The sequence below is a fragment of the Solanum tuberosum genome, unplaced genomic scaffold (genome assembly GCF_000226075.1).
Source record: "Solanum tuberosum cultivar DM 1-3 516 R44 unplaced genomic scaffold, SolTub_3.0 scf00090, whole genome shotgun sequence".
In the NCBI taxonomy this organism is placed as follows: Eukaryota; Viridiplantae; Streptophyta; class Magnoliopsida; order Solanales; family Solanaceae; genus Solanum; species Solanum tuberosum.
The window spans coordinates 924,074-996,162 of NW_006239013.1; the positions used below are offsets into that span (position 1 = coordinate 924,074).

The window sequence follows — 72,089 nt, forward strand, 5'->3', positions numbered from 1 at the left end:
AGTATCCATAAAAAATTTAATCTCAGATCAGACCATTAATAAAAATAAAATGTTATCTGTGGAAGTGATTCCAAATCACACCATTGAATTTGTTTTGAAAATTAAGCAAATATGAGTATATCTATTTAATTAATCTCACTTAACTTCTTTAATCTTTGAGCTTCGTGCTGATAACGTGTTATAATATAAAGATAATATATAAAAACATGAATAGCAAAAAACTAGAGAAGAAGAGAGGAATAATATGACAAAAACAAAGAAAAGAGAAACGAAAGTAGTAGAAGAAGAGATATAAGAAATAGGAAGGGAGTAGTATCTTTTTTTTGTGTGTGTGTATTTTTACATTATTATCAATGTCATTTTATAGGCATTATGACTTGGAGTAGTCATAATGCTACGGTAACAAGGTGAGGTCATTCATGACATCCACCAAATAATATGTTTACAACAAATTACTAATTGTAGCTCATTTTTCACTTTTAAACATTATCTTTACTTTCTAAAATCAAAATAGCTAAATACATATTTAATATATTTCTAACACAATTTTCATATCGTAAAACATAAACTAATTTAAATATTTAAAATTTAGGTATAATACATTTTTAATATCATTAATAAGAGAAAATAAACAACAATTGCAGTATGTTTTGAATTCAATATATTATACATATTATAGACATGTTTTTATGCACGTGGTGAATAAATAATTAAAACATTTTAATACAAGTGTATTACAAGTATTATATGTGAATCTCAAATGTTTCAGTATTATTTAAATTAGTTTATGTTGTTAGAGTTGTATTATATTTGTTCTGGAATAACAATTACCAAATTCATAATAATATGTAATATTATATTACAACTATCGCTGATATTTAACATACCCTTAATACAACTGTTCAAAATTTCACCTCTTATCCAGTGAATGACCACCACTAGACTACCAGTATCTCTAACCAATCCCAATACAAATCACCATGCAGTCCACCTATCCATAAAGCAAAAAACAAAACTTCTTTTTTTCTCCATTATTTTAGTGCAAACAACACCATTAACAAGAAATAGCATACACTTTCAGTAGATAAATCTATAAATATTTCAATATCCATCAAAATATGGCAACTAGACGCGATGACATCTACAGACTGTATCATATTAATCGCCAAGTCGCCTCTATGACAACATTCATGTGCATTTTTGCTTGCATCTTGATGGATGGAGTTACCTGATAAAATAATTGATGCGCTCGGAAACTAAACCATAATAAATGAATATGTTCTCAAGTTATGGTTATTGTGGTTATCATTGGAACCCCTTTTTCCTTAACCTTCCGTCCCTCTCTTTTCTAACTTATAACAACTCCCTTCCAGAAAAATTATAGTATTTGTTTAATAAGGTCGAAATTTTCTTGCAGCTCTCAACTGCTGTATCCTTTTCTTGTCCTGCTCGAATTTGCTCTGCAGCACCATGATCTCTGAATATAACAAGCATGTTAGCGGTCATCTGAGAGTAATAACAAGCAAGCAAGCATATTGAGATTCAGTTGCTAGTAGAAAAACAAGAAGAAATCAATTGCGCAAAGTGAATGGCCTGCTCGGATGTTACAAAATTGTCAATGCAGAGACTTTTAGGAGAATCTAAGCTGACATGGATTATTGATGGAAATTTTACACAAATATACGAGTGGGAGTAAATTATTTAACACATAATTCAAATAACACCAACATCTATTTTCTTCCAAACTCGTGTGACTTTTAAAAAAGGCCTAATAGCTACCTGCAGACCGTAAACCAAGATGCACCTTTGTGCTTTCCCCCTCTACACAACCCCATCAACCACTTGATAACCAGTTTCACATAATAGGAAGTAGTAATTCTGATTGTCTTTTTTTTACTTTGTACAAAACCAGCTTCTCTACACCAATTATTCTTGTTTCTCCTATCTGTTATTAAATTATTTTATTACAAACTAGCTTCAGCTTGTACGTAGTCCTTATTCCACACTAAGATGAACATTTGGCCGGAAAAGTAAGGGAAACAAAAAAGAAACTATGTATGAAGATAGTTCAAGAGTTGAAGGAGTAATCTAACATCTTTTGCCAACACAAGATAAAGAAAGAGGGAAAAGGGAAACTGGGATAGGTTTAATGGCCAATTCTCAGTTCTGCCACTTCTATGGATCCAAAATCTTATTTCTCATCCCAACCTTAAAACAAAAGATGATGATTTCTTCCCTAAAACAAAGTTGCCAGCCTCAGTATCAATTCTCAACCAGAAAAAAAGGTTTTAATATTTGGGGGATAAGACAATGACGACGAGAAGAGAGTAAACCAGAAAACATGGAAAACAAAGAAGGGGACAAGAAACTTCAGACTATTGGGTGCGTGGAGGAAAAAGAGTAAGTTGGGGCTTGAGAAAGGAGAGAGATTGTGCCAATTTTCAGATCTACCAGTAGGTTTCAGATTGCAGATATATGGATGTAAGACAAGAAGAGTACCTTGACGGAAGATTAAGACAGATTCCACTCAACCTTGAAAAGAAACGATTTCAAGAACAAGCACATATAAAGATATAACTCTTTGACACTAAATCAAATCCAAGGCTTTTCTTAGGTGGCTTCAAGTCCCAATTTGATGTATTTCGAGAGATTGTCTCAGGCTCAAACTTGACCATATGCCATGACAAGCATTGCTGAAGCATTCTATATATTGATAAAGATGAGAGCTCCCCTTTTTCACTTATTTAGATACCAAACAATTCATTCAACGATACAGAATGAGGCATTTGTGGAAACAGTGCAATATTGTTGATTTGTAAATATCTAAGTGTGATCAGATATGATTTTGTAGGATTTAAATTGATCTGATATGCTATTGAATAGGTTAGGATATTAGATCAATAAAATCATCCTTTGATTCTCAAATCTGCCAGAATCAAGGAATTTGATTGCTAGATAGTTTGGTTTTCTATACTATAAATTTGTATCTCTATGGATGAATAAATAGTACAATTTTAGTACCAAAACTTACATGGTATCAGAGCAACTTCATTCTTGTGTTGCTTATGACTAAAACAACATTTACTGGGTTACGTCACCCAGCGGCATCGATAGAAGCCGAGAGTTCTATTAACAAAGCTCCGATGAACCAAGGCAACGATTCTTCTCATTTTTCTTTTCAGCTTACTACTCACAAGCTGAATGGAAAGAATTATTTGGAATGGGCACAATCTGTTCGTTTGACAATTGATGGCCGAGGAAAACTTGGACACTTGACTGGAGAAACGAGAAAGCCTGAACCAGGAGACCCCAAAATGAACGCCTGGAGATCAGAAAACTCGATGGTAATCGCTTGGCTACTAAACTCCATGGATCCTGCCATAGGTAAGCCATATTTGTTTCTTCCCACTGCTAGGAATGTTTGGGAGGCTATTAGAGAGACTTATTCTGATTTAGAGAATGCCTCTCAAATTTTTGAATTAAAAATTAAATTGTGGAAAGCTTGGCAGGGGAAGAGAGGTGTTACTATTTATTATAATGAGATGGTTTCCCTATGGCAAGAATTAGATCAATGCTATAATGATGAATGAGAGTGTCCTAAGGATAGCGTGAAAGCAATGAAAAAAGAAGAAAATGAGAGGGTTTATCTATTTCTAGCAAGGTTGAACCAAGAATTCGATGAGCTTCGTTCTCGAATTCTTGGAAAAAACCCACTACCCACTTTGAGGGAAACTTTTTCTAAGATTAGGCAAGATGAAACAAGGAGGAATGTTATGCTAAAAATAGATCCCAATCTGGAAACAAAAAATATAGATTCTTCTGCTCTAGTTGTTGCGAAAAATGAAAATGATAGGAAAAAGAAGCCATGGTGTGATTTTTGCAAAAAATACTGGCACACTCATGAGACTTGTTGGAAAATCCATGGAAACCGTCTAATTGGAATAAAAAAAGGCCAGACTGTTAGATATTTTAATTAATTAATCTAGTTTCTGCTTTCCTAGTTTTAAGGGTATATGGTTTCTAATTCCAAGTTATTGGAAATGTGTGACTTAGTAGGTCAGTTTTAATTTCTTTTATGGCTTAGTGGTTGAGATAATGTAGGATGTGTATTGCCTTTATAAAGGTTGTTCATTGTTTCAGTTTAGTGAGAAGTTTACTACCTCCCAAACTCTTCTGTGGTTATCTTGATTTCTTTCCAGTTTTCTAATACAGACAACCATGGCAGCCAGGTCTTTCAATGTACCAGCGAAGAATCAGGGATGAAATCTTCTCCAGAAATGCCACCATTCACCAAGGAACAATTGGAGCTACTGCACAAACTTCTCCAATCTCAACTCCAAATCAGTAAACCTGATCCTCCTACTCCTACTTGTCCTTTTTCCCAAGCAGGTAATGTACCTTCTGTTTTTTTGAGTACAGATTCTACTGGTATTAATTCTTGGATCATAGATTCAGGGGAAAGTGATCACATGACATGGAATTCCCATTTTTTCTTGACTTACATTCCATCCGCAGGAAATAAAAAAGTCAAAGTTGCTGATGGTTCCTTCTCAGCAGTTGCTGGAAAAGGGACAGTCAAACTAACCCCTTTTTGACTCTTGTTGATGTCCTTCATGTTCCAAAATTGTCTCATAATCTTTTGTCCATCAGCAAATTGACTCAAAACCCATCCCCAAGGCCTAGCTCAAGTGGCAAAAGGTGGAGGATTTGTGGCTTAGGTCGCAGGTTCAAGCCCCACACCATGCAAAGCGAAGCCCGGTATTTAAGTGGAGAAGGGTAGAGGGGCGGGCCCATTATCCACCGAGTTTAGAAGGCTATGATTGGTCCAAAGGGCGGGTCACAAACGGATTTCTCGGTTATCAAAAAAAAAATTGACTCAAAACCTTGATTATCGTGCTATCTTTGACTCTATTTCATGTGTATTTCAGGACAAGGTCTCGGGGAAGATGATAGGCAATGCTAGAGAGTCTGAAGGTCTCTATTTTCTTGAAGATGGTGACAATTCAATAAATCTAAGTTCAGCTTGTTTGAACTCTGTTCTAGTTGATAATAAAGTCATGTTATGGCACTATAGACTTGGTCATCCTAGTTTTCATTATTTGAAACTCTTGTTACCTCAATTGTTTATGAATAAAAGTGCATCCTCCTTTGAGTGTGAAATTTGTGAAATGGCTAAACATAGACGTTCATCTTTTTCTTCCCAAAAATATCATGCAACAAAACCTTTTAAGTTGATCCATAGTGATGTTTGGGGACCTTTTAGGGTAGCAACTATAAATGGAAAAAGATGGTTTGTGAGTTTCATAGATGATCACACTAGACTAACTTGGGTGTACCTATTGAAAGATAGAGGGGAAGTAAAACATATGTTTGAGGCTTTTTATGTTATGGTTGAGACACAATTTTATGAGAAGATTCAAATATTTCGGAGTGATAACGGGAGAGAGTTTTTCAATGACCAGCTAGGCAGTTTTTTCACTGCCAAGGGAATAGTACACCAAAGTTCAAGTCCTAATACACCCCAACAAAATGGAGTAGCTGAGAGAAAAAATAGGCATCTTATGGAAGTAACTAGGGCCTTAATGTTCACAAGTGAAGTCCCTAAATTTCTTTGGGGAGAAGCTCTTTTAATATCCACCTATCTTATTAGTAGGATGCCTTCTCGTGTTCTAGGTTTTAAAACCCCTTTCAGTATGTTTAAGACATATTTCCCTAATTCTAGATTGACCGCTGACCTATCCTTGAGAGTCTTTGGGTGTAGTGTATTTGTTCATATTCATGATCATAATAGGAGTAAACTTGACCCACGTGCTAAGAAATGTGCTTTTGTTGGCTATGCCCCTAGTAAAAAGGGATACCAAGTGCTATGACCCAAATACTAGGAAGGTTATTGTCACAATGGATGCCACATTTTTTGAATCTCAATTGTTTTTTGGAACTCATCTTCAGGGGGAGAAACATAGAGAAGACTTGAGGGATAATAAGGATCCTCTTGACCTCACATGTAAGGAAAAAACTGATCCAGGTTTCATGATAGATACGGGAAATAGTATTTTTGGTAATAACCTAGATAAGGTAAGAGATCCCAACTTAATTATTGAAAATAAGGAAACTGAGACAATACAGTTTCTTCATGATACAATTAATGACAAGAACAAGGAACAAACAAAGGAATTAAAACTGGAACCAAGAAAAAGAGATCAAGGACTCTCATCAGAACCAAATGTCCACCCCACAAGATCTCATTGATACACAAGGTAATTCTATAGAACCTAATTCTGATTTGCCCCTTGTTACTTTAGACCTTGATCTTCCAATTGCTAAACGTAAAGGGGTAAGAAAAGTCACCAACCATCTCATGTCAAATTTTGTGTCATATAGAAACTTGTCCCCTTCCTATATAGCTTTCCTTTCTCAATTATCTGGAATGGAGATACCAAGAAATGTGCAGGATGCTTTGAATGTTCACAAGTGGAAAGAGGCAATTCTAGAGGAGATGAATGCTCTTGATAGAAATGAAACATGGGAAATTGTGGAACAGCCACGTGGAAAGAAAACAGTGGGTTGCAAATGGGTGTTCACCATCAAATTTAAGTCAGATGGATCCCTGGAGAGGTATAAGGCACGTTTGGTAGCAAAAGGGTTCACTCAGACCTATGGGATTGACTATCTTGAGACATTCGCTCCAGTTGTGAAGTTGAATTCAATCAGGGTTCTTCTAACCATTGCTACCAATCTTGATTGGCCCCTTCAACAACTAGACGTCAAGAATGCATTCTTGAACGGAACACTTGAAGAAGAAGTCCTCCGGGTTTTGAAGAAAGGTATGGAACTAGAGTGTGCAAGCTAAAGAAATCTCTCTACGGGCTCAAACAATCTCCAAGAGCTTGGTTTGAGAGCTTTACTCAGTTTGTAAAAAAACAAGGGTACACTCAAGGGAAAGCAGATCATACCATGTTCATTCGTCACTCTATTGATGGAAAGACAACTATCCTATGTCGATGATATCATACTTACAGGAGATGACTTGCCCGAAATGAAAATTTTTTAAAAACAGTTGGCTGGCCTCAGAGTTCGAGATTAAAGATTTGGGCCAATTAAAATATTTTCTTGGCATGGAAGTAGCAAGATCAAAAGAAGGCATTATGGTGTCACAAAGGAAGTATGTACTAGATCTTCTAAAAGAGACAGGTATGAGTGGTTGTCGTCCAGCTGAAACACCTATTGATCCAATTATGAAATTCGGAAACAAAGAAGGAAATTCAGTTGACCAAAGTCAATATCAGAGACTAGTGGGAAAGTTGATCTACTTATCACACTCGGCCTGATATAGTTTTTGCTGTAAGCTTAGTGAGTCAATTTATGCACTCTCCATAGGAAGAGCACCAAGAAGCGGTCTACAGGATTCTAAGATATTTGAAAAGTTCACCAGGGATAGGTTTGTTTTTCAAAAAGGGACAAGAAAAGGGCATTGAAAGCTTTACAGATGTAGATTGGGCAGGTTCTACTATTGATAGGAGGTCTACATCAGGATATTGTACTTTTATATGGGGAAATCTAGTGACTTGGAGGAGTAAAAAGCAGAATGTTGTCGCCCGTAGCAGTGCTGAAGTTGAATACCGATCTATGGCCCATGGGATCTGTGAAATGATTTGGCTCAAGAAGATGATGGAAGAACTAAAAATGTTGTTTGTGTTACCAATGAAGTTGTACTGTGACAACAAAGCTGCCATAAGTATTGCTCACAATCCAGTTCAACATGACAGAACAAAGTATGTTGAAGTGGACAGGCACTTCATAAAAGAGAAGATTGAAGAAGGAAACGTGTGCATGCCTTTCGTCACAACAAATTAGCAAATTGCGGATATTTTCACAAAAGGCTTGTTTAAACCAAAGTTTGAAATTTTGTAAGCAAGTTAGGCATGACAGATATTTACATGCCAACTTGAGGGGGAGTGTTGATTTGTAAAAAACTAAGTGTCATCAGATATGATTTTGTAGGATTTAAATTGATCTTATAAAATCATATCTGATATGCTATTGAATAGGTTAGGATATTAGATCAATAAAATCATCCCTTGATTCTCAAATCTGCTAGAATCAAGGAATTTGATTGCTAGATAGTTTGGTTTTCTACACTATAAATTTGTATCCCTATGGATGAATAAATAGTACAACTTTGGTACCAAAACTTACAAATACACATGTAGATCAAATTACTAAAACCATACTTCTCTTCCAAGAATCAAATAATAAACAACATAGTTTGGGTTTCATATGGAAGAAAATGTTTTCCACTTTTCTCATGTTTGGTTGGTCAAATTTTTGGAGTTTTCAACCGGGCGAGGTAAGATAAGAAATAATGTATACTTGTTCACCCATAAGTTTTTTAATGAGATGTAACATTTGAGAATCTTGCTCTTCCCCTTGTATGAAAAAAGTGACCAAGGATAGGAAGTAGATGAAAATTGGAATGGAAATGGAGCAAGGGAGTATCAAGAAAATAAAAAATACAATGAGCATACCATTTCTCTTTGCTTCTCTTTTTTGAAACCGGTAGAAATCTAAACCCACATCTTTCTTTTTCTTTTTGTCCATATTATCCATGACTGCAGCTTGGGAAACAGAACCAACTGCAATTCCAGTTTCAGAATCAGTTGTCTTTTTCCTTCCTTTGTGATGTACGACAACAGTCCAGCCATCTTCTGCAGCAAGGGCTTCTTTTTCTTTCCTTTCCTGTATGAACAGAATAAGCCAGATATGAAAGAAAAAATTAAGAAGAGACTACTCTCCAGTTCATCAAACAAGAAAACATACATGTTAACCACATATAATGAAAATAAAATCCAACCATCAGATGTATAGAACATGATTGGTTCAGGGCATTAACAATTTTTTTATAACACATCATTTTCTGTCAGTCAAAACATTTCAAGATTACTATGAAACTTTATACATGATATGAGCAAAATTCTGCAAAAGTTGTCCATTTTCTTTCTAAAAACTGAAGCATTAACCAGCTCTAGACATAACAGAGCTCATAAACATCCTAGCATTCCTCCAAGTACTTCAACAACATCATTAACAGCAAAAGAACATTCTGGAGAAATGATGTACCTGTTCCTTTTTCGCCTCATAAGAAGTAATAAACTCATCAATTCTTTCTTGCAACACCTTCAACCCAGGCCTACTCTGGTAATAATCGAGTACCCACTCTGCAATAAAGGAGATATCTACTTAATAAGGAAGCAAAACGATATAACATTACTGGACTAAGTGGCCATATCAACATTTTTCTGAAAGGCAAAAAGGGGGATATACAACAGCAGAATAACTTCGAAACTGCAACAATGATTAGAGTTTCTCCTTGAGATAATTGAGAAAGAAAATCCAACTTCTAATCTCAAATGTAGAACACTGGAGCCAAGCAACAGGTAAGTGGCAATTTTTCAGGAATATATAGGTTCTTACTTCTCATTCCTTTCGAGCAATCCTCATCGCCAGAAGATAGTTCATCAATCTCTTCATATCCTGCTTGTCCTCTCTTCTCCACCAAGTTGTCTTGCGTTATTGTGAGTGAATGATCCTTCTCTGCAATTTTGACAACATCATTTGGCTTGCCTAGGGGTAAGCAATATGGTACTGACAATATCATCATGTCTATTTAACAGTTAGAAAAATCAGTCTAGTAAAATTAATTCCTTTTCTCCTTTGTACTCTGCACAAAAATGGAGATGTCACTTTAAGAGGTGTCTTCCTGAACTCTTAGCTCTTTTTAAACATACAGTAAAAGGAAATACGAGAGAGAGAGAGAGAGAGATAGAGAGAGAGACAGAGAGAGAGAGAAACAACTGAGCCACTAGAAAATCTCTCCATACCACTTTTCTGATCTGAATCATCATTAGCCTCAACATAATGATCAACAGTCTCATTTCTCCGTACTTTCTTCTCACTTTTTCTCTTCTTCTTTCTGGATTTCCTTTTCTCAGCGGATACATTATTTTCTTGACCAAGTTCATCCTCTCTTTCATTAGATTGATCAATTTCCAAACTTTCAGTTTCATCAAGTCTGACATCTTTCCTCATCTTCCTCTTTGCAGATTTGTTCTGTTTTTCTCCATCCACATTATCTGATTCATCAAAACTAATCAACAACCAAAAAAAGATTGCAGCACAGTAAAATTCAAATTGACTTTTATATGTTGATTACCTTTATAATTTGAGAGATGTACTTCATCTCTTCTTCTAGTTAGCACATGAGCTCTCTTCTTCTTCCTCTTCTTTTCTTCCATTGCCTTAGCCAACTTCTCCTCTTGCATAAAAGGGCACAATCAATATCATTGTTTGGTAGACGTCAAACTAACAAGTGTGATAAGAAAAATTGCCGGGTAAAGGAAGGAGTTCTATAATAAGCTTTTTACTGGTTCACCATAATGTATGGGCACCCTACTTCCCAATCTTTGGCTCATTCGACAAATCACGTTTTACTGTATCTAGAATCCTAATTAAACCCAACGCCATTTCCTTCCATAGAAATTTATGATTCTTGTTATAGTACTACACTAAAAACACTCTTTCGATCACATATTCCCGCTCCATATATTTTCTAAGCAATCTGATTCAAATACATAACAAAGACCCTCATAAAAGAAAAACCAAGCTTTCAACAGAGATATACAAAAGTTTCCTTCAAAGAGAAGAGCACCTCTATGAAAACCTAAGTTGTGCAGACTCTTCACTTTGGATGCTGCACCGATGTCGGATTCTCCAGAAATACACTAGTTTTGGAGAATCCAACATCCACCCATTGACATTTTTGAAGAGTCAGAACAACATAGGTGAACTGAATAAAAAGATAAGCTTAGCAAAAACGGACTCACTCCTCGAGAACACCTAAAGATGAAAGTAATCAGAAGCCTAACTGTTTGAGTCATCCATAAATTATGCCCATTTAGCTTGAAAACTAAAGTAGCTCAGAATGTAAATATTTTAATCAAACATTCAAAAGATAGTTAATTTTTTTTTCAGGAGAACGATTGTTTATTATACTTTAATGTCACAACAACAAAACAAAAGCATATCAAGTGAAATCCCAAATTAGTTAGAGTATGTTCTATATGCACATTCATTCATTCATCATAAAATCAATGAAAGATGGAAACTTTAAGGCAATAATACCTTCTTTTTGGAGGAAGATAGCTCTACCCTCTTTATTCTTTTTTGATTTCTTCTTTTTGTTTAGCTTTTCCAGTGAACCCTCAGCTCCCATCCTCCTCTACCCTTCTTTTGTCTGTCAATTTTATACCCAAAAATTAGCAGAAAAAAAAGGAGAAACCCACAACATCATTATCAACTGGTATACCAATTATCAAGAAAAAACTGAGTACAGAGGCGGAGACGGCTGAGGACGGCGCCGTACCTGCTTCGGTTTTGTGAGGAGAAAGAATAAACAGACTTATTTTATAAAAAATTCTAACAAATTTGCCTTTTAAGTTTTGTTGAATTTATACGCCACCAAAAAATAGCAGTTAATATCCCAATACGTGTTTTACTTTCTAACTCACTCAATTTTGATTTTTAGGTTTGTTTGCAAAGTTAACCTTATTGTCCAACGATAATTATTCACTATTGATTTGGTACATCTCGAGGTGTTCGTGGTTTGGTTTGGATCGGTTATTAATTAAAATCAAAATTAAACAAATATAGTCAGTTTTTTAAATTTCTAAAACCAAACCAAATCAAACGAAAAAAATAACTGTCAATTTGGTTATTATTGATTTGGTTCGATTTGGTTTAGTTTTTCTGATTTATCTGTTTTGAAAGTAATAGTAATTTTTTTGAGGATTTACGTCGATAGATACAAATATCCAGCACATGAACAATCCACAAAAAAGTCATTGTCGGTTCAATTAAGCAATTAAGCAATACTAGAGTTATCACTACACGAACAAAGTGTTTCAATTAAGAGAAAGTGTGACTATTTTTGCGAAGTATGGTAGGTAAAGACTAAAATGGATTTTAATGAACTTGGACTTAGGATTGTTATAGTTGGGCTTGAGAAAAATTGCAAAGTTAAAGACTTAAGTTAATTAAAATTTAATAAAATATTTATTTATGAATAATATATAAATAATTATAAAATTTATATATCTAATTTATCGGTTCGATTTGGTTATTTTTGCGGTTTATTTTTAGTAAAACCAAAACCAAAACCAAATCATATAATATCGGTTTTCAAAATTTAAAACCAAACCTAACTAAATCCAACCAAATATCGGTTTTTTTAATCGGCTTGATTCGGATTGTGGTTCAGTTTGGTTTTTTAACCATAACCATGAACAACCCTAGGTACACCCATTAAGAAACAATAAATAACAAGGGTAATAATACTATATTATTCTTTGACTTTTATTAAATTTAATGCTTTGAGAAATGTGTTAGATGATAAAAAAGTGGAGTATTTAATAGCAACGGTAAAATAGACACAAAGAGTAATTTATCTCTTGATTTTCTAAATTAGACAAGCATTGTTGGACAACTAGTTTTAGTATAGTCGACAACTATTATTGAACGGAAGGAGTAATTAGAATTACACATACATGTTTGTTTGTCACATTATAATTACAAATGTAGTGTTTGAACTTTGAATGCACATGCGATCATAAGATTATATTAACTTTTAAAAATAATATTTAAAATTTATATTAGACAAATAAGAAACTTTATAAATAAAATTAAGTTAAATATTTAAGATAAATTGTCTTTTAAAAATATATTAATTAATAAACATATGTTCTTAACTAATATTATTTTAAAAAAAAGAGTTATTGTAATGACTTGTTCCCGTCGTTATGGATAAACCAATGGGGAAGGAATTTGGGCCAGAACACTTCTGAGTAGTAACTTGGAAATTTCCAGCCTAGGCCAGACTTGGACGAAATCTGTGTCAGGTGAGGTCTAGGGTAATCTGGTAATGGATGGAGGATTTGATTATGAATTTAGTGATTTAAATGGATAGCCAAGACGATAAGGAGCCTTTTCGGCTTTACGGAATTGAATTCGGGTGGGTAGAACTCCTGTAATTGATCATAGCGTGAAATGATGGTTTTAGAACATTAATGATTGAGGGTGTGTTTTAAGATGGAGACATGGAACACAAATTTCGAGTCTCTGTCTCCGTGGAACCCGCCACGACGGGATTATTCCCTCCATGGCGGTGCCGCTATGGTGGGCCAGTCGCGAGTAAAATGGGAAAAGTCCCAAAAACGTTATTTTTCTACAAACTTCATTCTTGGAGAGAAAAAGAGCGACCTATGACTATTTCTTCTGGTATTTCACTAATTCTCGCGCTAAAGGTAAGTTGATTACTCCCCTAATTCATCAATTGATTCTTAGAACTTAAAATCCTTGTTATTTATCCTTCGGGAGGGTTTTGGCTTGAATTTAATGGTGGAAAAAGCCCTAGTTGGGTGTTAGGATCATGGGATTGGCCAAGGGTTAGAATTTGGATGTAATCCGGGTAGATTAGGTCTCTATTATTAATCATTATTTGCTTAATTTATTTGTTTTAGACCAAGAACAAAGTTGAGAGACTCCGGAAAGGGAAAGCTCAAGTTCCTTAAGAGTGTTCAAGCTTAGTTTCAAGGTAGATTGTCACGACCCGGGATCACCCCCTAGTCGTAACCGGCGTACTCGACCTCAAAAAGGTCTAATACAAGCCTCTTAGCAATTCATTCATCGCATAGACACTAAAACCATAAGGAATTAAAAACATTCTTTACCAAGAAAACATTTCTAAAAAAATATATATAAAGCAAGCAGAAGACTTTCTAGACTTTATACATGATGTCTCATAACCATCTAATACTTTAGAGTACAAAATTCGGGACTAATCCCGTACACAACTTAAACAATACTAAAAAGACATAAAAGAATATATTGGGTATTGTCCTCGAATCTATGAGGACTCACCAAGTCTTCATCTTCAACACTTAGAACCTATCAAATAGCCATGACATGTCATCATCTCCAAATCCCTACACTTTAGTCAAAAAGGGAAAGAAAGGGGTTAGCACAATTAAGTACGCCATGCAAAAACATGCAAAAAGGGACGTTCATTGGAGAAACATGCTTTTATGCCATTTGGTAAAACTTCATGAGAAAAAATACAAGTAAGCCTTTTCATCATTTCTTGACCTCTATCTCAAGTTACCCAAAGCCACACTTAAGTGAAACATGAAGTGACCGCCCATACAATCTCTTCATATACACCTAAGTATTCCTAAGGGTTACCATAGATAAGGAAATTTACCATTACAATATAACATACTAAGTCAATGTTCACATATAAAACCATAGCCAACCGTATACATACTCAACATATATTCATATACAACCCATGCTTAACTTTAAAGGAACACATGCCATTTCATTACCATAGGACCTCTACCTAATATAACCTTAAGACACACTTGAGTAAGACAAGAAGTGACCGCCCATACAACCTCTTCAAGCACACTTAAGTGTTCCTCAAGATTACCTTAGATAAGGACATTTCCTTTACAACATAACATCAATAGACCAACATTCTTTAAGAAACCATTTTTGGAGACATTCAAGCACATAAGGGGACTTTCACATAATAGTCGTTAGACTTAGGGAACTCACTTTAGTATCTTCAAAGCCTACTCGTGCCATGTGTAGATAGCATCCCATACTACTACCTACACGTTGTAGAACCTATCCAATAACTAGAGTGCACATCCCACATGATGGGAATAGGCATAACCGACATAGACCATACTAGCTAGGTATGGAATCCGGAGTCTATCCTACTCCGTGGAGGTTGTTCTACTTGCCAAAGGTAGAACTAGTAAGCAACCCATGTAGGCACATGGTTTAGGGGATGTCCAAGGAAGTTCATTGTGCCTAATCTCATACTCAACTAGGCCACCTTCCTAACCACATCCACTCGGTGCTAGCCTTGTTTCCCATAGAGTATTCAATCACATATGTACTTAGAGAAGGTTCCTTTTCTAGTTCAACCAACTCATAGTACCTCTTCCCAAGAAAGGCCCCATTTCTTAGTCATGGCCAATCAAGGTTCATAAGGATAGCTCATTAAATCCCCCTGGAAGGGTGCCTTAGGCCTACCGATTTTTCATTAAGGGTGCCTTAAGCCTACTGGTCCAAGGTTCATCATTTCACACATGAGAAGGGCTACCACCATTAGGTCTACCGATTTCATGGTTTTACATTTACTTAGGAAAGCTAGACTTATGAAAGGGCACCATTTCTTAGTTTTGCCCATTTCACACATTCATGCATTCAAGACTTTAAGTAACAAGGAGGGACACTTTAGTCTACCAACCAAGTCACAACATTTTCATTTAAGGATACTTCATAATCCAACATCATTTCATATATACATCATGAGAAATCATACTTTAACTCACAATGCTATCCACTTTACATAGGATCATCACAAGATCACATAAAACTCATTCACATCATACCTTCACATATAGCTTCACATAAAACTTTACATATAGCTTCATATAGGACTTTACATATAGCCTCATTCATATATAATAATATAACAATACAATAACACTCATATAATGCCCTTCATGGCCTCAATTCACAATAATACAATATTCCAACATTATGCAACAACTTCCCCAATGCCTTCATGGCTACAATTCACAATAATACCACACAAGAACAAGATATAACACTTCCACCAAAGGTAGATTCAACCTACCAACAACAATTAATTCAATAAAGAGAGTTCAAGCTTTCTTACCATAATTCAAAGCCATAGCCAAAATCACCAAAAATCCAAGCAATCACCAATACTTCACCCATAAGGCTTACCACCCTTAATTCACCCATTATCAACAATTAATCATGAATAAACATTAAACAACACAAGAGATATCAATACAATTCACTTTACACATAATTCCATCAACTTTGAATTTATAGAAATAGACCCACTTCATAAACACATTTTGGGGTTTTGTAGAATACAAGGATTCATGGAGTTTTTCATCTTAAAACATCAAATAAACATCAATAATATCATAACTTATCATTTGAAATCATTTCATGCAAGAACCCATGAGTTTGAGTAGAAATTAGGCTTTTTCACAAACTTTGGAAAAGTTGAAAACCATTTGAAATTGGCTCTAGGGTGATAGCTTGCCCTAGATAAAGAACTCCCATACCTTTACTAAGATTCCCCAAGAAATTTGATGAAGAAAACGTCTTCAACCCAAGCCCTAGCTCCAAGTTCTTCTTCTTCTTCACTCTCAAGAACCCTAACTCTTACTCTTTTAAAATGGAACAAAAATGATCCACAAACAGCCTAACACAACAATATAACCTCAAAAGAAAAGATTTGTGAAAAGACCAAAATGCCCTTAAATTTCCGGACGGACTCCTTGCTAACTGCCCAACTTTCAACGAGCATAACTCGCTCATACGAACTCGGAATTGAGCAAACTCAGTGGCGTTGGAAAGATCGTTCCAAGGGCTTTCCAAACATAACTGGAACTACTCCTGGATCATCCTGAGCTAGGAGTTATGACTGCTCAAAGTTGGCCAAAAACTCACTGATTTTCACACTTGGCCGAATTTCCAGATTCTGAATTTTTTTTCCAAAAATGACTACTTCCAATTTCAAGCTTCTTCTTATTCATTTTAAATTGTCGGAGTTACACAATTAAAATGAAATTACATATAAACCCCTCATAGAACCTCATTATAAGGTCAACACAAAGTCATAGGCTCTTGCTTAACCTATCATTTTTTCCGAGTCGTTACATAGATGATGGTTTGATTTCTTGTCAGTGTTATATATGCCTGCTAACTGCTCCATTGTATTCATTCTTGTATGTGAATAGGGAAAGATGAAATGATTAATATAATGAAATGACTAATTGTGATTTCGTAGCATGCAATGAACCTGTTACCTAATTGTACGACACACATGTGTAAATCATTCATTGTGGTGCTGATTGTCTTTGTGACTGTGGTTGATTGGATCGGGTGTCACATTTCGACACATAATTGGATCGGGTGTCACGTTCCGACACATATTGGATCAGGTGTCATGTTTCGACACATTATTGGATCGGGTGTCACGTTCCGACAGACTAACAGTTGAGTGTGGGTTCCATGAGAGGACCATCATTGACTGTTGCATTTGAGATTGATATTATGAAACTAATATATTGGGCATGAACTGGTAAATTATTATTCTTTTTGTATATGTGTGAGTTACTATGTTTTAGTTACTTGTGTATGTCTCACTTACTGGAATAGCCGCATGATCCTACCAGTACAACATTGTTTATGTACTGATACTGCACTTGTTCTTTCTTTAATGAGTACATGACATCTTTAGGCGGCTGTTGTGAGACCTCAGTTAGGAGATCACTAACTTGTCGAGTTCAAGGGTGAGCCAGTTCGAATTCCTTCAGGCTACCATGGATTTATCTAGGATCTTAGTCCATTTCCTTTGGACTTAGAATTTTCAGACTCTTACTTTATGTTTAGTTGTTTTGAGATTGCATCCCCTTATCTTAGACCGTTTAGTTAGAAATTTTGGTACAATGACTTTCAGGTTCTAGGGGTTGAATTTTCGCTTGTTTATGTTTGTTTTTGATAACATACTGAGTTTATGGGAACTCAATTTTTAAATTGATTATTTAAACCTATTTCCACATCTTTAAACGTCTGTCTTTTGGTTAGTACTATTTATTTGGGTTGTAGTAATGGTTCTTCCACCGGAGAGTTAGTGTAGGTGTCAATCATGGCGGTTTGGGTTGTGACATAGTTGGTATCAGAGCCCTAGGTTCGTTGATCTTGTTATACAAAAATGAGTCCATTAGAGACTTACGGAACAATATAGAGACGTCTGTATTTTTCTTTGAGAGGCTACACGACTTTAGGAAAATTTCTCTATCTTCTTTTCCTTTCGTGCTATAACTTGATTCGAATTGATATCTGGTGATTCAAATTCGTATCTAATCTTTTTCACTCTTCGATCCATAGATGGTGAACATGCGAAACAACGACGTAAGGACAGTAGTTGTAACACCTTGGAAGTCAGACTTAGAAAAATGCAGGAGAAGAACACCAGAAACAGTGAACCACGGCAGGGTTCACGGACCGTGAAAGGGACCACGGTCCGTCGACCTGCTCGTGGGTTCACACCTAACCCAGAACTGGTGGACCACGGGACCCTTCACGGGTCGTAGACCACCACACAGGCCGTACTGGTGCTCGTGGAAGGAATACAGGACCTCTCAAGCTCAGGCGTCAAACCACGAAGCCCTCCACGGGTCGTGGTCTCGATGACAGGCCGTGGTGAGGCTCGTCAACCTTGACCAGTAGACCCCATCCCCAGGTGAAGAACCACGATGACCTTCACAGTCCGTGGTCCTTCACACGGTCCGTGAAGTGGACCGTAGAGGGGAGTCCCAAAACAAGCAGCCACCAGACCAAGGACCACGACCAGCTTGACGGTCTGTGGTCCCTTTGAAGGTCCGTCAGAGGGGCCATGTTTGGCTGCGTCAGACTTTTAAGTCAGGGGTCGTTTGGTCATTTTCCTATGCGTTGGACTTCTAAACTACGTCGTTTAACCCCTAAACTACGTAGTTTTGGTCAGTTTAAGCCTAATAACTTAGTCAGATCTTTCCCTAAGCGATTCATTCACTAAAAAATCATCAAACTTAGAACAAAAGAGGAGAAAAAAGGTGACCCAAATCCTTCCAACAACACAACAAGGTTTCCTCAGTTCCATCCCTGAAATCGAAAGATTTCTCCGTGAAATTTGTCACCAGGTATGTGGGATTTCACTAGTGGGTTCCTTTCACCCATTAGGTCCCTAGAATTTAGTCAGATTCTTGATTCCCTCCGTATTATCTAGACCTAGGGTTTCTTGAATGTTAGAAGTTGTTGTGGATTAGTTGTTAGAATATTCCTAATCACTTTTTCATGTTTTTGTAACATTGTTGCTTAGTTCATTGCATGAAATTCAGAACCCTAGTTTTGTAGATTCGTTTAGTTCGTCAATTACACTTGTTAGGCCAGCTTATACAGTTATACATGCATTAGTTCCACATGTTTCATTATCAGTACATTAATATTGCATTTTTAGTTAACATGTCAGAACAGTGAGCTATCCATTATGTTTCAGTTATATTGTATTGTACATTTATTCAGTTGGGAGTAGGCTTAACACCGAGTTGGACTACGGTCAGTCACCCTCATAGTCCCAGAACTACGTGTCCCCGTAGGTTTGAAAGTCCTCTCTGTGGACATCATATTTAGTGATCACGTCAGTCATGCCTCTGTACCCTTGGCAAAGTATATTGGGTCCTCTCGATGGGGCGTATACATCGAACTCCACATTTAGCTCATGTGGTTTTATGTCGATTATTAGTAGCTCCCACAGTCAGATTCTAGTGCATTGACCAGGTTCCAGTTAATTTCAGTATTCAATTTAAGCATGTTATGTACTTGGTCATTGCATTCAGTTCAGTTCATTTCAATATATTTCAGTATTTGCATCATGTTCAGATTATATCATTGCTCAGTATGCTTTATTTCAGTTATGTATCTATTGTTCAGCTTTATCCTATCCTCCATGCTCAGTACCTTTCAAGTATTGACACGTACTCTACGCTACATCTTCTCGTGATGTAGGTTTAGGTCCTCAACATTCATATCATGCATAGATCGGCTCCCGATCTCCTTTTTCAGCTGCTTCAGTGGTGAGTCCTCATTTTTCGAGGATAATAGACATGTTTCTATATTTAGTCTTTTCATTTTAGTTTAAAGTATTTGCTAGAATTAGCTGGGGGCATGTCCTAGCATCTCTAGTTAGTTAGAGGCTTATTTCAGACATTGTTAGATTCAACTTTAGTTTTGAGTTTGATCTTTCAGTTGTTATTAAACTCATAGTTTATTTATATTCAGAAAGTATTGGGTATTCCCCATCATTTCAGTTATCTCATGATTTTAGCTTGGTGTTTGTTTAAGTATGCTTATGATATGCCAGCTCATGGTTAGCTTGGGGTCACTCGTGATCCAGGTCCTGTGTTTACGTCAAGGGGGTAGCCTCAGGGCGTGACAAAAGCTCCCATAAATGAGCCAGCAAGGGAGCCCGCAGCGAGAGAACGTGGCCGAGGTAGGGGTAAAGATAGAGGAAGGGGCAGAGGCCGAGAAAGGGTAGCACCCGCCAGAGATGAAGCCCAAGCTGAGAATGTACCAAGAGAAGAGGCCTCTTCCGCACCCCGGGACGAGGTAGAAGATATTGTGGAGATTGAGGTGGAAGATTATGTTGAACTAGAGGAGGATGCACAGGCTGGGGCTGCAGGACTTCCCCCTTTGGATCAAACTATAGCTCAACAGATTTTGACTTTTCTAAGTGGGTTGGTCGGCTCTGGGACCATTTCCACGGTGCAAGCTGCTCAACCTCCTGTCGACTCGCCTCATTCGTACTTGCCCGACCAAGGAAATAATGAATGAGAAAGAGATTAAACAGCGGAGATTTAGCGTTGATAATTCGCTATCTATTATTATTAGGATTAATTCATTAAGAACTTGTGGGAACACATATGCCCTAGTTTCATCTCATATTGACATTACTAACTGCGAATTTTGTTACTTGTTAACTTGTAACTACAAATCAATCAATAATTATTTTATGCTACAAACCGCTTTTTTATGAAAATAATTTGACTAAAAGTACAATCAACAGTAAATTGGCTTGAGTCTAGACTATATTTCTCGTGGGATCGACCCTAACCTCAGTTAGGTTCTTTATTTGACAACGACCGCTTATACTTATTTAGGGAGGTGTAATTTGGGTGTATCATCTTACATAATCATATACATAAAATAACATTCTTAAAATGATCCATATAGACCTTAAAACATATCATGCAATTTGCATAATTGAGGAGTTTCTATAACTGACATACACCATGTGAGCTCATGATGTCTAACAGCTAACCCAATTGGGAAGGCTGCCCTATACCTTGCCAGAGTATAAGACCATATCATATCTATGTGGATCTACTAATTTGAGCCTCTTAAGGCCAGAAGGTCAACAAACAAAGAGGTGAAACATAATCCTACGTTGGTGCATAGTTATGGAACTTGAGTTTTCTAAACCAACATCCTCTCAATACTAAATAGTCCTCCCAAAATAACATATATTCATATAATGCTTATATGTATGAAAACTACTTATCATCTTGAATCATATATGAGGCTAAGCTCAAAAGTCATATCTTAAAATAACTTGTATTTAGGTGGTAATACATATCATGCTTGCTTTCATGCTTGAAATCCATGAGGATTTGAATTACCATAATAAATCATGCTAAATTGGTACCATAAGGTTTCAAAATCAAAGGAAAACAATAAAAATAAAAGTTTATGAAGAAAGATCATAATTTCATAAAAAGCCCTAGCTTTGCTTCTAACAATCTTGTGAAATTCTTGAGAATCAAACTACTTTAGGCATGAGTGTGAAGGAATACTCTCATTGAAGCCTTACATATCTTAACTTAAAAGTTTGAGGAAGAATTGGATTGAAATCTCTAAATTTTTTATAGGTTTTTTTCTTCGAAGTGTTGGGAAGGAAAAAAGAGGAGAAAAGTTTATCGTAACCTATCAAATCTGAACGAATAAGGGTTTTGGTAGAGGTTAATGGATGTTGGTTGGAGTTTTGGGATAAGGAAAGGATGAAAACACCCCTCGTAGAATGTGAAAATAAGAGAAAACTAAAAGAATTTTAGGGAGCATACGCGGTCACGCAACTGAAACCTTGATTGCACGGAACTTCACGCACACCTAGCAATAACACTGCCTTTGCCGCACGGTTGCGCAGTGGACGTCCACTTCACGCGGTGGATCGCGCAGAATACATAGTGCTCAGTAAAATGGGCATAATTTTTAGCACAAAACTTGGATTGACGAATAGTCAAAGACATTAGATTGTAGGCTTCACGATCTTTCATTTTATTGGTATTAGACCACAAAAACTCATCATATACTAGAAGTACCTTATAACGTTAGTTCACATCTAATATATTTCCCACACTTAAGAATTGATCTCAACACATACACATACAATTATAAATCATTGAGTTCGAGCCTATATACATATGGAGGATGGTTCGAATCTTTACTTAGAACTTGTGGGGAGTTATAGGGTACCATGCCGATATACTAATGATTGGATAGGATGTCACACCTATACACTAACATTTTTGTGTGAGTTAGGTTCCATGAGAGAACTGAGCTTACTTCTTCATGACATGATAGTTACATGTTGGTATTGTGTGTGGACCAAATTTATCACAATGTATATATTTTACATATTAGTCCTGAGGGATCAGGTTGGTGTGTTTAAATGTTGGGGTGGATCTTGTGTAGACCAGGATGACATACTAAATACCGTAATGGTAAGTTAGGGATCCTTGGAGGTGTGGGCTATTTTGTACTTATAGGTATAAATATATATTTGTTTTGCTAAACTGTGTTGCATGTTCATATCTCATATAATTTGAGCGTCGATAGGTAAGACGTTGGCATGAGAGCTTGAGGGGAATAATAAATTGACTGTCAGAGTTAGTGATGGTCTTGTATTGGTGTAAATCTCTATGTGATAGAAGAGTTAGGCTATGATTTGATATGAGGATGGAAGGGCTTAGATGGTAGAGTCGGCAATGGAAGGAGGTGGGTGACTTGATGTGAAGTGTGTGGGTCCTAATGGAATTTTTAAGTTCTTTTTCTTGATTATGTGCATGATATTATGTGATGGATTCGGGTCGACCGATGATGCCTAACAATACGTGTTGTTAGTACTAATACTACTCTTGTTATGCCATTTGGCGTAGTCTGGTTGCAAGATTCAGTAATGTTTCTGAGGTGAAGAAAAAGATAATCTCCAACAACTTCTACTTCTCTTTCCTTATGGTGGGACCTGTACCTTATTTCATAATACATTGTACCGTCTTAGTAGCTCTTGTACCTGTTTAAACTAGTTCCTTGGGAGGAATTTTTCGTTAATTGTAAAAAAAAGATTCTTACATTCGAGTTTCATGTTTATTCTATAGTATTAAAGAGATCTTTTGTGCTTATTCATTTCCGCATTGCCTGTTTTAAATTGGGTTGTAAGAGTTCTCCTATTTAGGTGTTATTGTAGGTGCCCGAACGACCCGGTGGGTTGGGTTGTGACATATATTGGCTCAATCATTCATCCTCTTAATTACTTTCACTTTCACTCATCAATATAGTTATCTCCCATAGAATAAAATGATTTTTCTAGCTCTACCTAAGCTAATAATTCTGTAGTTATAAATTACAATGAGAAATGGATGAAAGTCTAAATTTTGAGGGTGCATGAACATAAGTTTTTTTAAACAAATATTCACCAATACAATAGTTTAATATTTCAAGACTAAGCTACAGTTTAAATATACATTTTTATATACAAGAGGTGAAGACTCGTCCATTGTGATCTAGACTTGCTAACTTGTAGACCCGTAAGAAATTCAACTCACAAATACGTATCAAGTCATATAAAGAGTGGTAAAATATTAAATGAAATTTTAGGGTTAATAATATGTACTTTATACTATATGCCTAGGGTTAAAAATGTAAGTAGATAATTCTTAACGGATTAATGGTTTATCTAATAAAGAATTGAAGTAATTCACTCTCATATCGATAAACCATTAAATATAAAATTTTAAACCATACTAAGTTCACGATTAGCTTATCAATTATAATTCTATTTTAAATAGCCCTATCTTTTATCATGTATACCGATTGTCGTGTGATTACAGTATCTTCTTTTTGGAAAGAAGAATAAACCATATAGAAGAGATATTTTAAGAAATATAATAAATAGTAATATTAAAGAAATATCTTTTTGTGAAGATTTAAGTAGAGAAAACAAGGAAAATTATTTATGGTCAAACGTCTACTTAATTGAAGATATATTTTAAGAAATATAATAATAAATAATAATTAGGATATATTTATTTTTGAATATTTATATAGAGAAAATAAGGAAATTCTTTAAAATCTACACCCATTTTTCTTCTCTTATTTTCCTCCATTTTTGCAGTCATTCTCTGTGTTTTTGCTCAGTAGTTAAGTGGAATATCGAAGATAACTGTAAGTTTCGTTTCTTTACTTTTTTATTTACTATTATTTCTGCTTAATAGACCGAGTGAATGAATAGTTGCCTTTTATTTTCCTACTATTTGAATGAATTATTGCATAAAAAGTTCGATTTTGATGGATATTTGTTCATTGATGTCTGTGTATTTTTCTGTTTTTTGTTTGTTGGTTACCTGTTGGCTTGATTTTTGAGTTAGGTAGATAATTTTACTTTAAGATAAAAGGAAGGTGTTTGATCCTTTGGTCTCAAATGCTAATTTTTTAGAACATGTCAGTAAAATCCACAAGTAGAGTTTGGGGAGGATAGATTGTACATATGATCCGGTACGTATGTAGAAACATATTTGCCATACAAGGGGTTCAACATGTGTACAGTGACTGATTTTTACACATGAAAAAAATCATCCATGGTGGAGTGACTTAATTGATAAAACCTGATAGCATTCCAACATTACCACCTAATTCCTTGAAGGAACTTAGTAGTTTAATGTTTGGTAATAGCCTAATGAAAGGAGAAAGTTTGATAGTTTATGGTGCATATTGGTTCATTAGAAGTTTGATGTTTATCATGAGAAATGAATAATAGAAATTGCTTAATATCATTGTAGAATTTGAATGTACCAAAAGACAAGTATCATGACAAATTTATAATTTAGATGTTCCAAAACACAATTTCCAATTAGAAGTTTGATGCTTAAAATTTTGGTAAAAATTTGGATGTACCAAAATACAAATATCATGCCAAATTTATAATACTAAAAAGGATCATAAAGTACTTTAGGTTACTTGAATGACCTATGTTCTAGTTTAAATAGACATTTATTTCTTCTTCAGATTATTTACTTGAGACGAACTAATGCTATGTGAGACATGATGCCCTTTATTAAATTTATCGAGTCGTGTGAACAGTATATTAGAAAAGGAAATAGACCAAATGCTTATACATCTAACTAAATATTGATGGTAAACATAAAAAATTTTAAGGACAAAACTAAAGACCACCCAAAAATAGGAGCAATTTGAGCAAAAACATCAAACATTCCATCCAAAAGTAAATTCATATTAAAATCCATTGATCTCTATGTTAATATGGTAAATCAATTACTTCTCTTTAAATACTCTATGTTCCGAGTATGATGGATAATTTTTTTTATATTAATTAAATCGTCCTATCTTTTTCGTCTTATTTTATGTGAAAGTATTTGACTGCGTGCAAGAGCTTAATAAATTAAAAACTCACATGTAAGAGGGTGTTTGACTAAGCTTACTTATAAGAACATTTAACTTTATTTACTCGTTTGGCAAACATCCAAAGTACTTATACGCCAGTATCAGTCTGGGATTGTGATTGGTAGAAAAATTGCTCTATGTATCTTCAAGCAATGCAATTCTCATATGAAGAGTGTCAACTCTGTTATGATTTTGGTTAGGTATTAGATTTTTCTTTTCTACTCTTTAGTTCAACTTAATTTTTTTTTGATTCACAGGTATGTTCTAAAGAGTTATTTGCACGCGTGTTAGATAAATTGAAGTGAGAAATGGAGTGTGTTGTTCAAGGAATTATTGAGACTCAAGTAAGTTCACAGAGCAATGAAAAAACCTACCCCTAGCACTCTGTTTTTCTTCTTTAATAATTAGTAAGATATGCTACTTGTAAAAACTGGCCTTGCTATATTATGGCATTTACTGAAACAATTTTTGGCAATTGATTATTGAAAAGATACTGACAGTGCTAATCATACTTGCAGCATGTTGAAGCCCTAGAAATTCTGCTTCAAGGGCTTTGTGGTGTGCGTAAACAAGGCTTAAGGGTCCATGAATTGTGCCTTAAAAATGTTCCAAACCTAGGTAAGTGAGATTACTCGTTGAACTATTAGGTACTAAGAACTAACTCAATGGTCATGTATGTACCGATGTGATTGAGGCAAATGTTTGCAATCATCAATGCATTCGTAGGGAGGTTTTCTCACCTTAGAGTTTTGACATAACTGTCATTTTTTCTCTCTCTATGGTCCATCTTATTCTAGTTGTATTGCGGTGCTAAATGTCAATTATTCAATGGAATTAGGTTTTGTTGATGATACACTTGTGATTCTTTGAAATGTTTGACGAGTGTAACACCGGAGTATAAAACAATGCTAGTTTTTTTGTTGAAGGTAGTGTGGCAGATGTTGATCCCACTAGCATTGAGTTTCTACAGGACGGATGTTTATGGCTAAAATAAAATATAATAAGAATTTTTATGACATGAATAATCGTGAAAGAGTATCGATCAGTTCATTAAATGTGTTGAATCTAGACTTTATTTTTCAAATCAGGACGGGTCGAATCTAGACTTCACTTATGATTAGTCTATGGTGTTCATTGTCCGCCAATTTAATATTTATCTCAAAATTATAAGCGCCTCTCTGTATTAAACTCAACATTTATAACCTTAACTAGAAGTATTCCTCTCGCTTATAGTAATATATCATAAACCTTAAATTCAGAGCACCTTCATCTAATCACCTACAAAGTATCAGGCATCTATCTCGATTACATCGAACTACTATAACCTTCTTGGCTATGTTTATCTCTTTTTACTATATAACTAGTCAAGGTATTATTGTGCCTTAAATATTATGGTAGATGGTTGATTTTATTAACCTTAGATCCCACAAATAGATATTGACCTTCGCCGTTGTCTACACATGATCACAATTCACATATTTGTTTAAGACTAATTTCTCCTCTTGGTTAGACAAGAAGAAAAAAGCAAATTATGATCATTCAAATGTAATTGGTAAAACAATGTCTAAAAATCATCTATGCCTTCTCCCATTTTTTTTCTTTTTCCCCTTTCCTACTTGTTTTGTCTGTGAGTTATTTTAACCATGTGGTCTGTTTCTTACCATTCTCAGGCTTAGTAGCATCAGAAATACGGCTCGTATGTGATCTTGAGTAGCCGGAACCCACATGGTAAGAGATCTTGTTCATTGTAAGCCTATCTCTGAGGACACGTGAAGCCTAACTTATTTTATGTGATTAACTATAGCACTGTTGGGCATGTTGGTGGTCCGATGAGAGGTGCTGGTGCTGAACAAATCTCATTCTTGGTGAGACCAATGCAAGTAAGCAAAATAACCAAGAATGCACTAATCGTGTTTGATAAACTTGGCTACAAGCTAGACCATGAGCATCTGAGAGTCGGTTTTGCATTTCATTTCCAAAGAGATGCCCTGATAACTTTAACAGTTTCATCCATCAATAAGATGTTGAAACTTCATGCTATCGATGATGCAGTGCACGTGACTCCGGGAATACAGCTAGTTGAAGTGACCACACCAGCTTCATCTAAAAATTACACTGAAGTTGTTGCATCTGTATCGTCCTTCTGTGAATATCTTGCACCGTAAACATCTTTATATTGGTTTGTTGTCCATAATAATTGGCTAGCTGTACCTGGTATTATATATTTATCACTTTTTTCTAGGGATAAGGGTCTGAAAAATATCTCAACTTTGGTCGAATTTGCTGTTGCGATACTAAACTTTCATGAGGACCTATTACCTCCCTAGACTATTTAATACCGTATTTTAAACATATATATTTGTCCACGTGGACATAAAAAATAATGCAAAATTATAAATAGTAATGTGTCCACGTGGGCACATATATACCTTTAAAATACACTATTAAATAGTTCAGGGGGTAAAAAATACGGTATTAAATAGTCTAGGGAGGTAATAGGTCCTCGTGAAAGTTTAGTATCGCAACAGCAAATCCAACCAAAGTTGGGGTATTTTTCAGACGCTTATCCCTTTTTTCTATGATCATATGGTGAACATAAAAATGATTTTTATTGTTTTTAGGCTCCTTCATTTGTCAAAACCTGGTGTCTCAATAGGGGTTGTTCCCACCGCAGCTGCAGCTGGTGCGTCTCTCATGGCGGATGGTTGAGGCACCAAGTAACAAAAATGTAGTATTACTCGGTGCCATATTTCTATCTCAAAAAATTTGTTATCCCAGTGACTTCTAAAAGGTTGGGCACTAGTGCTGGAGGATTCTTGCTCTCTTTGATCTATAATCGTTTTCTCTTAGGTATTTGATACTTTTCTTGTTGATGTGTTAAGCTCAAAGCAAATGAGATGTTTAAATGTTCTTGGTCTGTGATTATTACAGTAAGCTATCAGTTTCAAATATTGTATGTATGTAGTTGTTGAATAATTAGGAATGTGGATATTCGGATTAAGGTGGAAGTGACTTTCAAATTGTCTATCACAAAAATACTTTAATAATTAAACAACTTATTAAAATACTTCACCAAAATTATACTTAGTCATTCAAAAGTATCCTACAAGAAAATAAATGTAAAGAATTCTATCAAAAAGAAGAGAATTTTGAGAAAAATTTATCAAGTGTGAACTTTGATTAAATTTGTAGAATGCAAGATTTCTACCTGAAGCTTACTTTTCATTTTAAAAGTTCTTTGTTTTGTTTGTGAAAATTTCACCCCTTCCATATGCTAATATTCATGCACATGCAAAAAGCGAATTTAGGAAAGCCAAAGAGGAGTCACATGACACTGTTTCGTCAGAAAAATTTACTAAATATGTACATATAGGGAGAAGTTAAAAACAGATATAAGAGATATATTATAATGTAAAATGACACTTTTTAACTAAAGTTGTGCGTAGTTAAATTGGTTCGGCGTGAAAATTACACATGTTAAATTGTGTTTAAACCTACGTAGCCTCATTTTGATACATTTTTAAAAATGAAATTCAATGGATAAAAGTTGTTTTATATGTATAAAAAAATATTTGATATTATTTTTAATGAGGTTATTTTGAATACATTTAAAAAAATAAAACCCATCAAGAAAAAGTTATAAAAAATGTAATTTAATTTTGTTAAAAAAGTATAGTACTATACATGAATTATGTTTTGTTTATATTTTATTCTTTTCTAATATCATGTTACATTATTTATTTATCGTTTCTTATTTTAAAAGGTGGCACTATTGACGAACTATTTTGTATATGACAATATATACATGCATCCTTGATCAATAACAATGTCTAAATCTGAAAACTCGAGTCATGATGGTACCTACCATAACCCACCAGTAGGTAAGCCAATTCATATCCTAGAATAACAAGAAACAGGCATATCAGGTAGAAACAATAACCAACAAGAGAAATAAAGTGGAAAATGACAACATCAGCAATATATACAAATCAACAATAGATCTTGTTGACACCCAATTTTGTCCCAACTAATTTCTTCCAAATTATTTTCTTTATGCGTCTAATGATTTGGAAAACTTAAAGAGCATATTAGATATTATATTCATCTTTAACTTTTTTTTTTGTTAAAATACATGATCGACATAGTTTATTATATGTTGTATTACTATCATTATTAAATTTATTGTTATTTTGCAAAAGATGTCATATTGTTAGTTTGTTAAATCTATTCATGTATGTTGGCAGTCTTTTTAAAAAAATAATCACCAGCCCTTTATTTATACTAAAATAGATACACTTTGAGTAGTTATAAACTTTGACTTCTTAACTTTCAATCAAAAGATGTCATTCCTTTGTTTCAATCTTGTATAGATCACATAATAGTTATATGTCATGTCAAGTGCTATCTTTTGATCTTATAACAAGCAGCTTTTTTACTAACAATTTCTTATTAAAGTTATATAAGATTCACTTCTTGATAGCGACCGATTCAACTATTTACGTGATGTATTAGGTTTCTTGATATATTGTTTTAAAAGAGTGGATTCAAGTTAGTAAATAATGTTTTTTTATGTGTAAGTTGTTTTTCTATAATTGATCACTATGGTCTATTTAAAATGCTATATATTCTTTGTTTATCCGAAAGAAGCTCTTTGTGAAATGTTGTGTTTGAACAAAAAAAAGAAGAATGAGGAACTTGTTCCATAACTTTCTTTGTTTTGCATAGAGTTTGAGTTGGCTCATCAGTGAAGTAAACTTTTTTATCTTATGTGTCACGACCCAGACCGCCGTGATTGGCACCCACACTAACCCTCCGGTGGGAGAACCATTACTACAACCGACTAAACATTTAAAAATACGAAAGCAGGTTTAAATGACTAACTCAATACGGAGTTCCCATAAACTCTGAAGGTCTAACAAACAACTATTGAGGAAAATTAAACCCCTAGAACTGAAAGTCAACCAAAACTCTATTAACCAACAAGTGTAAGAAAAGGGGGTGCAACCCCGGAAACTAAACATAACAATTCAAAACGTATAGACCGAGTCCGAAGAGAATGGACTAAACAAAGGAAGGATCCATGGTAGCCTGAAAGAACTGGCTCACCTTTGAATCTGGTCGCGATCAACAATCTCCTAACTGAGGTCTGTTAGTAGCCACCTGAAGATGTCCTGTACTCAACAAAAAAAGAGCAAGCGCAGTATCAGTACACGAAACCACAGTGTACTGTTAGGATCACGCGGCTACTCATGTATGCACAATATACACAAGCAATTACAACACAGTAAACACACATATACATAATGCATAATTCATTTATCATTTTAGGAGCAATATACAATTTCCCAATTTCAATAACAATTAGATGTGAATGCAATCATCACAAGTGGTCCTCTCATGGAACCCACACCCAAACTGTTAGTGTGTCGGAACGTGACACCCGATCCAATATACATGTGTCAGAACGTGACACCCTGTCCAATATATGTGTCAGAACGTGAAACCCAATCCAATATATGTATCGGAACGTGACATCCGATCCAACTAGCACAACCACAATCACAATCACACCCATCATGAACAATGCTCATACTCATACAATCAAGTAATAGGTTCAATGCATGTAATTATTCCCACCTAATCACTTTATTAGATTGATTCACATTTCCTATTCACATGCATGCATACAATGAAGCAATTAACAAGCATATATCACACAATAGGAAATCAAACCATCACCTACCTAAAAACCAAGCCTAAATACTCCTAAGACACATGAGCCTTCCCTTTTCGAAGTCTTTCAGCTTGTTCTTGGTCTATAAAAAAGTAATTAACACAAGGATCAATAAACAAGGTCTAATTTACCCGGATTATAACAAATTTATCAACCCAAGACCAAACCCATGATCCTAAGGTTAAACTAGGGCTTTTCCCACCATCCACTTCAGGCCAAAACCCTCCCCCAACGATAATTACCCAAGATTCTATGTTCTAGGAATTGAAATACGGATTAGGGGAGTAATTAACTTACCTTTAGAGCTAGAAATTGTGGAAAACTGTCAAGAATCACCCAGGGCTGTCCCTTAGTTCTTAAGAACGAAGTTTTACAGAAAATAATGAAATTGAGGTTTTTCCCGACTTAAGTTCGCGACTGTCCCGCCACGGCGGACCCCAACCTGCCACAGCAGCGCCGTTATGGTGGGATTAATCCCGCCCCGGCGGCTTGCATGAATACAAAAACTCAAAATATGAGTTCCAAACTCCCATTTCATAACAGACCTTCAAACCGGGATGTTCTAAAACTATCCTTTCACGCCAAGATCAGTTTCGGGAGTTCTACTCGCCCGAATTCGATTCCTTTAAGCCGTACATGCTCCTTAACGTGTTGGCTACCTACTCATGTCATCAAATTCATGATTAGATCCCTCATTGATCACCATATTTCTCTAGACCTCACCTGACTTAGATTTCGTCCAAGTCTGGCCTAGGCTAGAAATTTCCAAGTTACTTCTCAAAAGTTTTCTGGCTGAAATTCCTTCCCCATTGGCTTTTCCATAATGATGGTAACCGGTCGTTACAATAGATACCAATTTACCCATCACTCGTCCCCGATTGACAAACTAGGAAAAAAGGGCTAAAGCAAGAGTAGAGTAGTAGCTGAATAGTCAAATAACTAGGGGTACTTGTCTCACATGTCCTTCTCAGTTTTCCAAGTTATTACGCCCCGGAAACTAGTAAGTTGAACTAGAGAGTTCTAGAGCCTTTCGTAAGATTTTAGTGGTAGGAGGATGAAAACTCATAGAAATGGCTCCCGTACTTAGAATGAAGATTTAAGGGTTAAGGCATCAAGGTACGACCCCCCAAGGACCACCCAAGGGGTCCTTGAGAAGGACCTCAAAACAGCCCTAAAAGTTGTCAAATTTCAGCAACTCACGCTTACCATCTACTAGCGGTGAGTGGACCCACGCCCCGTGGGTCAAGGCCTGAGTTGGCCTGAACCTCTAAGACACAGTACAATACCTACGAAGGTGCAGTACGGAGTGTGGACCCACCCATGATCCGTGGGTGGGTGGTTCGTGAGTGGGAGCAATTTTCAAGGTTAGTTTTTAAGTTAGGGGTTAGAGGGTTAATTAATAATTACATAGGGGTTAAGGGAGGTAGGTTAGTTAGTTATTAAACCACCTATATAAGCTAAATAGGCCCCTAAAACTAAGTTGTTAATTCATTCATCTAAAGACCCCAACTCCCTCTCAAATAATTCTCTCAATAGAACTCCATAGAAGAACAAGATCAAAGGTGAAGTCTAGGGTTCAAAGGGATACCTTTTCTCCTCAAATTCGTGGTGCATCTTCAATAAGGTATGTTAGTTTCTTCATCTACGGTATCTTCCACCCATAGAGCCCCCTAAATTTTCCCCCAATTTTGAAGAAAAACCCCAATCTAAGCTAGGGTTTCTTCCAAAGTGTGGGTAGTGTTTGAGTTTGATTCCAATTGGTTGGATAATACTCAATTTTGATTGTTTTAGTATTGGATCATGATGTATTTATGAATTTGTGTGATTTATATGGTTAACCCTAATTTATTTGATGAATTTGCTATTTTGTGAGTTTATACCATAAGAGGTGAAATTGAAGAAATTGAATTTGATCTTTCTAAATCAATGTCATGTGTAGTAATTGTTCAAGGTTAGGATCATATAGACATGAATCAAATTAGACTATAGTTCAAATGATGGATCTTGACTAGTAAATCTAAAGTTGAACCTTTATAATGAATTTCCTCTAGAATCACCTAGTAATGAAGAATGTGATTGAAACACTTTGAAATCTAGGTATGGGTGAAGATAGTAGGAAGTAAAGCTTGAGTGTAGGGCTTATTATTATGAATGTTGATCACTAGGGCTTGAGAGTAAAGCTAATATGACTAACTATAGATACCAAGGCTTTGAAAGTAGAGTCTACATGTGAATGGAAGGATAATGAATAGAAGTGTGATGAAAGATCCTTATCTACCTAATTCACCTTATGAATAATAGATGGTAGTAAGTGATGGAATCACTTGAGTCATGATGATATCCTTATCTAATGTAGAATTCTAGACATGATATTAGGCATGAGTATGAACTTAACATGAAAGGGGTTCTCACTTAATAATGACTCTAGGGTTTTGAGGGCAAATCCAATATGATGAATTATGTATGTTAAGGCTCCAAGAGTGAATCTTATGAGATAATGGTAGACTATTAGATAGAATGTTTATGATAAGATCATACCACCTAATTTACCTCACGAAGGTTTGGATGCATAAAGTGATAGAATCACATGGGTTAGGAGGACATCCATGTCTAGAGCTTGAACCCTAGGTGGGATGATTGAAAGTAAGAATTGAACCTCAAAGAGGTGAAGTGTGAGATTAGCATTGTAGTAATTAAACTACTTGAATCATGCTTAAATCCATGTCTAATGTAGTCATTCTAGATGTGTTGATTTAATATGAGTTTTGACCTTAGAAAGGGCCAAGACATGATAGTGTTCATGTTGCATGAAGTTTAGTACATGCTTTAGAGACACTTTGAGTGTAAAGTGAATATGCTCATGACCTAGTTGTAGTGTTGTTAAAAGGTTAATTCCATATACACACTTAGGCATGAATATGATAGGAGGTGAAAGGTTTGTCACCTATAGTGATTCTAAGGTTTGAAGACTAGTCTCACCTAATTGAATCAAAAGCTCTAGAGCCATCATAAATAGTTCATGGATGGTGATAGTTGCTCACGCATGATCTAATGACCTATAGTATGAGTTATGTTGGATTGAGTGTCAAGACATTCTTCCACCAATATGAACATAAGTCAATACTTAATGTGAAGTCAATGGGACTTAATGCCTAGCACCGAGTGTGTATGAATATGAGATGGAAACCCCTCCGTTAGTAGAAGGCGGGTTTCTAGAAGAAGTCTCATGAGATGGAAGCTCCTCCGTTAGTAGAGGGCAAATTTCTAGAAGCAATCTCCTTATCCCATAACTATGTTCCCACATAGGTTACCTAGCAATTGGTTTCTACCAATCTAAGAATAGAGTTCTACCCTCGACAAGTAGAACGACCCCTTTACGGTGTGGGGTAGACACCGGATTCCATGTTAGCTCACATGGTCTATGTCGGTTAAGGCTTATGTCCCAAATAGTGTAGTAGTATGAGCAAGAATAGTAGTTATGAACTATGGGTACTTAAGAGGCTTTACTTAGATGAGTAAGAGTATGAGATCTTACTTATGCATTGCACAAGTATGCTTTGAAGGTATCTATGGTGTGTTCCTTTTTATGCTTATGGTGTATGTTTGATGGATTGTTGCTATTGTTGCCTTCCAAGATACGATTGACTAAAGGTGATAGTTCCCTTGTCTATATGTAGTAAGCCAATAGTGATACCAAAGAAGTATGACTAGGATGACTTCAATGTTATGCTTAGTGTGAAGGGTAGTATCGGATGCCTTTCATGCATTGCACAAGTGTGCTTTGAGGTTACTTAAAAGTATGTTGCTCTTATGATATAGAGGCTTAAAGACTTGACCATGTGTATAGACTATGATTAAGATGACCCAAATGGGATACTTTTCTTGGGTGGTATTATGGGATGCTATTCATTCTTTGCACTTGTATGCTTTTGCGGTTACTTGAGAATGGTTCTATTATGGTATAGATGACTAAGGGTCAATTATGCTTATTATGATTATGACTTATCTCCTTTGCTCATTAACTATGTCTTATGTTGACTTATGATTATATGATCCTTACGTTGGAGATTATGCTATGACTATGTCATTATCTCTTATATTTATGTCTCTTGTTGACTAACCATTTTGAGATTCTCTTATGATGTTGTGCTAGCTGTCATACTTGGTACATTTTGTACCAACACATACTTTGGCTACATTTTAATCAAATGTAGGGTTTCGGAGATTGAGGTCCTTTGGAGGCTAGGTTTCTAAGGAGCAAGATGAGTTGAACATTTGGTGAGTCCTCATACTTTCGAGGACAAACCCATTATTTCCTTTTTGTCTTTTATTTTCATGTTGAGACTATTGTACGGGTTGTGTCCCAAGAGTTTTATTCTAAAAGTTGTATTAGATGGTTTGAGACAAAGTATAGAAAGACTTCCGCTTGCTTTTATGAAAATGATTTCGATTGTAAAGAAAAGTTTTAAAATTTTCCCGTACTTTTCTATTATCTTATGCTCATGATATGCTAAGGGCTTGTATGAGGCTTTTCGGAGTCTTGTACGCCTTGTTACATCTATGGGGTACTCTTGGGTCGTGACAAACATGGTATCATAGCACAAGGTTTAGAATGGTTCTAAGATTGTCTCAAACCACGACTAGTAGAGTCTTGTTCATAAATGTGAAGCGCGCCACATTTATGAATAAGAGGCTATTGGATGCTTAGGAAACTTTACTTCTTCATTCTCCAAGTCGTGCCATAGAGTTTAACTTTATAAGGTCTCTCTCCTATTCCTTATTCGATGGTCTTTAGGATATGACTACTTGAAGGGCTTATTCTACAAGGAGTGAGGTAGAAAAGGTTGGTTGTGATGCCAATTATGGCTACGTGACTTGAAATATTTGAGATGATAGATTTTGATGTTGTCTTTAGTATGAATGATGCTTCATAGTTGCCTCTATGTTAAGAAAGATATTTAGAAGAATTTGTGTAGGCATACTCCCAAGGGGAAGATAGTGTGCCTACCTAGCAAGGTTATTATGTGGTTATGTTTAGTTGATGGTAGAACCCGACTTAGTCATAATGAGTTTTGAGGTATGTTGATAGATTGGTTGAATAGGGTGTTTAAATAATGCCTAGATGGGTTAAGTGAATAGACTCCTCTAAGAAGGGTAGAAGTGTAATTCACCATGATTTAGAATCACCTTGTGTGATGGATGTGAAAGCTTAGTGATGACTTGCTCCGACCTTAGAGTTGAAAGAAATGATGCTTAAAGGAGTTTGTATTGGATTTTTCCCAAGGGGGGGATAATGTGCTTAGCTAGCAAGGTCGTTGAGTGTTCTTGATGTTCATGATTTAGGTTTGCTTGAAATTTTTACCTTGAGAGGTGTAGGGAGTATGAGAAGTTTAGTCCCGATTTGTTAGGCTCATGTGAGATCTTGAGTGGTGTTAGTAAGGTTGCTTGTGAGCTATAGTTGCTTAATGAGAACCTCTCTAATTTAGAAGTACCGGTAGAGGTCTTAGACCGGCAAAGTTTAAGAAATAGAAGAACAAGGAAGTTGTTCCATAAAGTGGTAAAGAGTGTTCTTTAGTAAGGAATTTGGTTAAGAGTGCTACTTGGGAGGCCAAAGGCCAATGAGATGTCCCGATGTCCCGATGTCCTCATCCTTTTCCTTATGCTCTTATTCTAGCTTGAGATGATAGGTTCCTCTTGATTTGCTTTTATATGAAGTCATGTGTGAATAGTATGTTTCCATGATTTTCTTATGTGATGCATGTTCATGAAAATGCCTAGGTCTTGTTAGAAATGACTTATATGCATTGTATTCCTCATGTTGTAGTGCATTTGAGTAAAGTTGCATATAGACTTCATGAGATGAGTTAATGAGCATGCCTTAGTTTTGAGTTGAAAGATTCCTCCTTGAATAAATGCTTTTTGAGAGTAAATTGCATTTAGGCTCCATGAGTGTGTATTGAGCATGTTTTAGTTGGGAGTTGTTAGTTCCTCCTTGAGAATGAGTAAATAAAGAATTTCATGCATTTTGGGTTGATAAATGTAGTTCCTACTCCCTTGTGTTGCATTGAATGTGTTTAGCTTGAAATTGAAGTTTTCTTACTTGGTTGTGTGCATTTTAAATATGTTGCATGCATGATGGGCGGCTAGTCTAGAGTTGTGACTATAAGAAGTGTTTAGAATCGTCATTCGAGAACGAATGATCCCAAGGGGGAGATATTATTACTCCCCGGAAACTAGTAAGTTGAACTAGAGAGCTCTAGAGCCTTTCGTAAGAGTTTTAGAGTGTGATAAGAGGATTAAAACTCATAGAAATGGCTCCCATACTTAGAATGGAGGTTTAAGGGTTAGGGCGTCAAGGTACGAACCCCCAAGGACCACCCAAGGGGTCCTTGAGGAGGACCTCAAAACAGCCCTAAAAGCTGTCAAATTTCAACTCACGCTTGCCATCAACTGACCGTGAGTGGACCCACGCCCCGTGGGTTGGGGTCGTGGGTCAAGGCCTGAGTTGGCCTGCACCTCTAAGCTACAGTCCAGCACCAACGAAGGTGCAGTACGGAGCGTGGACCCACCTACGGTCCGTGGGTGGGTGGTTCGTGAGTGGGAGCAGTTTTTCAAGTTTAGTTTTTAAGTTAGGGGTTAGGGGGTTAATTAGTAATTACATAGGAGTTAAGGGAGGTCGGTTAGTTAGTTATTAAACCACCTATATAAGCTAAATAGGCCCCTAAAACTAAGTCGTTAACTCATTCATCTAAAGACCCTAACTCCCTCTAAAATAATTCTCTCACTAGAACTCCATAGAAGAACAAGACCAAAGGTGAAGTCTAGGGTTCAAGGGGATGTCTTTTCTCCTCAAATTCGTGGTGCATCTTCAATAAGGTATGTTAGTTTATTCATCTATGGGTTCTTCCACCCATAGAGCCCCATAGGTTTTCCACCAATTTTGAAGAAAACCCCCAATCTAAGCTAGGGTTTCTTCTAAAGTGTGGGTAGTATTTGAGTTTGATTCCAATTGGTTGGAAAATACTCAATTTTGATTGTTTTAGTAGTGGATCATGATGTATTGATGAATTTGTGTGATTTCTATGGTTAACCCTAGTTTATTTGATGAATTTGCTATTTTGTGAGTTTATGCCATAAGAGGTGAAATTGAAGAAATTGAATTTGATCTTCCTAAATCAATGTCATGTGTAGTAATTGTTCAAGGTTAGGATCATATAGATATGAATCGAATTAGACTATAGTTCAAATGATGGATCTTGACTAGTAAAGTTAAAATTGAACCTTTATAATGAATTTGCTCTAGAATCACCTAGTAATGAAAAATGTGATTGAAACACCTTGTAATCTAGGCATGGGTGAAGATAGTAGGAAGTAAAGCTTGAGTGTAGGGTTTTTAATTATGAATGTTGATCACTAAGGCTCCAAAGTAAAGTTAATATGACGAACTATAGATTCCAAGGCTTTGAAAGTAGAGTCAACATGTGAATGAAAGGATAATGAATAAAAGTGTGATGAAAGATCCTTATCTACTTAATTCACCTTATGAATAATAGATGGTAGGAAGTGATGGAATCACTTGAGTCATGATGATATCTTTATCTAATGTAGAATTCTAGACATGATATTAGGCATGAGTATGAACTTGACATGAAAGGGTTTCTCACTTAGTAATGGCTCTAGGGTTTTGAGGGCAAATCCAATATAATGAATTATGTATGTTAAGGCTCTAAGAATGAAGCTTATGAGATAATGGTAGACTATTAGATAGAATGGTTATGATAAGATCTTACCACCTAATTTACCTCATGAAGGTTTGGATGCATAAAGTGATAGAATCACATGGATTAGGAGGACATCCATGTCTAGAGCTCGAACCCTAGGTGGGATGATTGAAAGTAAGAATTGAACCTCAAGGAGGTGAAGTGTGAGATTAGCATTGTAGTAATTAAACTACTTGAATCATGCTTAAATCCATGTCTAATGTAGTCATTCTAGATGTGTTGATTTAATATGAGTTTTGACCTTAGAAAGGGCCAAGACATGATAGTGTGCATGTTGTATGAAGTTTAGTACATGCTTTATAGACACTTTGAGAGTAAAGTGAATATGCTCATGACCTAGTTGTAGTGTTTTTAAAAGGTTAATTTCATATACACACTTAGGCATGAATATGATAGGAGGTGAAAGGTTTGTCACCTATAGTGATTCTAAGGTTTGAAGACTAGTCTCACCTAATTGAATCAAATGCTCTAGAGCCATCATAAATAGGTCATGGATGGTGATAGTTGCTCACACATGATCTAATGAGCTATAGTATGAGTTATGTTGGATTGAGTGTCAAGACATTCTTCCACCAATATGAACATAAGTCAAGACTTAATGTGAAGTCAATGGGACTTAATGCGTAGCACCGAGTGGATACGAATATGATATGGAAGCCGCTCTGTTAGTAGAGGGTGGGTTTCTAGAAGAAGTCTCATGAGATGAAAGCTCCTCCGTTAGTAGATGGGGAGTTTCTAGAAGTAATTTCCTTATCCCATAACTATGTGCCCACATAGGTTACTTAAAAATTGGTTTCATCCAAGGTAAGAGTACAGTTCTACCCTCGACAGGTAGAACGACTCCTTTACGGTGTGGGGTAGACACTGGATTTCATGTTAGCTCACATGGTCTATATGGGTTAATGTTTATGTCCCAAATAGTGTAGTAGTATGAGCAAGAACAGTAGTTATCAACTATGGGTACTTAAGAGGCTTTACTTAGTATGGGTAAGAGTATGAGATCTTAATTATGCGTTGCATAAGTATGCTTTGAAGGTATCTATGGTGTGTTCCTTTTTATGTTTATGGTGTATGTTTGATGGATTTTTGCTATAGTTGCCTTCCAAGATACGATTGAGTTAAGGTGATAGATCCATTGTCTACATGTAGTAAGCCAATAGTGAGACCAAAGGAGGGTGAATATGACTAGGATGACTTCAAGGTTATGCTTAGTGTGAAGGGTAGTATGGGATGCCTTTCATGCATTACATAAGTGTGCTTTGAGGTTACTTAAGTATGGTGATCTGATGGTATAGAAGCTTAAAGACTTGACCATGTGTATAGACTATGATTAAGATGACCAAAAAGGATACTTGGCTTGGGTGGTATTATGGGATGCTATTCATGATTTGCACTTGTATTATTTTGAGGTTACTTGAGAATGGTTCTATTATGGTATAGATGACTAAGGGTCAATTATGCTTATTATGACTTTGACTTATCTCCTATGCTCATTAACTATGTCTTATGTTAACTTTTGATTATATGATGCTTATGTTGGAGATTATGCTATGACTATGTTATTATCTCTTATGTTTATGTCTCTTGTTGACTTACCATTTTGACATGCTCTTATAATGTTGTGTTAGCTATCATACTTGGTACATTTTGTACTAACGCATACTTTGCCTATATTCTAATCAAATGTAGTGTTTCATAGATTGAGTTTCTTTGGAGGCTAGGTTTTTAAGGAGAAAGAAGAGTTGAACTTTTGGTAAGTCCTTATAGTTTCGAGGACAAACCCATTATATCCTTTATGTCTTTTATTTTCATGTTGAGACTATTCTACGGGCTTTGTCCCAAGATTTTATTATAAAAGTTGTATTAGATTGTTTGAGACAAAGTATAGAAAGACTTCCGCTTGCTTTTATGAAAATGATTTCGATTGTAAAGAAAAGTTTTAAAATTTTCCTGTACTTTTCTATTATCTTATGCTCATGATATGCTAAGGGCTTGTATGAGGCTTTTCGGAGTCGTGTATTCCGTGTTACGTCTAGGGGGTACTCCTGGGTCGTGACACAAGTAGCTTCCTCAACCAGACGATTCTTCCATTGAACCTTCACGGACTGTATCTCCTTGGTCCTCAGCTTCTGGACATCGCGACCCGGAATTGCAACTGGTTCCTCCTCATACTGAAGGTCTTTGTCTAAAGAAACTGAGTCCCACTTTATGATGTAATCTTTGTCCCCATGATACTTCTTCAACCTGGACTGATGGAACACTGGATGGACTCCAGATATGCTAGGTGGTAAAGCCAACCTTTAAGCCACTGGCCCTACACACACAAGAATCTCAAATGGCCCGATGTATCGAGGACTAAGCTTGCCCTTCTTACTGAATCTCAGCACCCCCTTTATGGGTGACACTTTAAGAAAAACTTGCTCACCAGACTGAAATGTCATGTCCCTTACCTTACGGTGCACATATTTTTCTGTCGACTCTGGGCTTCTAGAAGATTAGCTTGAATGCTCCTTACCTTATCCTGAGCATCTTTCACCAAATCAACCCCCAAAGGTTTCACATCTCCAGCCTAAAATCACCCTATGGGTGATCTACATCCCCTATCGTAAAGTGCCTCGAACGGTGCCATGTCAATGCTGGAGTGGTAACTGTTATTATAGGAGAACTCAAAAAAAGGTAGGAACTTATACCAATGCCCTCCAAAGTCAATCACACATGCCCTCAACATGTCCTCTAACACTTGAATCGTTCTTTCTGACTGCCCGTCCGTCTATGGGTGGAAAGCTGTGCGAAATGTGAGTTAAGTTCCCAACTCCTCATGCAATTTTCCCCAAAACTTGGATGTGAACTATGTACCACGGTCCGAGATTATAGAAAGAAGCACCCCATGCCGCCTCACTATCTCTTTCACATAAACCTTAGCCAACTCTGAGCATTATAGTCCACTCTGACTGGAATGAAGTGGACCAACTTAGTCAGTCTGTTAACCACCACCAAAATGGAGTCAAAGTTTCCCAAGGTCTTGGGAAGACCAACCTCAAAATCCATAGCCATCCTTTCCCACTTCCATTTCGGAATTGGCATTCGTTGAAGCAAACCTGCAGGCCTTTAGTGCTCATACTTTACCTGCTGACAGTTTTAGCACTTACCCACAAACTCAGCTATGTCTTTCTTCATGCCAGGCCGCCAATAAAGTCTTTTCAAATCTTGGTATATCTTGGTCACACCCGAATAAATGGAATACATCTTCTGAATCAAGTCATCCACTCGAGGAACATAAATTCTCCCCTTAAAACTAAGCACACCACCTGCATCAAGAACCACATCTTGTGCCTTACTAGACACAGTCTTCTTACTGAGCTCATTCAAACTCTCATCCTCAAACTGCTTGGCCTTGATCTCCTCAATGAATGTGGGTCTAACCTCAATGCTGGCTAACACCCCACCTTTCTCTGAGATGCCCAACTACATGAACTTAGACTCCAAGGTTTGAATCTCCTTGGGCAAAGGTCGCTTGGACACACCCAAGCAATCTAGACTACCCATACTCACTGCCTTCCGACTTAATGCGTCTGCCACCACGTTAGCCTTACACCGATGATACTGGATGGTAACGTCAGAATCCTTGAGTAACTCCATCCACCTTTCACTGTCTCAAATTCAATTCCTTCTAAGTGAATACATGTTGTAGACTACGATGGTCAGTAAACACCTCACACTTAACACCATAAAGGTAATAGTCACCAGATCTTGAGGGCAAACACTACCGCTGCCAACTCCAAGTCATGCGTCGGGTAGTTCCTCTCATGCACTTTCAGCTGCCGCAGTGCACAAGCTATAACATTCTTATCCTGTATTAACATAACACCCAATCCCGAATGTGAAGCATCAGAATAAATAATGGAATTTTTACCTTCCACCGACAGTGCCAAAATAGGTGTTGTGGTCAGAAGGGTCTTAAGCTTTTGGAAGCTCTCTTCACATTTGTTAGTCCACTCGAAAGGCACCTCCTTTTTGGTCAGCCTTGTTAAATGCAAGGCGATAGAAGCAAAATTTTTCACAAATCACCGGTAGTAGCTGGCGAGTCCCACGAAACTCCTAACTTCCATCAGAGAGCTAGGCCGGACCCAGTTCTTGACTGCTTTGATCTCAGCTGCCGCAGTGCACAAGCTATAACATTCTTATCCTGTATTAACATAACACCCAATCCCGAATGTGAAGCATCAGAATAAATAATGGAATTTTTACCTTCCACCGACAGTGCCAAAATAGGTGTTGTGGTCAGAAGGGTCTTAAGCTTTTGGAAGCTCTCTTCACATTTGTTAGTCCACTCGAAAGGCACCTCCTTTTTGGTCAGCCTTGTTAAATGCAAGGCGATAGAAGCAAAATTTTTCACAAATCACCGGTAGTAGCTGGCGAGTCCCACGAAACTCCTAACTTCCATCAGAGAGCTAGGCCGGACCCAGTTCTTGACTGCTTTGATCTTTTGGGGATCTACCATTACCCCTTTCTTTGAAACCACATGCCCTAAGAAGGCGAGTGAAGTCAACTAGAACTCACACTTGGAAAATTTTGCATACAACTTATGTTTTCCAAGACACCCAAAACAATACAAAAATGATCGGCATGCTCTTCCTTAGTCTTCGAATAAACCAAAATGTCATCAATAATGACAATCACAAAAGAATCTAGGAATGGTTTGAATAAACCATTCATCAAAATCATGAAGCTGCAGGAGCATTGGTAAACCCAAATGACATCATTAAGAACTCATAGTGCCCATAACGGGTTCTGAATGCCGTTTTTGGTACATCCTCAGGCCTAATCTTTAACTGATGGTAACTAGACCTTAGGTCAATTTTAGAGAAAACTAATGCACCCTGCAATTGGTCAAAAAGATCATCTATTTGAGTCAACAGATACTTATTCCGAATGGTGACCCTATTCAACTGTCAATAGTCTATGCACATCCTCATACTACCATCCTTCTTATTAACAAACAAGACAGGAACACCCCACGGGGAGGCACTAGGACGGATAAAATCTTTTTCAAGAAGCTCCTGGATTTGAGGTTTAAGCTCTCTCAATTCTTTCAGAGCCATGTGATAAGGAGGAACGAAGATGTGTCACGACCCAGGGGTACACCCTAGATGTAACATGGCACATAGAACCCCCGAAGGACTCAATGTAAGCCACTAAGCATATCATAACATATGATAATAGAAAAGTGCGGAAATTTTAAAATATTTTCCATAAAATCAAAGTCTTTATAAAAGCAAAACGGAAGTCTTATTACACTTGTCTCAAACCATCTATAACAACTTTGAATAAGTCTTGGGACACAGCCCATACACTAGTCTCAAAACATATAAAAAGACATAAAGGAAAGGTGATCAAAACTCGATGCTATGAGGACTCACCAAGTCTTCAACTCCTTGCTCTTCTAGAAACCTACCCTCAAGAATGGAACTCAAAATCACCGAACCCTACATTTGATGAGAATGTAGGCAACAGTATGCATTAGTACAAAATGTACTAAATATGATAGCTAGCATAACATCATAAGAGCATACCATAAAGGTTAGTCAACATAAGTCATATGCCATAATCATAAGAGATACTTCATGAAACATAAGCTATAAGCATATGAGACAATAACATAGTCATAAGCATAATCTCCAACATAGACATAATATAAGCATTAGTCAACCCTTAGTCCTTCATATCATAAGAGAACTTAGTTATCAAGTAACCTCAAAGCATACTTGTGCAATGCATGGATGAGACCCCATAATTCAACCCACACTAAGTATCCCTTTTTGGTCATCATAATCATACTTACCATCTTTAGATCTCATCCTTAGCTTCATTTTCATAGACAAGGGAATCTTCACCTTTAGTCCAACATATCATGGAAGGCAACTATAGCAACAATCCAAGCTAAGCATACAACATATAAGAGAACACTTCATAAGTAGCTTCAAGTCATACTTGTGCAATGCATGTATAAGACCCCATAATCCTACCCATACTAAGTACCACTTTAGGCTATCATACTTAAATGATCACTATTTATCATTTCTAGACTACCAAGGAATAGCACCCTATTAGACTAGACCAAGCTACCAAGGAATAGTCACCATAATAGGCTAGACCATGCTACCAAAGGAATAGCATACTATCATGCAAGTCCAAGCTATGCAAGGAAGGGTATTATTTCACCATCCTAGCTACCAATGAAGTGGTTTGGCCTAACCAAGTCCTGCTACCATGCAAGCATTCTATGATGCTAGTGTAAGCTACCCTTTGGAGAGAATGGTTTCTCAATCCTAGGCTACCATGAGGTCTTATACTCAAGCTACCATGCAAGCATTTTATGATTATAGTGTAAGTTACCCTTAGGAGAGGATGGTTTCTCAATCCTAGGCTACCATGAGATGGTCTTGTATTTTCAAGTCAAGCTATACACGAAGTGGTTTCATAACACAACCTCAAGCTAACATAACTAACATGCTTTGATTCATTTTAGGTGAGTAAGCCTTTCAACCTAGAATCATTTTATGTGAGAAAACCTTTCATCTCCTTGCATATTCATGCCTAAGTGTGTATATGAGAATATCATTTCAACAACACAACAACATATCATTATCATAGAAACTTCCCTCTCAAAGTGTTCATAAAGCATTTACATAGGTTCTATAAGAACATGCATAATCTCATACTTTCGTAGTCTAGGTCATGTGGGTAAAGTCGTTCCACAATAACTCTATCCAGTAGTCTACCATTATCCTATAAGCTTCACTCTTTAATCATTAACTTACATAATTCATCATATTAGATTTACTATCAAAACCCTAGTAATCAACATTCATGACTACAAGCCTTACTCTCAAAGGTTTACCTCTTACAATCATCATACATACCTAGATCACAAGGCATTCTAGTCACATGCTTCATTCTTAAGCAATTCTAGTCATATATCCTCATAAAGTTTCAATCTCAAGCTTTACTATTCATGATCCATTACATATACATTTTACTAATTCAATTCATGTCTATATGATTTCATTCTTGAACAATTACTATACATATCATCAATTGTAGAAGATCATCTATAAATCCTCAATTTCCCTTCACAAGGCATAAACCCACATTACTATAATTTCATCAATTAAACTAGGGTTAGCCATGGAAAACATGTAAAATCATCATAATAACATGATTCATTACTAAATAAATCATAAACAAGTAATATCCACTCAATTGGAATCATACTCAACTTAACCCATAATATTGGAAGGAACCCTAACTTGAATTGGGGATTTTATCTTCACAATTGGGGGATTGCTAGCGGGCTCCATGGGTGGAAGAATCCATGTACGAATAAGCTACCATACCTTGGATACAAAGCCCTCACAAAACTTGGAATATTGGAGGAATTTGACCTAGCTTGATTCTCTTCTTCTTCCTTGAGTTTTCTAGAGTGAGAATTTTCTAGAAGATGAACTTAGGGATCTTTTGGGGTTTTGGAAATAGTTTTTCTTTCTAGAGAGAGGATATCTTGGAGAGAATTTGGGTTCTTTTGGTGAGTTTAGAAATAATGACTAGGATCAATGAATTTAGGGGTCTTATAACTTTATATAGGTGGTCTAAACTCTAATAAAATGACACCACTTAACTCCTAATTAATTTGGGAAAGTTCCGTAATACGCCCAACTTAATCGTCTACGGCAGTTCACTGCCTCACCCATGGGACGTGGGTGGACCCACGGAGCGTGCTGGTATTTTGTGGGTGGTGGTCTGCAAGTCCACTTTTGGGACACTGACCCACGAGGCGTGGACCCCCATACGGGGTGTGGGTCCCCTCGTGAGTGGACTGTTTTGTGGTAGCTTTCTTGGGCAGCCCTAGGGTCCACCTCAAGGACCTTTGGTTGGTCCTTGGGGGGTTGTACCTTGACGATTTAACCCTAAAGCCTTCATTCTAAGTATAGGAGGTCATATCTATGACTCTAACCCTCACATCAAGCTCTAGAATCCTTACGTAAAGCTCTAGTTTAGCCTACTAGTTTTCAGGTGTTATAAGATGAGACGAGTTCCCAGTTCCAAGTCAATGCAGAAATCTATATCTCTATCCGGAGGCATACCAGGCAAATTGGTAGGAAACACTTCTTTGAATTCAGACACCACAATAATAGACTCAATAGAGGGAGACTCATCCTCAACATCCTGAATATGAGCCAAATATGCCAAACACCCCTATCCCACCAGTTTTTTTAGCCCGAATGAAAGATATGACCTTGGTTGGCTTAGGCTTGTACACCCTTTCCCACTCTAACTTTTCCCTACCCAGGATCTCTAGAGTCACAAACTTAGTATTACAGTTAAGCACAACATAATAGGGGGACAACCAAGTCATACCTAAGATTATATCAAAGTCAGTCATATAAAAAATAACCAAATCAGCCTAAGTCTGAAAATGCATAAACAAGACAGGACAAGCACGATACACATGGGTGACTATGACAGACTATCCAACTGGTGTAGAAACATGGATGGGGGCATCAAGCACATCACAAACCACATCAAATTCCAAGGAAAACTGAACTAACACATATGAATAAGTAGAACCCGAATCAAACAAAACAGTAGCCATCCGGTCACAGACAAGAATAGTACATGTGATCACTGCATTAGACACCTCAGCCTTGGTCTTGCCCGGAAAAGCATAAAACTGAGCCTTGTCATCTTGACGGGCAACCTCCTTGTATGGCTACACTTGTCCTCTACTTGCATTACCATTTTCCCGGCCCCTACGGCCTCCCTAATTTCCTCCTCGCCCACCTTGTGGATGTTCTCTGCCATTACTACTGCTGCCCACTGGTACCACTGCTCTGGTCTGTTGCTGCATGGGGTCAGACATGCACGGATGGGGACAATCTCTCCTCATATGTCCAGGTTCTCCACAATTGTAATACACTTAATAACTTAACAAAGTAAGCATCACTGCTATTGTAGTAGTCATATCATCACCATGTTTGATATACACTAAATCTAGGAAATCGTAGTAGAGATTCTAACCTCAATTGTCGTAACATAATTTTACCACTTACTAAGCAACCCATACATGAGAACAATACTAAATGCATTTTCCAAAGTAATGGTGTTCATTATCTAGTCGTCCCTTACAAAACTTCTTGAATGTTGTCACCTTAGCAATGTCTTCTGACTTCACCCTTTTCTACCTCCGTCACAAAATCAACCACTTCTTGAAAAGATTTAGCTGAAGCAGCGACGTATAAGCTTGAATCTACAAATCTGACCTTAATCTCTACACAAAGCGACAAATTTTCTCCTTTAGACTGAAGCAAAGTGGAGTACCGTATTTGGATAAAACACAAAATTTGGTCTTATAGGCTGCAACAAATATATTATGTTGCTTTATATTCGGGAACTCATAGGCATCCTCACTCTCAGAACCATGGAAGACAGGAGGCTTCAGCTTCAGAAACTTCGTCAACATCTCATGCTTAGTACAAGTCATCACAGGACCCAATAAGGGATGGAAGAATGTAAGAGATTAGATACCAATTTGGATCACCGGATACCAATTGAAATCAAGTCATAGCACGAAAGAAGAAAAAGACAGAGAGATTTCCTAAAGTCTTGTAGCCTCTCGAAGAAAACTACAGACGTCTCCATACCGTTCCGCAAGACTCTACTAGACTCGTTTTGGTACAATGAGATCAACGAACCTAGGGCTCTGATACCAACTTTGTCACGACCCAGACCGCTGTGATTGACATCCACACTAACCCTCTGGTGGGAGAACCATTACTACAACCGACTAAACATTTAAAGTTACGAAAGCAGGTTTAAATGACTAAATGAATACAGAGTTCCCATAAACTCGGAAGTTCTAACAAACAACTATTTCAGAAATTCAACCCCTAGAACCGAAAGTCATTGTACCAAAACTCTGTTAACTAACAAGTCTAAGAGAAGGGGGTGCAACCCCAGAAACTAAACATAACAATTCTAAACATATAGTCTGAGTTCGAAGAGAATGGACTAAACAAAAGAAGGATCCATGGCAGCCTGAAAGATCTGGCTCACTCTTGAATCTGGTCGCAATCAATAATCTCCTAACTGAGTTTTGTCAGTAGCTGCCAGAAGATGCCCTATACTCAACAAAGAAAGAGCAAGTGCAATATCAGTACATGAAACCATGGTGTACTGGTAGGATCACGCGGCTACTCCCGTAAGCACAATATACACAAGAAATTACAACACAGTAAACACACATATACATAATGCATAATTCAGTTATAATTTTAGGAGCAACATACAATTTCCCAATTTCAATTAAAATTAGATATGAATGAAATAATCACAGGTGGTTTTCTCATGGAATCCACACCCAAACTGTTAGTGTGTCGAAACGTGACACCCGATCCAATATACATGTGTCGGAACGTGACACCCGGTCCAATATATGTATCGAGACGTGACACATGATCCAATATATGTGTCGAAACGTGACACCTGATCCACTCAACACAACCACAATCACACCCATTATGAACAATGCTCATACTCATATAATCAAGTAATAGGTTCATGGCATATAATTGTTCCCACCTAATCACTTCATTAGATTGATTCATATTTCCCATTCACATACATGCATGCATATAATGAAGCAATTAACAATCATATATCACACAACAGGAAATCGAACCATCACCTACCTAGAAACCAAGCCTGAATACTCCTATGACACCTGAGCCTTCCTTTTCCGAAGTCTTTCAGCTTTTCTTGGTCTATAAACAAGTAATTAACGCAAGGATCAATAAACAAGGTCTAATTTACCCGAATTATAACAAACTTATCAACCCAAGACCAAACCCATGATCCTAATTTTCAACTAGTGCTTTTTCCACCACCAACTTCAGGCCAAAACCCTCACCCAACGATAATTACCCAAGATTCTAAGTTCTAGGAATCGAAATATGGATTAGAGGAGTAATTAACTTTCCTTTAGCGCTAGAAATCATGGAAAATTGTCAAGAATTGCCCTGGGTCTTCCCTTAGTTCTTAAGAACGAAGTTTTGTAGAAAATAATAAAATTGAGGTTTTTCTTGACTTAAGTTCGTGACTTGCCCGCCACGACGAACCCCAATCTGCCCTGGCGGGATTAATTAATCCCACCCCGGCGGCTTGCATGGAGACAAAAACTCAGAATTTGAGTTCCAATCTCCCATTTCACAACACACCTTCAAATCGGGAAGTTCTAAAACTACCATTTCACGCAAAGATCAGATTCAGGAGTTGTACTCGCCCGAATTCGATTCTCGTAAAGCCGTATAGGCCCCATAACGCCTTGGCTATCCAGTTATGTGATAAAATTCATAATTCGATCCCCCATTCATTACCAGATTTTTCTTGACCTCACCTGACTCAGATTTCGTCCAAGTATGGCCTAGGCTAGAAATTTCCAAGTTACTACTCAGAAGTTTTTTGGCACAAATTCCTTCTCCATTGGCTTTTCCATATTGACGGGAATCGGTCGTTACATTATGATACTTACGGTGAGTATTGCATATTTGTATATCTTATGAGAAACCTTTTGGTAAGCATATTCCATGTTTATTTCTTATGGTGATATACTGCAATCCAACCGACTGTTTGATTTCATTTTTGGATTTTATTTGTTAGCCTTCCCATGTACATTTTCAAGATCGGATTTCATCTTTTTAATTTTTTTTTCTTTTCGCATATGCACTTGGAGCAACTGAACACAGAGTCTTAGGACTAGACTCCTACATCCGTATGCAGTCTTGAAATAAGTAAATTGAACAATGAAAAGAGAAAAACAAAGCAACTAGAGGTCATAGAACGAAACAGAAACAAAAAAATTATCTACAAAGCACACAAGTCTAGGAAAGGACAATGATAAAATAATACGAAACTATAACCTAACTAGACTACCATAAGCCTAGAACGTATACACTCTTGCACAAATGAAAGTACATAACCCAAATAGGCCCCCATAAGTCCGATGAGTACACAAAAAAAACTAAGGAACTACTAGTTAAGTTTAAGAGTATAAGGAACTACCACAACCATCCACGGACTCGAACAGCAGTAAAGGCACTCCATGAATCAAATAGAGTCACCAAGTCAAGACTCGAACCCGACTAATAGAAGTGATGCCCAAAATTTAACAAAGACTAATGGAGATGTGTCAGGGCCTCGAATCATCACTTAAAAAGGTACGCCATTCACTACTGGCTAAAAAAAGATACATTAGGGCCTCAAAACGTGGCTAAAAAAAGATATGCTAGGGCCTTTAACCGTGGCTTGAAGAGTATACACGGGGGCTTCTAACCCAGGATTAATGTCACAACCCAAAGTACACCTTAGATGTGACATGGCATATAAGTCCCCGATAGGCCCTACACAAACAACTTAGCGTACATCATACAAGATAATAGAACAAAGAGTTTTAAAAGTAGCATTTCAAATAAAAGAGTTTGAAAAAATGTAGCAGAAGTGTAAACATAAGTCTCAAGGCCATCTACTACATCAAAGGAGTGATTGAGACGTAAGTCACACATCATATACAGTACCCGAAATAAAAAGACATGAAAGTAATAAAAGAGTCTCCGTCTTCGTAATATGAGGGCTCACCAATCTTTAATGTCTATAAGGGATCACTAGCCACGAGTACGGGAGGTAGGAGCGTCGGACCCTACATTAGTGAAACAATGTAGGCAAAATTATGTGTTAGTACATGGAATGTACCAAGTATTATAGCAATGCATAAGAGTCGTGAAATCATGCTAACAGGAATTTATATAACACGCAATCACCAAGATAAATCATAAAACAACATGTTAGAAAACATAAGTCATAACCATGGTCCAAGCTAAACATCTTTAAAACACATTTGAGACACTTTTAGAAAGTAACCTTAGTTCATTATTGTGGGAGATTAAACTTTAATCGACATAGACCATGTGAGCTCTAACATGGAATCCGGTGTTGATGAGTCTAAGATTTAGACTCATTTAGGGCTTTATTTGTATAGATTTAGTGTCCTCAAATGCTTATTTTGTGCCAATAACTGATGTAAAACCTTTGATTTCCAGGTATATTGATTGAGGAGCAACACAAGGACACTAATTTGCAAAAAGGAACAAAGAAAGCTAAAAGAATGAAGAAAGGCAAGCTTGGTGATCACCAAGTCCACTTGGCGAGTAGCTGAATGGCTACTTGACCGCCTAAAGTTCCAGTGTGCCAATCCCTGAAGGAAAGAACCAAGTTGGCGAGAGAAAAGAGCAGTCAGCGGATCACCAAGTGGTTCCACAATGCAGTGTTGGATCGCCCAAAGTTACATACCTTGAGGATGCTGAATGGCAAGGCAAAAGGGCGATGGAAATGACCAAAGGGCGGCTCACTGAGTGGTTCAGCGATCCCGACTTACTCCGCCGAGTGACTCTATGTAGCACATTTTTGGCAACTATAAATACATTTTTGAACTTTAGTTTAGCATCATAGCTCATATTTTTTTAGTTTATTATTGAGTTTTGAACGAGTGAGACAACTTTGAATTGAAGTTTTTCACTTTTGAGAAATTGGAAGTGGGTCTTTGAGATTCTTCGAATTGGAGCATTGTAAGGATGAATCTACACTTACCCAGTTGATGGATAATCAATTTGGTAACTGTTTTTACCTTTTATGATGTCTAGCTAAAACCTCAATTCTTGGGGGTGTGATTATGTGATTATGGGCTGATTTAGTTTATGGGTATTGCTAATTGTTAGGTTAAATGCTATTTAGAAGTGAGTTCAATCATTAATTGTGGTTTAATTTAAGCATTGTAGTTGCAAATGCATTTCTACCCTTGTGTTTTTGGCTTTCTTGAGAGAGAGGTTTCAAAACTAAACTTATTGATTAATGGTCTGTGGGTATTGGGTTGATCTGGGTTTAACTCGAGAGAGTGAATCCTAAACCCAATCCCAAACATTCAACTTGAGAGAGTGAATGGACTAAGGTATGTGATGTTCTTATTTTGCATACTTGTTGATGTTCGAGAGATATCAACTTGATTCGGGGTAAATTGTTCGAGAGAAAGTTTATCACCTCTATAGCCTAGCTTACTCACTAATATCGAGCAATTTTCTAATAGTTGCAATTATCCATTCGTCTATATTGGCTTATAATCGAATCATATCCCAAGAACCCATCTCGTTATTGTTATTTCGTATTGTTTGGTACTGCTTGTAGTTGATAATTTCAAACCAAAACCCCTCATTTGACATTCGTGTCACCCTATAATTTGAATGATGTCTTTATTCGATAATTTTTATTCCTATGACTGATTTGATCATGTTCATGCTTTCCAATTGAATCTGAAACATGTACCGCTCCCTATGGAATTCGGCCCCAACTCATTTAGTTGGGTTTTATACTGATTAACGACCGTTGACACTTAGAACTAGATGAAGTGTCTTTGAAATGTCAATCAAAATGGCATCATACGTCCCTTCCATTCCTGGTCCTGATTACAAAGCTGTGCCGGCGTGCTGGAGTTCCTCGTAATGAGAAGAGGGACATCGAGGTCACCCCCACATCCTCTAGAGACATTCGGCGCATAGAGGCTGAGTACACTCGGGATGAGGCAGACAAGAGGAGAGTATCTCCGGTGGATACATCCCCGAAAGTTAATGTTGAGTCGATACCTACAGAGGCATCTTTGCCTACTCCGACCTCTGAGCTTTCAGGTACTCCCGCTTCCACTTCCTCCTAGGTTTTTGGTTTATCTACTACTTCCCATCCCACCAGGATTACTCAGGCCATGATCCTGAAGATGGGGAACTCAGCCCATTCTGCCGATGTGTGGGCTACATGATTAGAGGTCGCGGTACCTTGGATGATCAAGAGGTCCATCCTAGCTGTATTGACACCCCTCTGGACATCTATTGATGCTCTTACGACAATAGTAGAGACTTGTGAGAGTCGATATGGGGTTACTTCAGAGATGACATCTTTGAAAGCTGAGGTTGCAGACTTGAGAAAGGGTGTGGACTATCTAAAGTCTACAAACTTCACTTCTTTATTTGAGGCAGCTGGGACTGAGAGTGTCTCGGGTAGTTTTGAGATGCCTCTGGCTACCACCGGAGATGTGCATATGGATGATGTGGCAGCTGAGGATTTGGAGGAAGAGACAGATGAGGAGCAACTATAGGTGCAAGAGGGGACCATCTATGGATACCTGCAGACCTAGAGGCGACGATTGTATAGTTGGTAATACAGATATCGCTGACAGAGACGTCCATTGCAGGTCCTAGTGGAGCCAGTGTTGCTAAGGTTACCCCAGGCACTGATGCCCTGACAGATGGAGCGACTGTGTAGACAGGAACTTTCTTTACCTCCCTCTCTGTCATTTTTATTGACCTTTTATTATTTTGTTGTATTTGAGGACAACTGCATTATTTGTTTGTGGTGGGGTGAGGTATTTCCATACCTACCTCTTATGACTACATCTTTTGTATATATTATTGGGTTTTCGTGTTTAAATTGTGTTTTGATATTGTATTGTGGATGTTTGAGCTTATGGCTCCTCATTATGAATGCAAATGGTTTTTGACCCTTCTAAAAATTATTGCCACCTCTTGTGTGTGATTATGGCTATTCTTGTGCAAATTTGAGTATCGATTATGATCAATATCGATGACTTGAATAGTGCTCTTAATCAAACAAAAATGAATGCACGATTACGATGAGTCCAAATGAAGTTGCATAGACAATATGTGGACTTTTGCATCTCGTTGTGTCTAGCCGATTATCGAATGAGTCTCTTGTGATGAACATTGCACACTAGCGAAAGTGTGGAGTCTTGTTTGATATTGGTGCCAATTCCTTGTGTGATGAGCTTACCGTGAACCTTGTGTGATGACACCTAGAATTTGCCCCATTGGTCCAATTGACTAAGTGATGCAAGCTCTTGAAATGATCTTAGGCAACAATTTTGAAGAGTGAAGTATTTTGACAATATACCTCTTTTGTGGCTAACCTTGTGAGATGTGTGAACTTTGCTTGAACCCATTTGAGCATTACCCTTTTCTTGGAAGAAACTTGATGCAATTGTAACCCCTCTTTAACGATTCACCCATAATCCTTATGAAATGTGGTTTGTTTGAATAGCCAACTTAGGCCAAAAGCCTAAGTTGGGGGTGTGGTGAAAAGAGAAGGTAAATAAAGCAGTGTGAAGAAGTCCCCCTTGATCCATGGACTTGAAAAAGATGGAACCCCTCCATACAAAAAAAAAGAAGAGAAAGAAAAGAAAAAAGAAAAAGAAAAAGAACGAAAAAGTTGTGAAAGTTTTTGCAAAATAAAATGAGGTGTCCGCTATTCCATGAAAAGTGAATAATGGGGTGACTTTTAAGCATGAATGAGAATGATAAAGAGAAGGGAAGAAAGTGTTAATACCACATTTCATGAGGATAGTAGCCACTAAGCCTAAATGACCATACCTTTACACTCAGCCCCGTTACAAGCCTTGAAAAGACCTTTTTGATCAGAAAAGGCCTTTTTTATCTTGAGTGAGCTGAAGCGAATGTTGATTGGAAATTAAGAGCAAACCTATGGGTGAAGTCATGCATGTGTTCATCTTTGTGAGTGTGAGAGTTGTATGTTAAATTGTTGAACAATTGTGTGTGAATATGGAATCATCTTTGTTGTGAGGGCATTTTAGTACCTTTGTTGAGCTTGAACTTGCATTTGAAGCAAGTATTGTGTACTTGAAAGTTTTTGATAATAGTGAGTCACAACTTGAATCTTTGAGTGCACAATTGATCCTTGCATGAGTAAGTTGAGTCTTTTTTTGTGCATTCATGATTAAGTGTTGTGTAGCACTGTTTGAGACATTGTTTTTGAACTACTGAACTTGAGTTTTACTTGAGGAGAAGCAAAAGTGTAAGTTGGGGGTGTTGATGAGTCCACGATTTGGACTCTGTCCGAGATTTGGACTCATTTAGGGCATTATTTATATAGATTTAGTGTCCTTGAATGCTTATTTTGTGCCAATAACTAATGTAAAACCCTTGATTTCCAGGTATATGGATTAAGGAGTAAAGCAAGGACACTAATTTGCAAAAAGGAACAAAGAGAGCTGAAAGAATGAAGAAAGGCAAGCTTGGTGATCGCCAAGTCCACTTGGCGAGTCACCGAATGGCTACTTGACCACCTAAAGTTCCAGTGTGCCAATCCTTGAAGGAAAGAACCAAGTTGGCGAGAGAAAGGAGCAGTCAGAGGATCGCCGAGTGGTTCCGCGATGCAGTGTTGGATCGCTCAAAGTTACAGACCTTTAGGATACTGAATGCCAAGGCAAAAGGGCGATGGAAATGACCAAAGGGCGGCTCGCCGAGTGGTTCGGCGAGCCCGACTTACTTCACTGAGTGACTCTTCGCAGCACATTTTTGGCGACTATCAATACATTTTTGAACATTTAGTTTAGCATCTTAGCTCATATGTTTTTAGTTTATTACTGAGTTTGTAACTGGTGAGACAATTTTCTCTAGTTTTTCCTAAGCTTTGAAGAATTAAAGTTTTTCACTTTTGAGAAATTGGAAGTGGGTCGTTGAGATTCTTCGAATTTGAGCATTGTAAGGATGAATCTATACTTACCCAGTTGATGGATAATCAATTTGGTAATTGTTTTTACCTTTTGGGCTGATTTAATTTATGAGTATTGCTAATTGTTAGTTTAAATGCTATTTAGAAGTGAGTTCAATCATTAATTGTGGTTTAATTTAAGAATTGTAGTTGCAAATGTAGTTCTACCCTTCTGTTTTTGGCTTGCTCGAGAGAGAGGTTTTAAAAACTAAACTTATTGATTGATGGTCTGTGGGTATTCGGTTGATCTGGGTTCAGCTCGAGAGAGTGAATCCTAAACCCAATCCCACACATTTAGCTCGAGAGAGTGAATGGACTAAGGTGTGGGATGTTCTTATTTTGCATGCTTGTTGATGTTCGAGAGAAATCAACTTGATTCAGGTAAATTGTTCGAGATAAAGTTTATCTTCTCTATAGCCTAGCTTACTCACTAATATCTAGCGATTTTCTAATAGTTACAATTACCCATTCGTCTATATTAGCCTATAATCGAATGACATCCCAAGAACCCGTCTCATTATTGTTAATTCGTATTGTTTGCTACTGCTTGTAGTTGATAATTTCATTTAGTTGGGTTTTATACTAATTAACGACTGTTGACACTTAGAACTGGATGAAGTGTCTTTGAAACGTCAATCACGTGTCTATCCCACATCGAAAGAGATTTTCTTACTTACCAAGGGAAGAACCATAAACTTCTAGCTTAGGTGGATCCACTAGCAAATGTCTATCTAAGACAGACCTATGGTATCACATAGTTATGAGACATGGATAATCGTAGCTTGTCCCTAAGCATAAATCCCACGGAATAGTCATTAATCTTAACTTGTCTTATTATCCATGGAAAGACACAATTAAGTAGCCAATCCAAGCTAGAGTTCATTAGAATAACTCCTTAATCTTGATTCAGCTTAAGTGAGAAAACCTTTCAACCTTATGAATCCTTTATGTGAGAAAACCCTTTCACATTCATGTTTTGAGTAGTATGTTAGAAATAATTTCACAACAACAACAACAACATCGATGCTTTACTCTCAAAGCAACGTTAAATCATTTTCATCAATTTCATAAAGAAGCATGCATATCTTAATAAATTCATCAACCATAATTCAAAAGCTTCATCATATGAACAAATCTAGGAATCATGGATCATGCATGTGTTCAAGTAAATTCAACTTAAAAACATGTAATTATCTCAATTCATGCATAATAAAACAATCAATAAGATCATAATTGAAAAGAACTCTGAGACTGAGTAAAATCCGAACTTCAATTGGAGATTCTAACTTGAAAAATTGGAGAATTTAGGAACCCTATAGAGGAAAGGACGCCATAGGTGAATACTATCATACCTTGATGTCAAAAACCCACAATCAATGGTGAATTTGGAGACTTGATCTTGAACCCTAGACTTCTTCTTCAAGCTTTAGAGAGAGAGAGAGATTTTGGGGAAGAACTTGATCAACTTTTTGGAATTTAGGAGAATGAGTTCATTGGGGTAATTTGGGGGTTTAAAACATTTATATAGGGCCCAGGGTAGAAGGTAAAGTGACATAGTATTGAGTTAAAATAATTAGGGAAAGACCCAAAATCCCCTTTTTAAAATAATCGTTGGACCCCCATCGATGGTTAGACCTACGGTCTGTAGGTCCTTAGATGGACCATACTATTCTATCATCAGATCGGTTATTAGGGCCTAAAATTGACCCATTTTTGACGTATCCAATGTATGATTTGTAGGTTTTCCTACAATTCGTACATGACTTCCGTCGAACTCAAATTTGACCCTTGAAATTTTACCAAGTATGGAACTCACCTATGTGACCTACCTACGACTCGTAGATGGGATGACGAACCGTCTTGGTGAGCTGTAAATAGGTTACTGGAACTTGACTTTTAAGAAATATCTTTCCGTAGACATAGACACCAGCTAAAATCTGTATTTTTTTCCAAATCCGAAGTGTTACAATATCTACCCCTTGGGAACATTCGTCCTTGAATGGAACTCAAGACATCATAAGAAGGGTAGGAAGAAGATCTAATAACCCAATATGAATGCAATCACATAAATGCACATATCCGAGGAGGAAAGTATATCGACTCCAAGTTAAAGCATATCTAAAACATCATTTCATAAGGCCTATATGAAACTCATACTCAAATGCTCATAAACATGGAGAAATCAATGAAGTTAACTCATTTTCTCAAAAATCAAGTTTTCACAAGCATACATGCATAAGGAAATATGAGAAGGACTAAGACATAAGGATGGACCATGAGGAACTGAATACCTCAAGCTAGAGCGGGGTCGGAGGAAAAGAGATGAGGGTAACAAAACTTCATATCGCCTTGGCCTCCCAAATTTCATGCTCAACTAACTGATTCCTCCAAAGAACCTTCATGGAAGAAACTTCCTTATTTCTTAACTTCTTAACTTGTCGGTCTAAAATTTTAACCGAATTTTTTTCATAAGAAAAATTCTTCTTAACTCCCAAACCTTCTAAGGGAACCATGGATGTCGGATCTCCAACAAATTTCTTCAATAAAGATACATGGAAAACCAGATGTGCCGATGCCAAATAATCAGGTAAATCAAGTTCATAAACAACCTTTCCAAAATGCTTCAAAATCTTCTATGGGCCCTCATAACGGGGACTAAGCTTCCCTTTCTTTCGAAATCTCATCACACTTTTCATGGGTGAGATTTTCAAGTAAACTGAATCATGAACATCAAACTCAAGGTCTCTCCTTCTAACATCAGCATAGGACTTTTGTCAACTTTGAGTTGTTTTCAACCTTTCTCTAATAAGCCAAACTTTCTCCATAGCCTCATTTACCAACTCGAGCTCTATCAAGGAAACTTCACCAACCTATAATATATCTACACCTTATACCATAAAGAGCCTCAAATGGAGCCATACTAATGCTGGAATGATAGCTATTATTGTAAGCAAACTCAATCAACGACAACTGATCATCCCAATTACCCTTAAAGTCAATCACACAAGCTCTCAATATATCTTCCATAGTTTGGATAGTACGCTCCGCTTTCCCATCATTTTGCGAATGAAAAGATGTACTAAGTTTAACACGAGTACCAAGACCCTTTTGAAAAGATTTCCGAAACTGAGAAGTAAATTGGGTACCACGATCGGAGATAATGGATAAGGGCACTCCATAAAACCTAACCATTTCTCTCAAGTACAACTTAGCATAGTCCTCCACCTAATAAGAAACCTTGATTGGAATGAAATGAGCCGATTTCATCATATGATCAACAATAACCCAAATCAAGTCATATTTTCGTCGGGTGCGGTGTAAACCAACAATAAAGTCCATATTCAAATCTTCCCACTTCTAAGTAGGAATAATCATATCTTGGGATAAACCTTCCATGTTTTGATGCTCAACTTTCCCTTATTGAAAATTAGGACATTTAGTCACAAATTCCACAATATCCTTCTTCATACCATTCCACCAAATAGACCTCCCGCAAGTCACGGTACATCTTGGTGGCTCCCGGGTAAATGGAATATCGAGAACTTATGGGCTTCTAGTAAGATCATCTCACTCAAATCATCAATGTTGGGAACACACAAACGTCCTTGATACTCGACATGGCTTATGAGACATCCTAGGACCTTTCTAAACCTTGTGCTCTGAATACTAAGTTTATCACGACCCAAAGTACAACCTAAATGTGACATATCATATAAGACCCCAAAAGGCCCTACACAAGTCACTTAGCATACATCATACAAGATAATAGAACAAAGAGTTTTAAAAGTAGCATTTAAAAGAAAATAGTTTGACAAAATGTAGCAAAAGTCAAAACATAAGTCCCAAAGTCATATAGTACATCAAAGGAGTGATTGGGACGTAACTCATACATTATATACAATATCCGAAATGAGAAGACACTAAAGCAATAAAAGAGTCTCAGTTCTTGGAATATGAGGGCTCACTAATCTTCAATGTCTATAAGCGATCACTAGCCACGAGAATGGGATGTAGGAGCGTCAAACCCTACATTAGTGAAACAATATAGGCAAAAGTATGTGTTATTACATAGAATCTACCAACTATGATAGCAATGCTTAAGAGTCATGAAATCATGCTAAAAGGACTTTATATAACATACAATGACCAAGATAAATCATAAAACAACATGTTAGAAAATATAAGTGATAACCATGGTCAATACAAGCTAAACATCTTCAAAACACATTTGAGATACTTGTAGAAAGTAACCTTAGTTCATTATTTTGGAAGATTTACCTTTAACCGCATAGATCATGTGATCTATAACATGGAATCTGGTGTCTGTGCCTCACTAAAAAGAGATTATTCCTTACTTATCAATGTAAGAACCATAAACTTCTAGCTTAGGTGGATCCACTAGCTAATGTCTATCTAATACAAACCTATGCTGGCACATAGTTATGGGACATGGATAATTGCCGCTTGTCCACTCGGTGCTAAGCATAAATCCCACGGAATAGTCATTAATCTTAACTTGTCTTATTATCGATGGAAGGCACAATTAAGTAGCCAATCAAAGCTAGAGTTCATTAGAATAGCTCATCCATCTTGATTCAACTTAGGTGAGAAAATCTTTCAAGCTTATTAATCCTTTATGTGAGAAAACTCTTTTACATTCATATTTTATGTAGTATGTGAGAAATCATTTTATAACAACAACAACGTAGACGATTTAATCTCAAAGTAACCTTAAATCATTTTCATCAATTTCATAAAGAAACATGCATATCTTAATAAATTCATCTTTCATAATCCAAAAGCTTCATCATATGATCAAAATCTAGGATATGTAGCATGCATGGGTTCAAGTGAATTCAACTTAAATACATGTAATTATCTCAATTCATACATAAAAATCAATTAGATCATAATTGAAAAGAACCCATGAGATTGAGTAAAACCCTAACTTCAATTGGAGATTCTAACTTGAAAAAATTGAGAATTTAGGAACTCTTTGGAGGAAAGGACCCAATAGGTGAATACTATCATACCTTGATGTCAAAAGCCCACAATCAATGGTACATTTGGAGACTTGATCTTGAACCATAGACTTCTTCTTCAAGCTTTAGAGAGAGAAATTTTGGAGATGAACTTGATCAATTTTTGGAAATTTAGGAGAATGAATTTGATTGGAAATTTAGGAGAATGAACTTGAATTTTAATAAATATCTTTCCCACTACCTATGATTTCCATCTACGGCCTGTAGGAGCACCTTCGATCCGTAGATGGGACCCGTAGACACAGACACCAGCTAAAAACTGCATTTTTTTCAAATCTAAGGTGTTACAATGAAGAACTACAAATGCCTCTAAATCCCCGGTTCTTAATCATCCAGGACCACACCATAGAGAGAAATTGTAACACCCTGACTTTTCAAAACGCCTAAATTAACTCGTATCTTCATGGAAAGACAAGGAGGGTGGGTAATAAATTAAGAGTGATGTGGTATGTCATATTTTAAGTGTTCAAGGGTTGTATCTCAAGTTTTGAAGTTAGGAAAGTGGCAAAATAAAAGTTGGCGAAAGTTATCGTAAGTTCCTTTTTAAAGATTTCTCCAAAATTTGGGTCAAATGTCTTGGAAGTTTTCTCCCAATATATAAAGATTTAGAAGGCATATCACCCATTAAATCAAATGCCTATGAGTCTAGTTTGCAATGCACAAAACCCCGTATCCAACCGATATCAGAGTAAAAAGTTACAAGGGTTTTACTACGGACTACCGGGGTAGAATCCGAGTCGCATTTGGGTCGGGTAAAATATTTCGTATGTCAGTTTACTCAATGTTTTAAGCCATGAAAACATTTATTTTCACTTCCAAACCAGAAATAAAGCTTAAGAGAGGCTTCCTATGGGATTCTTGCATGATGAAGGTTAGTTTTTGACGATTTCTACCATTAAAGGTTGCCCACGTGCCAAGAAACATGATCTCTACACGTGGCAATCATTTTCCCCTTCTATTAGCTGCGTTTGGAGATAGTTTTTGAAGATATAAATTTGTAGTCATTAGTGTTTCTTGAAGGTTTACACTTGGTTAACTAAGGTAATCATCTCGAGACTCTTTTATGATTGTTTTCATGAATTTCTACAGACGTTTCGACAAGTTGGGGAAATATGGCAAATCTGTCGATTTAAGATTAATTATAAATTGTTTATAGGTGCGTACCAGTTGTGTATATATAGTGTTTGTGAAGCTTAGAACATAAGGAACAACTTTCGTGAAGGTACAACGGTTTTTCGAGCGTTCATTGGAAAGGTATGTTAAGGCTATTCCCTTTGTTCGTTATGTTTCCTTAGAGCTTGGGAGTGATATAATATGGTAGTTAATGTTGGTGATCTTGTAGATGTAATTGTGAGTGGTTAGCTAATTGAGTGGTTATAAACCCTCATTTTAGGGATTCATAATTCGTTAAGAATGACCCTAAGTTAGGAACGACTTGGAGATTATTCATATATATTGTTTATAGCTAAATTGCTCGCCTTTAGTCTATTCAATTGTTTGTTGTCACCCTTGGGGCTATTGTGGTTAGTTGTTGAGCTATGAATTGCCTATGGGGGCTATGATGTTGTCTAATAGGACTATGTTATTGCCAAAGAGGGCAATGTGTTGCCCACGGGGCTATATTGATGCTAAAGAGTGTTATGTGTCACCTACGGGGATATTTTGACGCCAAAGAGGGATATGTTGATGGAAAAGAGGGTTATGTGCAGCCCACAGAGCTATGATGTTGCCTAAGAGGGCTATGTGCTGCCTACGGGGCTATATCGTTGCCAAAAAGGGCTATGTAACTTCTTACAAAGACAAGGGGCTACTTATATAGGTATGTAGATTGATTTGGCACTTTCTAGGCTTATGGGGGCCTAGGTAGGTGGTATGTTGTTTGTACCTGCCGAGCTTATGGGGGCTTGGTTGGGTTGTTGTTTGATCATTTTTGTATTTTTAGATTTAGTAGTGGGTTAGCATGCCTATCTAAATTTTGATTTCCTTACGTGATTGCTTTTGGTATATTATGATACATGCTCATTTAGTCTATAGCCTTTCATACTCTGTACATAATTTTGTACTGACGCCCCATTGCCTAGGGGGCACTGCATTCATGCATACAGGTCTCGACTGACGACCCAGTAGACCTCCTCAGTAGTAGGATTGAATTCTATCCGATTGGCTAGCGCCTTTCCTCCGGAGCTGCCAGAGTTAGGAAGTTTGTTAGCTTTTGTTGTATATATCTCTATGGGTAGGCTGGGGCCCTATCCCGCTAATATTTACTACTCTTAGAGGCATGCTGACTAGTGTGTGGGGTATGTAGCTATGTTATGGCCATGCTGGCCTAGTTTGTTGGTTTGCTGAAGCTTGTGAGCTGTTTGGTGTATTGTCTTCATATATACCTACTTTCAGTTTTGGTATATATGGTGGCCTCGACAGCTCAATCAGGACTTCTGTGCTAGTTGGCTATTTATTTATATGAACTCTTGGGAATAGCTGTTTCTTTTATTGATCTGTTGACAGGGGCCTTGCCGACCGAGGGCTTAGTTTTAAGCCAAGATATACTTGTTTGTTTTCTTGATTGCACGTGGCTTCCATGCGCTAGTAGCAAATGGTTCAGCAAGGTTGGCTCGGGCATGCGTTTTGGCATTAGGAGCCAGTTGCGCCCCTTGAGTTTGGGTGTGACAAACTTGGTATCAGAGCAACGTCGTATCCTAGGGAGTTTGTGAGTCGTGTCTAGTAGAGGCTTGTTTATAAATGTGTTGTGCACCACATTCGATAAGCAAGAAGCTACCGGGCATATTAGAATGACTATCCTTCTTTTGCTCACCTGGTGCTATAGAGCGGTGTCTTAAGGGTTGAGATTTCTGGCTTATAATTGGTACTTGTATGCAAATAGAGATGGCTGACACCAGACAGACTATAGCTAGCTAGGGGCTAGATACAGCTGCAGGCGAGGGTACCGGCAAGGCACCAAGACATCTTCTCAGCCCCCTATAGCTTCTCCACCGCTTCATGAGCCTCCGGGGGCTACATGACTTCCGGCTCCACTAGCAGTACCACCTCTAGTTCCTCCTATTCCATCTGATTAGGATTTCAAGAGTGCAGTATGTATGTTAGCACAATTAGTAGCTGCACAGCGCCAACCAATTGTGCCAGATGTTGCCGGACCTTCTGGGCTACATGACTTCCGGTTCCACTAGCAGTACCACCTCTAGTTCCTCCTATTCCATCTGATTAGGATTTCAAGAGTGCAGTATGTAGGTTCGCACAATTAGAAGCTGCACAGCGCCAACCAATTGTGCCAGATGTTGCCGGACCTTCTGAAGGGCCCAGGAGTTCAAGAGTTCGTGAATTTCTTACCTTGAATCCTCCACAGTTTACAAGGACAGATCAGAGAGAGGACTCTCAGCACTTTGTTGATCAGCTTCATAGGATCTTTAGAGTCATGCATGCCTCAGTGACTGAGTCAGTTGAGTTAGCAGCATTTCGATTCCGCAATGTAGCAGTATTGTGGTACGAAGGTTAGGAGAGATCTAGGGGAAAAGATGCATCTCTACCTACTTGGGATAGCTTTACAGAATCTTTCATAGATAACTATTTGCGTTGAGAGATTAGGGATGGCCGAGTGGACCCGTTTCTGAACATCCGACAAGGAAGCATGAGTGTCCAAGAGTACGGGCTGATATTTGACTCATTGGCTAGATATGCACCAGCATTTGTTGATACGATGCATAATAGGGTGCGTAGATTTGTGGGAGGGCTCGACTCAGACTATATCGATGTTTGTTCTACCGCTGCACTAAATGATAATATGGATATATTGTGAATTCAAGCCTTTGCACAAGGCATAGAGGATCACCGACATCTACAGTATATGAGTGAGAGGGTTGAGAGAGAGAGACAGAAGAGGGCTAGGCCCACTGGTTCACATGGAGATTTTCAGGGTGGTCCCAGACCCCGATATTCTATTAGGCCACTTAGACCTCCACCACAGCAGTTCCAGGGTAGTAGATTTGATCATCAGGGACGGTCAGGCCCAGGCGAGGGTTCACGAGCATCAGGCTCTCAAAAGCAGAGGGGTTCAGGCCAGGCTAGGACTACCCTACTGCGTTGCGCTACCTTCGGTAAGATACATTTCGGGAGGTGTAGACAGGGTTTCACAGGTTGTTATTCTTATGGATAGGAGGGGCGTGGATGGATAAATTGCCCAACCATAGGTCAGGGTGGTATAGGTCAGTCGACCAAGTCAATAGTAGGTTCCTCCTCATCAGTAGAGTCTATAAGGCGTGGACCCCAGACTTCAGTAGGTAGAGGTAGAGACGGAGGCAGAGAGGGAGCATCTAGTTCTGGTAGTGGACAGAACCGTACATATTCATTAGCCGGCCAAAAGGACTCAGAGTCATCACCAGATGTTGTGACAGGTACATTGATTGCTTGCTCCCATTGTGTTTATGATTTGATAGATCCTGGATCTACTCTGTCTTATGTTACTCCATTTATTGTGGGAAAATTATGTATAGTAGCAGAGTCATTAGATCGAGCCTTTATTGTATCTACACAAGTTGGTGAGTTTATTATTGCCAGGAGAGTCTATCGAGGTTGCACGGTAGAAATTATCGACCGTTAGACTTCTGTATACCTCGTAGAGTTAGAGATGGTCGATTTCGACGATATTATGGGTATGGACTGGTTAGCGTCTTGTTATGCTAACAAAGATTGTTAGATTCCACTCTCGAGGAGAGGCAATTCAGGAATGGAAAGGCGATACAACTACGCCGAAAGGTAGGTTTATTTCCTATCTTAAGGCGAGGAGGATGATTACTAATGGTTGTATTTATCATCTTGTTCACGTTCATGATATAGATGCAGAACCACCGACTCTTCAGTCTATTCTGGTAGTTAATGAGTTTCTAGATGTATTTCCAGACGAGCTCCCTGGTATCCCTCCAAAATGGGAAATTGATTTTGCTATCGATATGCTACAAGGTACACAACCCATATCTATCCCTCCTTATAGAATGGCTCCTGCTGAGCTAAAGGAGTTGAAGGATCAGCTGAAAGACTTGTTGGATAAAGACTTTATTAGGCCTAGTACTTTACCATGGGGTGCGCCAGTGTTATTCGTAAGGAAGAAAGGTGGCTCACTAAGAATATGTATCGATTACCGACAGCTAAATAAGGCGACTATAAAGAATAAGTATCCCCTTCCGAGGATCGATGACTTGTCTGATCAGTTATAAGGTGTTGAGTGCTTCTCAAAGATTGATTTAAGATCAGGGTACCACCATATACGAGTTCGGGAGAAAGACATTCCAAAGACAACTTTTTAAACTAGATATGGACACTTTAAGTTCTTGGTAATGCCTTTTGGATTAACTAATGCCCCAACAATGTTCATGGACCTGATGAATAGTATATTCAAGCCGTATCTAGACCTGTTTGTGATTGTATTTATTGATGATATTTTGGTGTATTCCCGTTCAAAAGACGAGCATGTAAATCATCTGCGAGTAGTCCTTTAGGTTCTTCAAAACCAAGAACTTTATGCAAAGTTCTCTAAGTGTGAGTTCTAGTTGGAATCTGTAGCTTTCTTAGGCCATATTGTATCAGATGCAGACATTGCGGTTGATACACAAAAGGTTGAAATCGTAAAGACTTGGCCCAGACCCATGACTCCGTTTAAGGTTCGTAGTTTCTTAGGGTTAGCTGGGTACTACAGAAGGTTTGTAGAGGGGTTTTCTTCACTTTCAGCACCATTAACGAAGCTGACTCAAAAAGTAGCTAAGTTCCAGTGGACTGAGGCTTGCGAACATAGTTTCCAGGAGCTGAAGGACAGGTTGCCATCAGCACCAGTTCTAGCATTGCTAGAGGGTTTATAAGGCTATGCGGTGTACTGTGATGCTTCTGGTGTTGAGTTGGGATGTGTTCTAATGCAACATGGTAAGGTTATTGCATATGCTTCAAGGCAGTTGAGAAAGCATGAGAAGAACTATTCAATCAACGATTTAGAGTTGGCTGTAGTTGTGCATGCGTTAAAGATCTGGAGACATTATTTGTATGGCGTTCATGTTGACATCTTCACAAATCATAAAATCCTTCAATATATCTTTAGACAAAAGGAGTTAAATCTACGACAGCATTGATGGCTTGAATTACTGAAAGACTACGACGTGGATATTTGATATCATCCAGGAAAGGCAAATGTGGTAGCCAATGCCCTCAGTCGAAGATGTACCATGATATTAAGGAGATCTATTGGTGGCATGGGATAAAGAAGGACGTTGTTGAGTTTGTGGCATATTGTCCTAACTGCCAACAGGTGAAGGTTGAGCACCAAAAGCCCGCTGGGCTAGTTTAGGAAATAACCATTTCTTTGTAGAAGTGGGAAGCAATTAATAGGGATTTTATTACAGGGTTACCTCGATCGCATTGCAAGTTTGACTCTATTTGGGTCATTGTTGATAGACTAACAAAATCAGCCCACTTCTTACTAGTCAGGAGTACTTTTACGAACGAAGACTATGCAGGGCTTTATATTAGAAAGATTGTTAGGCTATACAGTGTCCCAATATCTATTATCTCTGATAGAGGAGCACAATTTACCGCCAACTTCTGGAAGTCCTTCCAGAAAGGACTGGGGACACATGTTAATCTTAGTACGACCTTTCACCCTTAGACAGTTGGCCAGGATGAGTACACAATTTTGACACTCAAGGATATGTTACAAGCGTGTGCGCTAGACTTCAATGGAAGTTGGGATGACCATTTGCCTCTTATTGAGTTTGCATACAATAATAGTTATCATTCCAACATCGGGATGGCACCTTATGAGGCTTTTTTATGGGCAAAAATGTATGTCCCCATTGGATGGTTCGAGGTAGGTGAATCAGAGTTGATTGGACCCGACTTGGTACAGCAGACAGTGAAGCAGGATAAGCTCATTCGGGAGAGGTTGCTAACAGCTCAGAGCCGACAGAAGTCATAATCAAATGTTCGACGAGGGACTTAGAGTTTTGTGTCGATGACTGGGTATTCTTAAAAGTCTCGCCTATGAAGGGTGTTATGAGATTTGGCAAAAAAGACAAGCTTAGTCCAAGATTCATTGGGCCATACCGGATCCTTCGAAGGGTAGGACGGGTGGCTTATGATTTAGAATTGCCTTTGGGGCTAGAATCTGTTCATCCAGTGTTCTATGTATCGATGCTACTGAAATGCGTATGAGACCCTTCTCGAGTTGCCCCAGTTGAGGATATTCATATCACAGAGAAGTTGTCCTATGAGGAAACTTCAATTACCATATTAGATCGGCATGTCCGTAAATTGAGGACTAAAGAGGTGGCTTCAGTTAAAGTATTGTGGAGAAACAAGAATAGAGAAGAAGTGACTTGGGAAGCTGAGGATGGCATGAGGTCCAAATATCTTCACTTGTTTCATACCTAGGGTGATGGCATATCAATTTATATTAGTGCAGTGAGGTTAGATACCAATCTGATTTTTTATATTGTTGCTTATTATTATTGTTGTTGTCGTTGTATATTTGCTCGCACTTTTATTGCAGAGCTATAGTGCTTAGCTATTTATGTCATCCTGTGAGACGCCTAGGTTAGAATTTCTGCGTTTCATGTTCCTAGATAGTCACATTTACAAAAGATAATCTGCCTAAATTTTGGAAACTCCTAAGGACTTAACCGCGTGACTTAGATTTTTTCATTCGAGGACAAATGTTTCTAAGGTGGGAAGGATGTAACACCCTGACTTTTTAAAACGTCTAAATTAACTCGTATCTTCATGGAAAGATAAGGAGGGTCGGTAATAAATTAAGAATGATGTGGTATGTCATATTTTAAGTATTCAAGGTTTGTTTCTCAAGTTTTGAAGTTAGGTAAGTGGCAAAATAAAAGTTGGAGAAAGTTATCGTAAGTTCCTTTCTAAAGATTTCTCTGAAATTTGGGTCAAATGTCTTGGATGTTTTCTCCCAATATATAAAGATTTAGAAGGCCTATCACCCATTAAATCGAAGGCCTACGAGTCTAATTTAGAACGCACAAAACCTCATATCCAACCGACATCAGAGTAAAAAGTTATGAGAGTTTTACTAGGGACTGTCGAGACAAAATCCAGGTCGAATCTGGGTCGGGTAAAAAATGTAGTATGTCGGCTTACTCAACGTTTTAAGCCATGAAAATATTGCTTTTCACTTCCAAACTAGAAAGAAAGCTTAAGAGAGGGTTCATATGGAGTACTTGCATGATAAAGGTTAGTTTTTGACGATTTCTACCACTAAATGTTGCCCCAGTGCCTAGAAATGTGACCTCTACACGTGGCAATCATTTTTCTCTTCTATTAGCTGCGTTTGGAGATAGTTTTTGAAGATATAAATTTGTAGTTATTGGTGTTTATTCAAGGTTTACACTTGGTTAACTAAGGTAATCATCTCGAGACTCTTTTATGATTGTTTTTATGAATTTTTACGAACGTTTCGACAAGTTGGGGCAATATGGCAAATCTGTCGATTTAAGATTAATTATGAACTGTTTATAGGTGCGTACCAGCTGTGTATATATAATGTTTGTGAAGGTTAGGACATAAGGAACAACTTTCGTAAAGGAACTACAGTCTTTCGAGCGTTCATTGGAAAGTTATGTTAAGGATATTCCCTTCGTTCGGCATGTTTCCTTAAAGCTTGGGAGTGATATAATAAGGTAGTTAATGGTGGTGATCTTGTAGATGTAATTGTGAGTGGTTGGCTGATTGAGTGTTTATAAACCCTCGTTTTAGGGACTTATAATCTGTTAAGAACGACCCTAAGTTAGGAACGACTTGGAGATTATTCATATATATTGTTTATAGCTAAATTACTTGCCTTTAGCCTATTCAATTGTTTGTTGTCGCCCTTGGGGCTATTGTGGTTAGTTGTTGAGCTATGAACTACCTATGGGGGCTATGATGTTGTCTAATAGGACTATGTTATTGCCAAAGAGGGCTATGTGATGCCCACAGGGCTATATTGATGCCAAAGAGTGTTATGTGTCGCCTACGGGGCTATTTTGACGCCAAAGAGGGCTATGTGTTGCCTACAGGGCTATGTTGATGCAAAAAAGGGCTATGTGCAGCCCACAGAGCTATGATGTTGCCTAAGAGGGCAATGTGTTGCCGACGGGGTTATATCATTGCCAAAAAGGGCTATGTGACTTCTTAGAAAGAAAAGGGGATACCGATAGGGGTATTTAGATTGATTTGGCACCTTCTGGGCTTATGGGGGCCTAGGTAGGTGGCATGTTATTTGTACCTTCCGAGCTTATGGGGGCTTGGTTAGGTTGATGTTTGATCATTTTTGTATTTTTAGATTTAATAGTGGGTTAGCATAGTTATCTAAATTTTTATTTCCTTACGTGATTGCTTTTGGTATATTTTGATACTTGCTCATTTAGTCTATAGCCTTTCATACTATGTACATTATTTTGTACTGATGCCCCATTGTCTGGGGGGCACTGCATTCATGCATGCAGGTCCCGACAGACGACCCAGTACACCTCCTCCGCAACAGGATTGACTTGTATCCGATTGGCTAGCCCCTTTCCTCCGGAGCTGCCCGAGTTGAGAGGTTTGTTAGCTTTTGTTGTATATATCTTTTTGGCTAGGCTGGGCCCTGTCCCCCCCCCCCCCAATCTTTATTACTAGTAGAGGCTTGTTGACTAGTGTGTGGGGTGTATAACTACATGATGGCCATGCTGGCCTAGTTTGTTGGTTTGCTGAAGCCTGTGAGCTATTTGATGTATTGTCTTGATATATACCTGCTTTCAGTTTTGGTATAGATATCATGGTGGCCTCGACGACCCAGTCAGGACTTATGTGCTAGTTGGCTATTTATTTATATGAACTCTTGGGAGTAGATGTTTCTTTTATAGATCTGTTGACCGGGTCCTTGCCGGCCGAGGGCTTAGTTTTAAGTCGAGATATACTTGTTTTTTTTCTTGATTGCGTGTGGCTGCCATGCACTAGTAGCAAATGGTTCAGCAGGGTCGGCTCGGGCCTGAGTTTTGACATTAGGACCCAGTTGCTCCCCTTGAGTTTGGGGCGTGACAGAAATAATCTTTGGAGCCACCAGGTACCCAAGGGAAGTTATGGATGAACGTTCATATGAGCTGACTTGTCGTCTATCTAAGGATCATACTATCAAACCCAAATCTGCAAAATTAGTCTATAGGGAGCTAAGCCATTCGAGGTAACGTTAGAGAAACTCTAAGGCCTAAGGCTCCAAAATGCAAGCAATCACTAGCCTACATCTAGGCTAAAGCCAATAACAAGCTATCAATAACAACATCAACAACATTACAGAAACCAGAAGGAAAAGTATAATTGACACAACAAAAGCAGGGATACTCAAACTTGTATGAATAGGGTTTCAAAAGAATACCAAGTGTA

At 37.5% G+C, this 72,089-nt stretch overlaps 2 protein-coding genes and 1 pseudogene across 6 annotated transcripts; 1 reads left to right on the top strand and 2 right to left on the bottom strand.

Annotated features, from left to right (window-relative positions):
* Window positions 1-854: 854 nt before the first annotated feature.
* On the bottom strand, window positions 855-11,486 carry LOC102585700 (uncharacterized protein DDB_G0283697-like). Of its 5 annotated transcripts, none has more exons than XM_006346802.2 (8): window positions 11,420-11,486; window positions 11,179-11,290; window positions 10,211-10,312; window positions 9,879-10,130; window positions 9,472-9,591; window positions 9,118-9,215; window positions 8,526-8,736; window positions 855-1,477 (listed from the first exon to the last, which is right to left on the bottom strand). In XM_006346802.2, the coding sequence occupies exons 2-8, from the start codon at window positions 11,267-11,269 to the stop codon at window positions 1,392-1,394; spliced, it is 960 nt and encodes a 319-aa protein (XP_006346864.1). In that variant the 5' UTR covers window positions 11,270-11,290; window positions 11,420-11,486; the 3' UTR covers window positions 855-1,391. The 5 variants fall into 5 exon arrangements, with proteins under 5 accessions (XP_006346864.1, XP_006346865.1, XP_015164050.1 ...); XM_006346803.2 differs by having other exon boundaries at window positions 11,363-11,463; XM_015308564.1 differs by having other exon boundaries at window positions 11,388-11,461.
* A 12,652-nt stretch (window positions 11,487-24,138) lies between these two features.
* On the top strand, window positions 24,139-28,301 carry LOC102590992 (mediator of RNA polymerase II transcription subunit 18-like; annotated as a pseudogene).
* Window positions 28,302-30,578: 2,277 nt separating this feature from the next.
* On the bottom strand, window positions 30,579-50,332 carry LOC107060550 (uncharacterized). Its single transcript, XM_015308557.1, has 9 exons — window positions 50,259-50,332; window positions 47,755-47,860; window positions 43,758-43,838; window positions 43,086-43,144; window positions 42,703-42,981; window positions 42,501-42,607; window positions 42,108-42,410; window positions 41,034-41,218; window positions 30,579-30,614 (listed from the first exon to the last, which is right to left on the bottom strand). Exons 1-9 carry the CDS (start codon window positions 50,330-50,332, stop codon window positions 30,579-30,581), a joined length of 1,230 nt encoding a protein of 409 aa, XP_015164043.1.
* Between the last annotated feature and the right edge of the window lie 21,757 nt (window positions 50,333-72,089).

Excerpts from the sequence above, each read along its gene's own strand:
- LOC102585700 (XM_006346802.2), bottom strand. The coding sequence starts at position 11,269 with ATGGGAGCTGAGGGTTCACTGGAAAAGCTAAACAAAAAGAAGAAATCA. Across the intron at positions 10,313-11,178 it reads TATCTTCCTCCAAAAAGAAG|AGGAGAAGTTGGCTAAGGCA; the intron begins GTATTATTGCCT and ends CTTTTATGCAAG. Across the intron at positions 10,131-10,210 it reads ACATCTCTCAAATTATAAAG|ATAATGTGGATGGAGAAAAA; the intron begins GTAATCAACATA and ends TTGATGAATCAG.
- LOC107060550 (XM_015308557.1), bottom strand. The coding sequence starts at position 50,332 with ATGGGGCCTATACGGCTTTACGAGAATCGAATTCGGGCGAGTACAACT. Across the intron at positions 43,145-43,757 it reads CTGAGGATGTACCAAAAACG|GATAAGAATGTTATAGCTTG; the intron begins GCATTCAGAACC and ends ATGTTAATACAG. Across the intron at positions 41,219-42,107 it reads AGACATAGCTGAGTTTGTGG|TGTTCCATCAGTCCAGGTTG; the intron begins GTAAGTGCTAAA and ends GAGTCCATCCAG.